Source organism: Euleptes europaea, chromosome 4 (genome assembly GCF_029931775.1).
Source record: "Euleptes europaea isolate rEulEur1 chromosome 4, rEulEur1.hap1, whole genome shotgun sequence".
Taxonomy (NCBI): Eukaryota; Metazoa; Chordata; class Lepidosauria; order Squamata; family Sphaerodactylidae; genus Euleptes; species Euleptes europaea.
In genome coordinates, this window is record NC_079315.1 from 105,794,976 (window position 1) to 105,862,627 (window position 67,652).

General features: G+C 45.6%; 1 protein-coding gene across 1 annotated transcript; it reads left to right on the top strand.

The window, feature by feature from the left end:
- Positions 1–32,719: 32,719 nt before the first annotated feature.
- Positions 32,720–59,761, top strand: PRLR (prolactin receptor). Its single transcript, XM_056848246.1, has 12 exons — positions 32,720–32,809; positions 37,998–38,130; positions 38,975–39,144; positions 41,874–42,040; positions 44,512–44,653; positions 45,929–46,058; positions 48,970–49,139; positions 50,771–50,937; positions 55,759–55,900; positions 56,844–56,943; positions 57,727–57,796; positions 58,663–59,761. The coding sequence occupies exons 1-12, from the start codon at positions 32,743–32,745 to the stop codon at positions 59,677–59,679; spliced, it is 2,475 nt and encodes an 824-aa protein (XP_056704224.1). The 5' UTR covers positions 32,720–32,742; the 3' UTR covers positions 59,680–59,761.
- The last annotated feature ends 7,891 nt before the right edge of the window (positions 59,762–67,652 follow it).

The window sequence follows — 67,652 nt, forward strand, 5'->3', positions numbered from 1 at the left end:
ACACCCCGGTAGCCACCTTGGCTCAAGTTTTGACCTCGACCTTTGGAGCCGAGGCACCCGCACTGGCGGTTCGAGTACAACCTCTGCTGGGCGGGGAACCCGACCCCATACTCTCACTCCTGGAGACAGAACTTTTGCCGCGCATTACGGCAGAGACTGCCCTGAGACTTGAGAACGCCAAAGTTCTTGCGGATCAGCAAGCCGCCGAAGCGGCTAAGGTCGCAAGAGAGAGAGAGGCTGCGGAAGCAGCCAGGGCGGCTGCAGCAAGGATTAGGAATCAGGCGAACGTGGACACGCGCCCTAAGGGCAATGTACTAGGGCTATCAGGTCTGTCCTTTTCCCCGGCGTTTGTCCCGTCGCGCGCGACCCAACGCGCACGCCGTTTGGCTGACCGACGTCGAGACTCAGGAGAGTCTGAAGACGAGGATTTATATGGGGATAGCTCTCAATGGGCCACAAGCTTCCGGACCAGTAAGCCTCATCTTACTAGTGGCCCAAGTGAGGAGGTTCATCTCTTACGAGCCCAGAATCGGGAGCTCTCCGACCGTGTTGATCAACTCCAGGAAGTAATGGAACGTATGCTTCAGGAGAACAGGCAATTACAACAAACCCTGATAGCTCAGAGACAGCCCGTTCCGATACCGGGTCAGGGGGTACCCGTGCAACCACCCGCTAATGTGCCTGCTCCACCCTTGCCTCCTGGAGCTCCTGTTGTCCCTCCGCCCGGACCACCCGTGCAACCGGGTCAACCTGCGCCCGGCCCTTGGAAGCAACTCAAATTGAGGACTACGTATGACGGATCTCTCGAGACTTTGCCTTGTTTCTTGCATCAAGTGGACAGTTATATGCGAGAACAAGGACAACTTTTCCCCACGGAAGATAGCCGGGTGCGTTACGTAGCTTCCCTTCTGACAGGTAAAGCGGCTGACTGGATGGTCCTCCAGTTTGACACCCGCTCTCGTGCTATTCGTTCCCTCAACAACTTCATGACTGCCCTGAGAAGAAGGTTTGAGGACCCCTTCCTGGGGGAAAGAGCCAAAACGGAACTCTTACAATTAAAACAAGGCTCTGCTACAGTACGAGAATTTGCCGATGAATTTCAACGACTGGCAAGTAAAATTGTAGGTTGGCCCGAGACCACCCTGATCCATCATTTCAGGGAAGCCTTGCATCCTGACATTCTGAACTGGTCTTACATGCGGGGCGATCCCGATACCCTCGAAGACTGGATCCTATTAGCCGAGGAAGTGGAAAGCCGCCGACGCTTTATTTCTCTCGTCCGTCAAAAGCACAAGGAAAAAGGCACCCAAAAGCCTCAACCCAAGGCACCACTGCTCATCCCACGAAATCCCCCACGTCCGCCCCAGGAACGTGAAGCCCGATTTCAGAGGGGTGCCTGTCTTACTTGCGGAGAAATGGGCCACTTTGCAGCCGTTTGCCCGCGCCGCCAGGAATTATTTCGTCCCAGCACGACAACCCGCGCCCGAGGTCGTCCACCACGCAGAGGCACCGCGGCCACCCGCAGCGCAGCTCCGGGAAGACCCACACCCTCTGCACTCCATGCCGGGGACCCAGCCTCCCTGCCTACTACCAACGACCCCGCCGGGTCTCGGATTACAAGTGCCCCATTGGGGGACAACTTTCCCTCTTCGGATGAGGAAAATCCTTGGATTTCTCCAGCCTTAAACCTGGAATCTCCCCTCGACTTGTCAAAAAACGGCTCCGGTCTGTGGTGAATGGAGCGTCTCCACAGACCTCTCAGGATCTTCCTATCAAACCGAATGCTCCTACCAAAATCAAAGAAGTGGACTCCACCGTCTACGTGGATGCAGTTTTACAACACCTTAACGGTGGCCCACAACTCCCCGTCAAAGCACTAATTGACTCCGGTTGCTGTCGCACTCTCATAAGCGAAGCCACTTTTGCTGCACTCAGAGCCGACGGAAGCCATTTCCAGGGGGGTCCAGTTGATCACCGCACCATAGGGGTGGCAATGGGAATTGGTTCCCACTGGGAACAAATAGACTTCACTATAGCCCCTATCCGATTTGAAGTGGTCTTGGGAATTAACTGGATTAAAGGACATAGTCCCAGTATTGATTGGGAAACAAACACTATCTCCTTCGCTAGTCCCACCTGTGACCAGCATCGGCAAAACTTTGCTCTGCTATATCCGCCCGTTCCAGCATTAACCTCTACCGCCCCAACACCACCGGCTCTACCCGCTGTATACCGGGACTTTGAAGATGTCTTCGACCTTAGGGAATGTGATGCCTTACCCCCCCACCGGGCCTCAGACTGTGCGATTGAAGTGGTAAAAGACTGCACATTGACCAAGAGTAAGATTTACCCTATGAGCGCTTCCGAGCGCACTGTCCTCCGGGACTTTTTGGACAAAAACCTCGCCAGAGGGTTCATTCGCCCTTCGAATGCCCCAAACTCGGCCCCCGCGTTTTTCGTCCGGAAAAAAGAGGGCGACCTTCGCCTGTGCATTGACTTCAGAAAGCTCAATGCGGTTACCCAGACCAACGCCTATCCTATCCCATTAATATCAGATATTTTGGGACAATTACAGGAAGGCCGTGTGTTTTCTAAATTAGACTTGGTGGAAGCTTACTACCGAGTCCGTATCCGCGAAGGGGATGAGCACCTCACTGCCTTCTCTAGCTGTTTCGGAATGTATGAATTCCTTGTGATGCCGTTCGGATTAAAAGGGGCCCCGGGGGTCTTCATGCAACTCATCAATGAAATCCTACATGACCTTCTATATCGTGGGGTGGTGGTCTACTTAGATGACATTCTCATTTATTCGAAAACTATGGACGAGCATGTGGCTCTGGTCAGGGAAGTTCTGCAACGCCTGCGTAACCATCAACTTTTCGCAAAACTAGCTAAGTGCGAATTTCACCAAAGCAAACTCACGTTTTTGGGATACATCATCTCCCACCAAGGTCTTCGCATGGACCCCGCCAAAGTCCAAGCCGTCCTCGATTGGACTCCCCCCACCAACCGTAAGCAAGTACAGCAATTTCTGGGATTTGCAAACTTCTATCGAGGATTCATCCCTAACTTCGCCCAGGTGGCTCTACCCATTACGGACCTACTGAAAACTAAGGGAAAAGTAAGCTCGGCTGCCTTGCCCTCCGCAAAAATCCTATGGACTGAGCAATGCCAAGCCGCCTTTCTGGCCCTCAAACGCCTCTTCACTTCGGAGCCGGTGCTACAGCACCCAGACCCAAATCAAATGTTCATTGTGCAAGTCGATGCTTCCGATGTAGCCATGGGAGGGGCTCTCCTCCAGCAAGGACCGGATGGTCTTCTTCACCCTTGCGCTTACTTTTCAAAAAAATTTGCGCACGCTCAATTAAACTGGCCCATCTGGGAGAAAGAGGCCTCAGCAGTTCATCATGCACTGACTCTATGGCGACAATTCTTGGAAGGGTCTAAAGTCCCCTTTGAGGTTTGGACCGATCACAAAAATCTAGCTGCCCTCACGGGGTCCCATAAGCTATCGGCGAAACAACAACGGTGGGCGGAGTTCTTTGCTCAGTTCCGTTTCACCCTGAAGCACGTCCCTGGGAAGCAGAACGTTCTCGCGGATGCCCTCTCCCGTTTACCACAATATCCGGTAAAACTCGAGAGACCCACCAACTCTCTGTTCACCCCTATGCAACGTGGGGCCCTACCTATGCTGGCTGTGCAAACTCGATCCCAGCATCAGCACACCTTACCCAACTTACAAGCTCCGCCAGCCCAACCGGCTGCCCAGCCGCCACCGCAACAAACCGGAGTTCCCGCCCTTCCTACCCCTCCGACCGCCCAGCCGCCTGCAGTCTGCGCGCCGCCGCACGTAAGCACTAGCCCCATAACTGTTTCTAAGAGCTCCACGGCCGACGGGGGGGCCCCCTCCAAAATCCCCATCTCCGAGTCCTTTTTAACTGTCCTTCGGGACCAGTGCCTTTTAGAACGTTCCGCTCATACCCTACCTCCTGGTGTTTTGGAACAAGGAGGATCCTGGTACAAGGACTCGAAATTGTATGTCCCCAAGGCTCTCCGGAAGGACGTTTTACATTTAGCCCATGGAGCCAAAACAGCTGGGCACTTTGGGTTTCTGAAAACCCTTCACTTATTGCGCAGACAGTTCTGGTGGGGGGGAATGCGTTCCGACATTGACTCCTTCATCCGCAGCTGTCCCGTTTGTGCCGCTGCGAAACGATCGCAGGGCAAACCCCCGGGACTGCTACAACCTCTTGAAACGCCCAGCAAACCTTGGGAAGTGATTGCTATGGACTTCATGACTGATCTCCCTCTCAGTGGGGGTAAAACTGTGTTGTGGGTTGTTACTGATTTGTTTTCTAAGCAAATACATTTGATTCCATGCGCAGGGATCCCCTCTGCTCAGAAACTGGCCCGCCTCTTCGTGACGCATATCTTTCGTTTACATTCGTTTCCGCGTAAGATAATTTGTGACCGCGGAAGTGGTTTCGTTTCTAAGTTTTGGAAAGCTTTCCTCAAGTTGGTGGGAGTGGAACAAGGGTTGTCTAGTGCATACCATCCTCAAACTGATGGTCAAACTGAACGTGTCAATGCTGTACTTGAATGTTATTTACGCTGTTATGTTAACTACCACCAGGATAACTGGGTGGAACTGTTACCTTTAGCAGAATATGCCTACAATAATGCCATGCATCAATCCACAGGTTTTAGCCCATTTTTTGCTGTGTATGGGCAAGATTTCAGTCCCATCGCTCCTGCAGATGATGTGGAGGGGGAGGGGAACCCCGACATTGCCTCCTGGGCACACGCCCTCCGTACCACTTGGCCCTGGCTCGTTAGCAACCTCGACCGGGCCAAACGTAAATACAAAGCGCAAGCTGACAAACATCGCTCCCCCGGGGGTGATCTGCAAGTGGGTGCTTTGGTTTACCTTTCCACCAAAAATCTCCGTTCCACCCAACCGTGCCATAAGCTCAGTGCTAAATTCATTGGCCCTTTCCCCATCACCCGGGTCATAAACCCTGTCACGGTGGAACTGGCTCTCCCCAAATCCTTGAGGCGTGTGCATCCTGTCTTCCACATTAGCCTCCTCAAACCCCATGTTGCTTCTCCACAGTGGCATCCGGACCCACCTCCTGCGCAACCCATCATGGTGGGGGGGGAGGAACACTTCGAAGTCTCCAAGATCCTTGACTCCCGTGTTCACCATGGCAACCTGCAATATTTAGTCCGTTGGAAACATTTCCCCCCTGCCTATGACGAATGGGTGCGCGCACGGGATGTCTCCGCCCCCGACCTCGTCGACGCCTTTCACATTGCTTACCCGGATAGGCCAGCCCCCTTGCGAACTGGGAGGGGGCCTTAAGGGGAGCAGAATGTCAGGCTGCTATCTCGGTTTCGTTATTGCCTCTGTCTCTGCGCTGTATTGTCTGCCCCCCAAGGTCGCATACCTAGGCCTGGGAACTCAGCTCCTGGGAAACTGTATTCAGCCTATGCGTGTAATCTCCCGCCTTTCCTGCCTTATAATATCTCCCAGCTAGTGAGTCTCTCATAGCTGTCATTTTATTCGTTTGCACTGTATGCCTATTTGACCAGTAAAAGCCATCTGTTTGGACTCTATATGACTTTGTGGTGATTTCTGGTTCTGTGGGCCAAGGGCTGACATTTTACGTAACTTTGTTTATTCTCCACCTTTCCCACTAAGAAGAAGAAGAAGAGTTGGTTTTTATATGCCGACTTTCTCTCCCACTTAAGGCAGAATCAAACCGGCTTACAATCACCTTCCCTTCCGCTCCCCACAACAGACACCCTGTGAGGTAGGTGGGGCTGAGAGAGCTCTAAGAGAGCTGTGACTAGCCCAAGGTCGCCCAGCTGGCTTCATGTGGAGGAGTGGGGAAACAAATCCAGTTCCCCAGGTTAGCCTCCGCCGCGCATGTGAAGTGGGGAATCAAACCCGGTTCTCCAGATCAGACTCCACTGCTCTTAACTGCCACACCACACTGGTGAAACACAATGGTACAACTTGAAACTGCACTCAAGGTGGATTATAAAATTATGAAATAGTATAATAAAGACCAGTATAAATACATACATTAAGCAATGCGATAAAATTGTACCACACAATTAGGGAACAGTGAAATAAAAACAGTGTAATATATACAATGTAGTGTAGGACGTGGAAGGGGGAAAGTGGCTGAAATTTTCACAGACCATTAGGACCACAACCCTGTTCCCTTTGTAAAAAGTGCCTTCCTCAACCATCCCTTTTTGTACAACATCCCTATTCCCTTTCGGAGTGGAGAAATTAAAGACAAGATTCTCTCCTGCCCCCCCCCCCCGGTAATACTTCCCCTTTGCAACTCTCCTGAATTCACTTCAGGGTTTAGGGTTGCCAGCCACCTGCCGGCAACACCTGGGAGCTTTGGGGGATGGGTCTTGGTGATGTCACAGTTCACAATGACATGACATCACTTCCACTTACATGTCCAGAAGAGATGTCCTGGCTACACTCTAGGAATTTCATAGCTCTCTATGGTTTTTATTATAAAGGTGAAAAACCACAGAAATTTGGGGATATCCTAGATCAGAGGTTCCCAAACTTTTTGAGTCACAAAGCACTTTTCAGGAGAGAAATTTGTAACGGAGCCTTGGCTCAGTGGTAGATCATCTGCTTGGCATACAGAAGGTCCCAGGTTCATTCCCTGGCATCTCTAGTTAAAGGGACTGGGCAGGTAGGTGATGTGAAAGACCCCTGCCTGAGACCCTGGAGAGCCGCTGCCAGTCTGAGTAGACAATACTGACTTTGATGGACCAAGGGCCATCAGTAGAAGGCAGCTTCATGTGTTCATGGATCACTAATTTTCACCTAGCACCTATATACTAAACCAAATGACAGTAGTACTTTTCTTTCCAATCTGTTCACGGAAATGTTTCTCGGAGCACCAAGTGCTCCATGGAGCACAGTTTGGGAACCTCTGTCCTAGACCATTGATGAGATGCCATGAAATCGGCATCACAGCCATGCCCCTTTCCCTCTCATTTTGCTACCGCTGCTCCATCAAGCAGAAGCGGGAGCCTGGACCCTCGGGGTGGGAGCTTTCCCAGCAAAGTGGGAGATCTATCATCCCAAATAGTGCAAACGTATGCTTGGAATACTGTAGCGTGGAAAAAGTGGCTTGCAAAATTGTTTCAGTGGATAATTGGCAGGCAGGGGGGGATATGTGTACAAAGCCGGTTAATCAGGGATCTGTGTACTTTCCACTTGCAACTGCTGAGTTGCTTCTTAGTCCCAGAATGAAATTCTCAGGCTGGTTTCCTTCCTCCTCCTTCTCTTTCTGTCAGCCATGTAGCTCTAAGCTTAGAATCTCTCTATCAAAATAACTTCCTCAATAAATTCTTAATTCTCTTTTACTAGTACACCTCGCAGCACAGTTTTTAATGAGCACAGCTCATTCCATCAACACAATATACTCTGATTAGGAACAGATCTTCCAGATTTTAGATAAAGAACTTCCTTGTTACTTGAGATCTTTTTCTTCGGAGGTATAGGGGATTGAACTTGTAACCATCAGTATGCCAGTTTGAAAATGGGACTTTTTCTAAATTTAGAACCTGAGGCAAGAATTATCATAATACAGAGTAACATTCCAGGACAGAGCAAGTCAAACTGCACATGGGACAGGTTGGATTGTGGGAGTTTTATGGAGTCAGGGTGGTGTAGTGGTTAAGAGCTGTGGACTCAAATCTGGAGAGCTGGGTTTGATTCCCCCACTCCTCCACATGAGTGGTGGACTCTAATTTGGTGAACCGGGTTGGTTTCCCCACTCCTACACATGAAGCCAGCTGGGTAACCTTGGGTTAGTCACAGTTCTCTTACAGCTCTCCCAGCCTCACCTACCTCACAAGGTGTCTGTTGTGGGGAGAGGAAGGGATGGAGATTGTAAACCGGTTTGAGTCTCCTTAAAAAAGGTAGAGAAAATTGGCATATAAAACCAACTCTTTTACTTTTTGACATACTAGAATTGGGTTTAGGGGAGAAGATACTTCCAGTAGCCATTCACAAGATGCAGCAGTGGTTGCAGAATGCAGGTTTATTTACCTGTATATCTAAAGCAAATTTGATTAGGAAGTTTCTAAACCTTCCTTACTGACATCCAGAATCAGAATCAGAGCATTGCATCAGATTCAAAATCAGATTTCAGCCATTCTGACCTACACAAGACTACAGATTATTTAATCAAGAGCTTGGGCCAAGTACAACGTTGGCCTGTAGTTATGTTATTGTGAGCAGTTTCGTAATGCTATTTTCTTCGTTTGACTTAAGTGCAATGTGAGATAGTATCTGCAATTGAATTCTTTGTTATGCTGCTTATAAAAAAGATGAAAATAATTGCAAATGGGAGGGAAGTTTGTTGTTGACGATTTCATATATGCTTGAAGAGTTTCAGAGCTGAGATTCTTCCTGTGTCGTAATCCAGAGATGAGTCCTGTAAGTGTAATATCTAGGCCTCACTTGCACCAACCCTAAGAGCACCTTCCAACATTACCACTGGAATGGGAGCTACTCCTACTGCCTGGTGCCTTCCCATAGTGGTACTGGAAAGTAACACCAAGTCATATTCGACTTGTGGCGAACTTAGGGTTGCCAACCTCCAGGTTGTAGCAGGAGATCTCCTGCTATTTCAACTGATCTCCAGCTGATAGAGATCAGTTCACCTGGAGAAAATTGCTACTTTGGCAACTGGACTCTATGACATTGAAGTCCCTCCCTTCCCAAACCCCGCCCTCATCAGGCTGCACCCCAAAAAAACCTCTTGCCGGTGGTAAAGGGGGACCTGGCAATCCTAGGCGAACCTGTAGGGTTTTCAAGACAAGAGATGTTCAGAGGTGATTTGCCATTGCCTAGCTGTTTGTATTGATCCTGGATATACTTGGTGGTCTCCCATCCAAATATTAACCAGAGCTGACCCTGCTTAGCTTCCGAGAGCTGACACTATCAGGCTAGCCCCAGTAATGGGGTGGGATGCAGATCAAGAGGAGGAAAAACTTACTAGGCAGACAGCTATTTCTTAGAATCATAGAATCATATAGTTGGAAGGGGGCGTACAGGCCATCTAGTCCAACGCCCTGCTCAACGCAGGATCAGCCTAGAGCATTCCTGACAAGTGTTTGTCCAGCTTCTGCTTAAAGACTGCCAGTGAGGAGGAGCTCACCACCTCCTTAGGTAGCCGATTCCACTGTTGAACAACTCATACTGAAAAAATGTTTTTCCTAATATCCAGCCAGTACCTCTCCATCTGCAATTTAAACCCATTATTGCGAGTCCTATCCTCTGCTGCCAACAGGAACAGCTTCCTGCCCTCCTCTAAGTGACAGCCCTTCATATACTTAAAAAGAGCAATGGTGTCCCCCCTCAACCTCCTCTTCTCCAGACTAAACATTCCCAACTCCCTCAGCCTTTCCTCACAGGGCTTGGTCTCCAGGCCCCTGATCATCCTCGTTGCTCTCCTCTGCACCCGCTCGATTCCATCCACATCTTTTTTTTTGTGAAGAGTTAAAAAGACTGGCTAGGAACTTTCCTCCTTAGCTTCTCCCACATGGCTTCACCCTCACCAATTGCTGTTGCCATCGCCAGGGCCGCTGTGGCTCCTGGCCGCCCTCTTCAAGAGACTTCAGAGGTGGTTTGCCATTGCCTGCCTCTGCGTCACATCACGCCCCTGGTGTTCCTTGGAGGCCTCCCATCCAAATACTTGCAAGGGTCGAGGGTGAGTGTGTGTGACTGGCCCAAGGTCACCCAGCAAGTTTCCATGGCAGAGTAGAGATTCGAACCTGGGTTTCCCAGTTCCTAGTCAGACACCTTAACCACGACACTATCAATGGTCTACAAACTTTTTGTTTATTCGTTTGCTAGTTCAATATATTTATATCCCACACTCTCAGTACAGTGGCTCCTGAGGCAGCCAATTACATTGATAAAAAATACAATAATGCAACAATAAAGTTAAAACAAGTGAAGCATGCTGTTAAAAATCCAATAAAAACCAAAATAGCAGCATGAAACACAACAATAGCCAACCGCCTCTCTTCACAAGGCAGGGACGCGCCACCCTTGAGAATTATTTCAGTTTGCAGGCAGGCTCTTATTGGGAGCTGAAGGGTTCCTAAGTAATGTAGGGTTTTAAAGGTGATTATCACCCATATGAACGGGCCCAGAAGCAAATCATCAGCCAGTGAAGTTCTTCTAAAACCGTCAGAGCACACAGTAGGAGTACACTTTGCTTTAGGGCCCTTCACATTAGCGAGAAATATTAGACCTGGCATCTAAATTATACAGCCATTATCTGCTTAATACATTTGACAAATGGGCAGAACAACATCGCGTTATAGCTAAGCTTTATCAAGGAAACAGGACTTGTGAACTGTTTCGTTCCCAGCCGTGTAATTCCTCCGCTTTTTGCCGTGCTCGTAAATCCTTTTGATTTGGCATCTTTTGATTTGGCGAACGCAGAGAGAGACTCCAGGCCGAGCCATTGCATGGGGGCAGAGTTATTAGACTTTAGCAATTGGGATTACAGTGGCAGGTGGAATGGGTCAAACTCTGTGGGCAAAATAGCAGCCATTGAAGAAACAGCAAGAAAACTGGCAAAAAAAAAGAGTGGAAATGTTCAAACCTTATAATTTACAATGGCGTAATAGCGAATTTCCTGCCACTAGAGGATAAAGCGTACAGATGTATTTTGATCTTCCTGCATGTAGCCTCTCGGTGCCTAGTATGGAGCTCTACAACCTGTGGGTTGGATCCGGACTAAATTTTCCGCTCACGCAATGCATATTTGTTGCTGGAACAGAATGTTCCTGCCTTCTGCCAACGGGGCCAGGAAAGAATTTGCCTCCAGGCCAGATTGGTCAAGGATCCTGGAAGGTTTTTTGCCTTCCTCTGGGCATAGAGCAGGGGTTAGTTGTGAATTTCCTGTGTTGTGCAGGGGATTGGTCTAGATAACCATGGAGGTCCCTTCCAACTCTATGTTTCCCCCTCCCACTCCAGCCCACGGACCTCCCTGAAAAGGTACTCCTGGGGGAAAGAGGAGGACCCTCAGGAATTGCATGGCAGTCAGGAAGAGGGAATTAGTGAAAATTATCTAACTCCTTCCGTTAGAAGAAGAAGACGATGAGTTGGTTTTTATATGCCGAATTGCTCTACCACTTCAGGAAGAATCAAACCGGCTTACGATCACCTTCCTTTCCCCTCCCCACAACAGACACCCTGTGAGGTCGGTGGGGCTGAGAGAGCTCTAAGAGAGCTGTGACTAGCCCAAGGCCACCCAGCTGGCTTCATGTATAGGAGCGGGGAGACAAATCCAGTTCACCAGATTAGCCTCTGCCGCTCACGTGGAGGAGTGAGGCATCAAACCCGGATCTCCAGATCAGACTCCGCAGCTCCAAACCACCACTCTTAACCACTACACCGCGCTGGCTCCATTGGTGGAACTTTTAGTCTGGATCCAACCCGGTGGCTCCAGAGCCAAATATGGCTGTTTTAAAAAGAAAATTAAATCTTTAAGCTCAGGTGTATTGAAGGGGCAGTGAAGGGAATGCCAGGCAAAGACTTTATGGGACTAAAGGGCTTTGTAGAGATGCCTTACAGGAAAGATGATATGCATGGCTGTTTCCCTCACAGTCACTCCTCCAATGACTTCAGGTCTTTGTTTTGATTATGCATCCCATTTCTGGCCATCAGAGGTCCCTTGCTCTCCCCCCTGCGTTTCCATGCTTTTTTAAAATGCGAGATAAAAAGGTCCCTGAAAACGCAGGCAAAACACGTGGAAACAAGCAGGGAGAGCGAGGCGACCTCTGATGGTCAGAAAGTTGTCAAAGGGGTGACCGCGAGGGAAACAGCCATGCATAAAAGGCCATTGCCTTCCTCCACACAGCAGCCCTGGTCTTCCTTGGTGGTCTCCCGTCCAAGTACTGAGAGCTCGTGTGTGCCACAACAACCAGCATTTGGGCTGCAGAAATGTTGTGTGTGTGTGTTAAGTGCCGTCAAGTCGCTTCCGACTCATGGCGACCCTATGAATCAAAGTCCTCCAAAATGTCCTATCTTTGACAGCCTAGCTCAGATCTTGCAAATTGAGGGCTGTGGCTTCCTTCATTGAGTCAGTCCACCTCTTGTTGGGTCTTCCTCTTTTCCTGCTGCCCTCAACTTTTCCTAGCACGACTGTCTTTTCCAGTGACTCTTGTCGTCTCATGACGTAACCAAAATATGACAGCCTCAGTTTAGTCATTTTAGCTTCTAGGGTCAGTTCAGGCTTGATTTGATCTATAATCCACGGATTTGTTTTTTGTTTTTGTTTTTTTTGGCAGTCCATGGTACTACCTGTAACACTCTCCTCCAACACCACATTTCAAAGGAATCTATTTTCTTCCTATCAGCTTTCTTCACCTTCCAGCTTTCACACCCATACATAGTAATAGGAAATACGATGGCATGAATTAATCTAGTCTTGGTTAGAAATGTTATGGATTATTAATCAATAGCCATGCATAAAAGGCCAATGGCAAACCACCGCTGCTCATCTCTTGTCTGGAAGGCCCATGAGGTTTCCATGAGTCAGTTGCGACTCAACCGCATGTTCTTTTTCTTAATGCAGAGAAAGAATCTCTCTGTATCCAACATGAAAACTTTAGCTGTTCAACAAATTTATTATTTCACTAAACAATAAAGGGTCTATGGAGTGGGATATGGAGCTGGGTATGTTTAGCCTGAAGAGGAGAAGACTGAGAGGTGCTATGATAACCATCTTCAAGTACTTGAAGGGCTGTCATAGAGAGGATGGTGCCGAGTTGTTTTCTGTTGCTCCAGAAGGTCGAACTGGAACCAACAGGTTGAAATTAAATCAAAAGAGTTTCTGTCTAAACATTAGGAAGAACTTTCTAACAGTCAGAGCGGTTCCTCAGTGGAACAAGCTTCCTCGGGAGGTGATGAGCTCTCCTTCCCTGGAGGTTTGTAAGCAGAGGCTAGATGGCCATCTGTCAGCAAGGCTGATTCTATGACCTGAGGCAGATGATGAGAGGGAGGGCACCTTGGCCATCTTCTGGGCATGGAATAGGGGTCACTGGGGGTGTGGGGAGAAGGTAGTTGTGCATTTCCTGCATTGATAACCCTGGTGGTCCCTTCCAATTCTGTGATTCGATGATTCTATGAGTGGAGGGGGAACAATCTGAGGACAGAATAAAGGCTTTTAAAGCATGGTTTATAGAAACGTTTGACCTTTTCGCTTGATATAAAAGTCATTTTCATTGTAAAATTTTAATCCACACCTTCCCTGGCTGCATCCTCCCCTAGTTTTAGTTTAATGACTTTGCAATGCTGCCTTTTATGGCAACATGTTCTCGTACCTGCCTGGATCAAATCCCAGACTGGACCCAGATTGTGCACAGGAAAGACAGGAGAAAAAGAGACATATGTTCTAAAAGAGTATATCATTTTAATACCCTCTGCCCTTTATGCCACTGGAGAAAACCATGCACCTTGCTAAATTGATACGGCCTGGTATACAGGAGCCAACCCAACACATAATGCTGCATGATCTGAAATAAGCACCCCAAAATCCCACGAGATCATGGGGCTGTGGGGGGGGGGGAGAGATCTGGATTACTTTTGCAGTCCGTTCTCTCCCCCCCCCCCCCATATCTGGTCTGTCAGACCTCCAAGCCTTGGTGACTTCTTCAGCAATAAAATGCAACAGTAGAGGCTCGGAAAGATCAACCTGGAGAGAAAGATGGAAATAGAGCTTTTTAACCCTTTCCTAGAACCAACCAATTTTGCTAAAAGACACAGGGGAAAGATGCAAGCATCAGCAGCTTGGAGAGGGGGCTGTTTATACATACATGCATACATACATACATACATACATACATACATACATACATACATACATGTGTGTGTTAAGTGCCGACAAGTCGCTTCCGATTCATAGTGACCCGATGAATCAATGTCCTCCAGAACGTCCTATCCTTAACAGCCTTGCTCAGATCTTGCAAACTGAGGGCTGTGGCTTCCTTTATAGAGTCAATTCATCTCCTGTTGGGTCTTCCTCTTTTCCTGCTGCCTTCAACTTTTCCTAGCATGGTTGTCTTTTCCAGTGACTCTTGTGTTCTCATAACATGTCCAAAGTACGACAGCCTCAGTTTAGTCATTTTAGCTTCTAGGGTCAGTTCAGGCTTGATTTGATCTATAACCCATGGAGTTGTGTGTTTTTTTGGCAGTCCACAGTATCCATAACACTCTCCTCCAACACCACATTTCAAAGGAATCTACTTTCTTCCTATCACCTTTCTTCATCGTCCAGCTTTCACACCCATACATAGTAATAGGGAATACGATGGCATGAATTAACTTGATCTTGGTTGCCAGTGACATATCCTTACACTTCAGAATCTTTTTTCATACATACATACATACATACATACATACATACATACATACATATATACATACAACCTGTTCAAAGAACAAAGGTTAACAAGCCTCTTACATATACACACAGACTGCCATCTTTTACTGTGGCAGTAATTTTCAAAAGAAAAGGGTTAGAAATGAATCGGAGGTGACTGAAAACCATGTCTGCCTCTCCGATGAAATCCTAATGTGGTAGACATCTCTGACAACACAAATATTTAATGCCAGGGTGTCCTGTTAAACCGGTTTTGTGTTTATTGGTGACCTTTGCCTACATTCACGAGTTCTACTTGGACTTGTAACTAAACAGGAGAGCCTTCCCATGAGGTAACTACAGACTCACTTGTCGTTATGGCAAAGTTCACAAAACTTTGCTAAACATTGACCCAACCAAAGTTGATCTAATGTAGTTCTTGGGTTGAGCGTCGAGTTCAGTGCTCCAGTAATGAGTCCTGGGCAGTAAATGGAACCAGTCAGGAACACTCAGTACCACAAAAAGCTGTGCAGCAGGATTTATTGTTCTCTCCTTCTGCTACAGAAGGCAAGCCTCTGAGCCTGAGTAAACAAGCCAATTTTTTGATGCACCTCTCTGTTTGCATTCTGTGCATTCGATCCAGGCGGGCAGCCGATTCCTAAAGGGGAGACCAGAGCCGAATTATGAGAAGGCAAGAGTCACTAGAAAAGACAGTCATGCTAGGAAAAGTTGAGGGCAGCAGGAAAAGAGGAAGACCCAACAACAGATGGATTGATTCTATAAAGGAAGCCACAGCCCTCAGTTTGCAAGATCTGAGCAAGGCTGTCAAAGATAGGACATTATGGAGGACATTGATTCATAGGGTCGCCATGAGTCGGAAGCGACTTGACGGCACTTAACACACACACAGACAGAGGCGCATAGGAACCAGCGTAACCACTGCACCAGAATCCGTGCCACTTGCGCTGTGCAAACTGGCATGGATGTCAGCATAGAGCGACTTACTCTGGCCCCAGGACGCCACGCAGCAGCGCAAGCCTCCTGCACCCCTGCTGCCTCCCTGGTGGCGAATGTCCGGCACGAGTGCTCACACCAGCATCCTGGGAGGCGTTCCCGGGGCATTCCTAGGAGAGGAGCTGCCTTCAGGCTTCCTAACCCCTTTCAGCCCCAAGAGGCACCATTTTGCAGGCAGCGAGATATGCCTGCAAAATCGTGGCACATCCCTGTGGAATTCTATGTTCCACGGGGTTTTTTTGAAATAAAATCTTTATTTATTTTTCTGGAGGCAGCGCAAGTGCACCTCCTCCAGCCGTCAGTCCTAGAGAGGACTGACATCACTTCTGGGTTTTCCCAGAAGTGACATCATGACATCGTGCCATTTTGACGGCCATTTTTTTCGCCCACCGCTATTCCGAGTGGCTTTTTTTTTTTTTTACCAGACCACCGGGATATAAAGGAAACTGGCAGATAACGATATTGGCTCAGAGGCTAGTGCCAAAATGCTGCTGTGAGAAGCAAACTATTAGACTTTTCTTTTCAACACTGAAAAATACAGGAGCCCTTTCAAGATCTGAGCTTGTCATCACTAGGGGAAGTTGTGGTTGTTGTTTTTTAATACAAAAAAGAAAAATGGGTCTAACATCTTGATGTTATTTTGAATGTGATTTTGGTTAGTTCGGTACTTTAATTACCTCCTCTGTCTTTCTAAAATTGCAAGTCTGGTGCGTGCTATTTACTTGGAATCGGGAAAGGACTTGCACTATAACGAGAGTCTTTCATACCGAGATCCTCTTAAGGGAGAGAAGGCTTAAATAAAAAGCAATATGCTTGGCCTGTAATTAGTTCTGCTTCGTAGCTGTTGCTAATTACCGTGGATGTTTGTGTTTATATAAGACCCTGATCCTCTGCAGCCTGGCTGGGTTTTTTTTCCCCCTCCAACATTTTCAGAGGCCTAATTTGGTGTTTATGAGACCGGATGTGGCAAAAGGCCATGGGGTTTAACTGACTTTTCATATCCAAAAGTAATATCTGGCCATCTATGGGACTGTTTGCTGCAAGTCAAACTTATTCGACTACATTATGCAAATTTTTGTTCCCAAGCGCAACAGAATGCAAATGCCACACATTTGAAAAATGTTATTGGATTGAAAATGTTATATAATTTTGAACTTGTTAAGTTGGGGATTTTTTATTTTTTTTTGCCGTCAAGTCATGCTGACTTACGGCGACCCATAGGTGTTTCAAGGCAAGAGACATTCAGAGGTGGTTTACCATTGCCTGCCTCTGCATCACAACCCTGGTATTCCTTGAAAGTCTCTCATCCAAATACTTGCCGGGGTTAGGGTCGCCAGCTCTGGGTTGGGAAATACCTGGAGATTTAGGGGGCAGGGCCTGAGGAGAGCGGGGTTTGGGGAGGGGAGGGACTTCAGCGCCATAGAGTCCAACTGCCAAAGCGGCCATTTTCTCCAGGTGAACTGGTCTCTGTCAGCTGGATATCAGTTGTAATAGCAGGAGATCTCCAGCTAGTACCTGGAGGTTGGCAACCCTAGCCAGGGTTGAGGCTGAGTATATGAGACTGGCCAAAGGTCGCCCAGCAAGTTTCCATGGCAGAGGGGGGATGCGAACTTGGGATTTCCAGATCCTAGTCTGACCCCTTAACCACTACACCACGCTTGCTCTAAGTTAGAAATACTTTACCGCGAAACAATGCAATTGCAGATGGAAGGAGAGATGGAAATCATGGAATATTACTCGGGAAAAATTGGAGCACATGGGAAGGAATAGTCTCACATTCATTTTGGGAGATCCACTCTATTAATATGGAACAGGGTCCCGATTGGGGTGAAAAAATGGGATATAAATAAAAATATATAAAATAAGGAAATACATCCTCTCTCTCATTTTTTAATCTGTCTTGAGAATTTAGAAGGTCTATGTGTGCCTACACATTTTTTACTGGGACACTCGCATTGTGAGATTGTTCATGTTTCAAAGCTGTAATACATTCAGAATGAAACAAGAATAACATATGTTTATATCTGTTGAAAGCTTTTGCAGTAAACTAACATGAAAACTGCATTGCGGAATATTTTTTGGCACTCTTTTTTCAAGTATATTCTTTTTTTTAAAAAATAACTTAATCCCTTGGTCCCAAGTTATCTTTTGTGCAACTCTGCCAAAATCTGGGAAGACCAGAGGTCTTGGGGGTGTAGGAGAGCCAGAGTGGTGTAATGGTTTGGCTCACAAAAAGGATTTTGAAGAGCTAGGGGAAAGTGCAGAAAAGGGCCATTATAATGATCACGGGAATGAGGAACCTGCCCTATGAGGCAAGACTGAAGCATCCAGGGCTTTTTAGCTTAGGGGAAGAGGCAAATGAGGGATGATGTGGGAGCGATCTATAGAGTCATGTACAGTATAGAGAAAGTGGATAGAGAGAAACTTTTCCTCTGTCCCATAATACTTGAACTTAAGGTCATCCACTGAAGCTGAATGGTGGGAGATTCAAGCCAGGCAAAAGGAAGCACTGCTTCACACGATGGGTAGTTGGCTTGTGGAACTCTGCCATAAGGTGTGTTTTTTCAAGGGGTTGAACAGATTTATTGAGGAAAAGGTTGGTCATTGGCTATTAACTGTGATAGCTGAACAAGGAGAATGCCTCTGACTGTCAAAATGCTGTGGAGCAGTTGGTAGGTGAGGGCTGTTGTCTGTGGGCCCCACTTGTGGGCTTTCCAGTGGCACCTAACTGGCCATTTTGGAAACAGGATGCTGGACTAGATGGACCATTGGTCTAATCCAACATGACCGCTCCTTATGTTCAGTGTCAGAAATGGCCATAAGCTTTTTTTTGACTAGCAAAGTTCTAAAAACAAGGTGGTTGAGGGGCAGTTCTTGCCATGATAAGGATTTCCTAGGGTGAAAATGCATGGTCACGTTATCCTCCTTTAATCCCTGTTTCAGCCAGGATTCAGCCAGGATCGAACGCATGTGTTTCGTCTAATGTGCGTTCGATCCTGGCTAAAACAGGGATTACAGGAGGATAAAGCGACCAATACTCAAAAATACTTTAAAAAACCAGTATCATCACTAGGGTTGCCAAGTCCCTCTTCACCACTGGCGGGAGGTTTTTGGGGTGGAGCCTGAGGAGGGCGGGGTTTGGAGAGGGGGGACTTCAATGCCATAGAGTCCAGTTGCCAAAGCTGCCACTTTCTCCAGGTGAACTGATCTCTATCGACTGGAGATCAGTTGTAACAGCGGGAGATCTACAGCTAGTGCCTGGAGGTTGGCAACCCTAGTTGTTGGGGAATGGAGAAGCCCAGAACCTCATGTCCCAAAGGCGCAAATGTTTTACTTTTAAGTTAAATCGATGTCTGTCATTATTGGCATTAGTCATGCATTTCGCCTAATATCTAGTTCGTTTTTTAGTGGTAACTGTCTTAGCGTGAAATGTTTAACAGGATTGTTGATAACATTCTCCGTGCCAATCTGAAGGCATAATAATAACCTGACTGCTTTTACACTAATTTGTGCATGCAATTTTTAAAGATACATGTTTTTCAGTTCAACTCCACTTATTTCCTTCTCTTTCCATGCTTACATGACAATATAGAGAACTATAATCAAATCTGGCAAAGCTTTTAAAGAGTTTTATGATCTGAAGAAGGAGCAATTGGGTTGGCAACCCTGTCCTAGACAGTTGCGCACCATGATGGTATCATTTGCCCCCCCCCCCATTTTTCAGTATGAGCCAGTATTGCTTTTTTGGAAACTGGTGCAGTTTCTTTTCTTCCTCTGCTCCACTTCTGAAAATAAAGTAAAATTAATTTAAAGCTTTTCTTTCTTGCTCCTAGGCAACTGTATGATTGGCAAGTATCTGTGAAGAAGAAGAAGATGATCTTACACGTGAATCCTGTAGGTAGGTTGTGTTTATGTGTATCAGTGTAAAGCAGGGGTCCTCTTCCTTTCTGTGGGCGCTTTTGGAATTCTGAGACAAGGTGATTGGCGCAGCCACCAATGGCTGCCACGGGAGGCGGAGCCAACAACAAAACAGCTGCCACAGGAGGCGGAGCCCCCCCACACACAGAGGAAGCCCAAGTGCAGGGGAGAAGAGCGGTAATTATAAGAGGGGTGAGAGGGAATAAAACAATGTTATTTTAATCTGCACAGCCATTCAGATCTTCAGTGGCCATTCAGAGGCTCTGCTGGGTGAGAGCCCTGCCCACTTTCTAAAAACACTTAGTAGACCCCAAGAAGCATGTTGGGGAGTGCCATGGCACCCACGGGCACTCTGTTGAGAATCCTTGTGTAAAGTAATGGGCACTCTTTAGAGCAGTGGTTCCCAACCTTTTTTTGACCAGGGACCACTAGGACTTTTTTGTTCAATGCAGGGACCCCAAGGTTCAAAATAAAAATTCCGAGAATTTGAAAATAAACTTTAATCATTACTGTTAGTTAAACATTAAACTTAGAATAATATCTGAATATATATTTTTATAATAGAGAACTTTTAATTGAAAATATTAATTTATTATGGGTTTATAACTTTGTTTCGCGGACCTTAATATAGTTCTCGTGGACCCCTGGGGGTCCACGGACCCCCGGTTGGGAACCAGTGCTTTAGAGAGTTGCGTGTTGATTACAGTTGCCAACCTCCAGGTACTAGCTGGAGATCTCCTGCTATTTCAGCTTCTCTCCAGCCGATAGAGATCAGATCACCTGGAGAAAATGGCCCCTTTGGCAATTGGACTCTATGGCATTGAAGTGCCTCCCCTCCCCAAACCCCGCCCTCCTCAGGCTCCACCCCAAAAACCTCCTGCTGGTGGCAAAGAGAAACCTGGCAACCCTAGTGATGATACTGGTTTTTTAAAGTATTTTTGAGTATTTGAGTTTTTCTCCTGATGTCCTTTGACTTGAAAATATTGTCAAAGGCTTTCACGGTCAGAGTTCATTGGTTCTTGTAGGTTATCCGGGCTGTGTAACCGTGGTCTTGGTATTTTCTTTCCTGTTTCGCTGCTGGCGAAACGTCAGAAAAGAAACTACCAAGACCACGGTTACACAGCCCGGATAACCTACAAGAATCCTTTGACTTGGTTTTTAAAATCATTTTAGCATATTACCATATGTTTTATTGACTTTACATCATTACATTGTTTTATTCTCTGGCCTGCTTTATAATTTTATGATGATTTTGGTTAAGTTTTTGACACACACACACACCCATTCTGATCATCTGCATTTATTGTCATCGGTCTGGGTTGTTTTATGATTTTATTGCTGTCGGTTTACTTACTTTACCGTTGTCATGTGATGCTTTGAAAGAAAATGATACCATAAATATATTTGCAGGGTAGGAATCTTATATAACAAGAGGCCCTGCTTCTGCCACAGAAGCAGAAAAAACTCTGTACACCCCTGTGCATTTTCCTCCTCATGTTTTCTCTGGCTACTCTAGGAGATGGTAACATGCTACTCGGGTTAGTGGTGTACTGTGGAATAATTAATTCTTATATACAGAAGTATAAAAGTTCTTGGATCTGGTACAGAGGCCCTTTATTCCCATATGAAATTAAGAATAATTCACACACCTGGCAATTCTGAGCTATGCAGTGAGCAGGTTCACACATTGTTATCTGTTGCTTGACTGTACCGCTGCATGTCTGTGAGAACAAATGTTTGAATTCTATCTCAACTTGTTCCCTTCACATGCTAGTTTCATTTGTGGGCTTTCAAATGTTCTTAACCCTGTTGTACGCTATTTATGCATACTTTCGATGGTGGCTTAATTTGGAATAGAAAGCAGTAACATTTTAATTTAAACGAGTGTTCTGGCCAACATAGGTTGCAAATAGGCTGAAACAAGAAATGCTTGAAGCCTCATCCATAAAACACACTGCAAGTCTGTTTTGCTATGATCTGAACTCACTGGTTCTGCTCAATGGGTTAGGTATCCTCTGCTACTTTGACTCTGGTTTTTTTTTTTTTACCTATTATGATCCTTATTACTTTTGTTATCCTTACGCTTTTCTCCCGTGCTAAATACATCAAACCCATAATCATCTCCGTTCCTTTCTCCTGAATCCCCCCTTTTTTGTATGATTGCACATGAAGGAGACAAGGCCTCATCTCCAGTTTTTAAAAAAAGAACAAAATATAATTTGGTTGTATAACACTGTCATGGCTTTCCTCCAGAGAATCCGGGGAATTGTCTTTTGATGAGATATTGAGAATTCACGGTTAGATCGCTGCCACAGGTGCCTGCACACACACACACACATACACACACACACCTACAGTTTCCAAGGTTGTCTGGGAAGAAGGAATGACGGTTAAGCCACTGAAGTCTATAATGTGGCAGCGCAGGAGGTAAGGCTGCCAGGTCCCTCTTCACCACCGGCGGGAACTTTTAAGAGGAGAGCCTGAGGAGGGTGGGATTTGGGGAGGGGAGAGCCAGCATGGTGTAATGGTTAAGAGCGATGGTTTGGATCAGTGGAGTCTGATCTGGAAAACCGGGTTTGATTCCCCACTCCTCCACATGAGGGCGGAGGCTAATCTGGTGAACTGCATTTGTTTCCCCACTCGTACGCACAAAGCCAGCTGGGTCACCTTGGGCTAGCCACAGCTCTCTTAGCCTCACCTACCTCACAGGGTGTCTGTTGTGGGGAGGGGAAGGGAAGGTGATTGTAAGCCGGTTTGAGTCTCCCTTAAGTGGCAGAGAAAGTCAGCATATAAAAACTAACTCCTCCTCCTCCTCCTCCTTCTTCTTCTTCTTCTTCTTCTTCTTCTTCTTCTTCTTTGCCATAGAGTCCAATTGCCAAAGCGGCCATTTTCTCCAGGTGAACTGATCTCTATTGGCTGGAGATCAGTTGTAATTGCGGGAGATCTCAAGCTAGTACCTGGAGGTTGGCAACCCTAGCAGGAGTGCCTTCTACCACAGGCCTGTTGAAATGAGTGGCTCTTGCAAAAGGGCACAGCTCCTTGTGCAACTTCCATTCCTTTCGTTGTCAGTTAGGCAGGAAACATCCCTGACAGATCTTGGCCCGCAGATTCTTATCTTTCCAGCACGGCATCCACAAAAGGTTGAAGTCGGGCAGTTTCTGCTGCGCTGAGCTCGGCAAAGCTACAGTTGTAGGATAGGAAGTTTAAATAAGACAGTGCCAGTTTCAGGATGCAGTGGCAAGATGGATATCAAACAGCAAAAGGCACTGAAAGTGATTTTTAAGAGAAATTAAACATCAGCGAGATCCCCTTTCATTGTTGCAGGGCATGGCTTTCTGTTGCATGTGCAAGAGAAAAGCCGTTCCTGGCTTTCTGGAAGGAACTAGCATCCCTGAATGCAGTCTTTCCCACAAACAGGGTGTCTGTTGTGGGGAGGGGGAAGGAAGGTGATTGTAAGCCAGTTTGATTCTTCCTTAAGTGGTAGAGAAAGTCGGCATATAAAAACCAACTTTTCTTCTTCTTCTTTTGCCGCCCCCATCTGTGTTGCGTCTGGGGCTGGTGCTCCTTCTGGCCCCTCCCTAGATCCGGCCTTGACAATGGGCAATGGAGATTCATATCATAGTACTTTGGAAAGAGACGGGTAGGATGGTCAGGGCTCTTTTGTATCAAGATGTGGATTTTGAGCAGGGACTTGAGGAGAAAGAGCAAAGCTGCTTGACCGAGGGAGGGAGGATAGGGGCAAATAGAAAGCGACGCTTTGCAGATAGTTACAGGATCAGGCTTGTTTGTCCTCATCCTACTTCCAGTAAAAGTAATATAAAATAGATACCTAAAGATGAGCTACAAAGAGATTGGGGAAGTGACTATTAAAATGTTTAGAAACATGGAAGTGAGTCGGGAAGCAAAGAGATAATTAGCAAACACTTGCAGAAGACACTAAGTGCTCAAATAAAAGAAAGGGAATACAGTAAGTGCTATCTAAAAGAACAGTAATTGCACCGCATGGCTGTTCGTATGGTGGAAGCCTAATATGCTTGTGAGTCAGAATAAAACCATTTATCAGTGATCACGTTACATTTTTGGTTCTCTGGTTGGCCTGGTTGACATTGAAAGAGATAAAATCCAAAAGCAAGAGTTCCCTACCGAGATGGGAAAGAAGTTTTTCCAGAGTCTCAGAGTTCTTTTCCTTTCAATTAAACATAAAAGACAAGGCTTCGTACAGCCGAAACAGTTGCGTGCGAAGAAACCTGTCGTCTGATCTATTGCATGCAGGGCTGTGTCAGTTCAGCGGGGGCTCTCTCATTATGCGCCACTTCTGCTCTAATGCAGCCACGGAAATTTCCATCCATGTGTGTGGAGGGGCAGTGGCCAATGTATCCAACTACCTGCTCCTCAGGGGAACCTGTCTCTCTGGCCTGTGCCTTACAGTTAGAGCGGTTCCTCAGTGGAACAGGCTTCCTCGGGAGGTGGTCAGCTCTCCTTCCCTGGAGGTTTTTAAGCAGAGGCTAGATGGCCATCTGTCAGCAATGCTGATTCTATGACCTTAGGCAGATGATGAGAGGGAGGGCACCTTGGCCATCTTCTGGGCATGGAGTAGGGGTCACTGGGGGTGTGAGGGGGGGTAGTTTTGAATTTCCTGCACTGTACAGCGGGTTGGACTAGATGACCCTGGTGGTCCCTTCCAACTCTATGATTCTAAGCCTCCCACTCCGGTTTGCAGGCATTGCTGATAAACAGTTGTTACCAGCAAAAGTTGGGGATTCTCTCTTCTTTGCCAACTGAAATATTTATGTTGGCACACTTTGCCACAAGGAGACAACAGGCAGGAGAAGGAAAAGGAGCAGAAGCAGGGGTGGTGGAGCATACCGCATGCCACATCTCTTGTCTGTCTTTTCCAGGGCCGTTCCAAACAATCATTTTTTTCCCATGCAGTGAATGCACAGCTGTCGCTCTTCGTTTATTTATTTATTGTGCATCGAAGGCAGAAAACGTTTGTCAATGAGTTATTTCTGTTGCAGAGATACCGCTTTCCCCCCCAGCACTCAAATCACAATAAATTTTGTCTCTTGGGAAATGCAGCTCCGGTTAGAACATCTGGTGCTCTTGTAAATATTGTGTAGAATGTAGTTGCATGAAAATCAGGATATCGCTATCGGATTGTGGAGGAACCAATGGGAGCTAGGGAGCCTTTGGTTTGGTATGATGCGGTAGATGTTCAAGGTAGCAGGCTAGAATTTGACGATGAGAGTAGGATGGTAACTGATGACCATTTGAGGAGACCAAAGGGCTTGGGGGTGGTAGTGGTTACCAGCTCTGTGTTGGGAAATACCTGGAGATTTTGGGGCTGGAGCCTGAGCAGGGTGGGGTTTGGGAAGGGGAGGGACTTCAGTGGGGTATAATGCCATAAGGCCCATCTTCCAAAGCGGCTATTTTCTCCAGGTGAACTGATCTCTATCGCCTGAAGATCAGATGTAATAGCGGGAGATCTCCAGCCACCACCTGGAGGTTGGTAAGCCTAGGGGGAAGAATTATTGGAGCAGGAAACAAAGCACAGTGGTATATATGCCAGGATGTGGGAGCTGGAATGTTTGGTGCTAACTGAAGAAGAGGAAGAGTAGGTTTTTATATGCCGACTTTCTTTACCACTTAAGGAAGAATCAAGCTGGCTTACAATCACCTTCCCTTCCCCTCCCCGCAACAGACACCCTGTGAGATAGGTGGGGCTGAGAGAGTGTGACTAGCCCAAGGTCACCCAGCTGGCTTAATGTGTAGGAGTGGGGGGGGGGGGAAATCCAGTTCACCAGATTGGCATCCATCACTCATGTGGAGGAGCAGGGCATCAAACCCAGTTCTCCAGATCAGAGTCCACCACTCCAAACCACTGCTCTTAACCACTACACCACGCTGGCTCTCCATAGAACTACTAGACAATGCAGAAATCTGGTGGGATGGAAAAACTAGTGAGGTATGGTTATCCCTGGGAATAAACTCTGTACACAGGAGTGGAAGGGACATGTTTTGGACAGTTTTGCCACCCTCCAGCGTGAGGAGTTGGATGCTGCCCTCCTTGAGCAGCTTGACGGTGTATCCAAGCGACATGACCTTGTAGTCATGGGTGACTTCAATTTCCCTGATGTGTGCTGGGACAGATTCTGCAAAGCGTCCAGAGTAGGGTTGCAGGTCCCTCTTTGCCACTGGCAGCAGGTTTTTGGGGCGGAGCCTAAGGAGGGCAGGGCTGGGGAGGGGAGGGACTTCAATGCCATAGAGTCCAATTGCCAAAGCGGCCATTTTCTCCAGGGGAACTGATCTCTATCGGCTGGAGATCAGTTGTAATAGCAGGAGATCTCCAGCTACTACCTGGAGGTTGGCAACCCTAGTCCAGAGTCACACAACATCCTGACCTGCCTGACCAACACCTTCCTTTTTCAAACGGTGGATGAAGCCACGAGGGGCTCTGTCATATTCAACTTAATATTAACCAACAGACAAGGGCCAGCACGGTGTACTGGTTAAGAGTGGTGGTTTGGAGCGGTGGTTTGGAACAGTGGACCCATGCATAAACAACCAGAGTCAGATTTATCTAGGTTTTTTGGAAGTTTGAAGCCCAGATAGAATGCATACTCAGGTTAGGAAAAATACCGTCAAGTCTAAAAGGATGCCAAGGGCACAAGCAACCCTGCCCCTCCTCCCTCGGCGGCAGGAACGTGCCATTTCATAAACGTTAGCCTGATATTGTTTAATTTTTTGAAGGCTGTGCAATTCCTCTCTCCTGTGTTTGACCACAAAACAGAAGTTGTTTCCTACCTCTCTTACAGCAAGTTTTTTCCTTCCCTTCTTGCGTAGGTAGATGCTGTTGCTGCATTATTTTTGTATTGCAGCAAGAATGAATGCTGCAATTAGAATAACATTTTTGTGTGCAGCTGAAAAAAAGCCCTCCCCGCATTAATACAGTGTAAGGTGTTGCATGATGGGGTGGGGGAGAAAGTATTAAAAGAATTGGTTAGATCTGTTGGCTTATCTCTACATCTGTTTGCAGGTGAAACTGTGAAAGCAAGCTTGGACAGGGGATGCTATTATTATGCCGTCTATCAAATTATATGACCTGGTTCTCACCAGCGTTTGCGCTCTCTGTGAGTGTTATGCGTTGTCAAGTCATTTCTGATATATGGCAACCCTATGAATTAATGACCTCCAAACCCTTGAACAACAGCCTTGTTCAAGTCTTGCAGACTGAAGGCCATGGCTTCCTTTATTGTATCTAGGCTAGGGTTGCCATGCCCCCCGTAGGGTTGCCAAGCTCCAGGGACTAGCTGGAGATCTCATGCTATTACAACTGACCTGCACCCCAAAAACCTCCCATTGGTGGCAAAGAGGGACCTGGCAACCCTACCCCCCTGGCCACCAGTAGGGGCAGGGGGGTTAGGGTTGCCAGCTCCAGGTTGGGAAACGCCTGGAGATTTGGGGATGGAGTCTGGGAAGGATAGGGACTTCAGTGGGGCACCATGCCATAGGGTCCACTCTCCAAAGCATCCATTTTCTCCAGGGGAACTGATTCCTGTAGTCTGGAGATGAGGTGTAATTCTGAGAGATCCCAAGACCATGCCTGGAGGCTGGCATCCGCATGCAAAACGGGGCAGCTTTTTCCAGTGATAAAATTACAGGGCAAAGAAATGTGAAAGTCTCCCCACCACCACCATTTTTTTCCAGGATCGAACAATCACCAAGGCTTCCAGAGCTCAGGGATTTCTAGTTTGGATGAATGGATCATTCAAGTGCTTGTGCCCCATATCAACCTGCATGCCAATTAAGAACTTCCTTGGTTTGTACCTACCTTCAGAGGTCTACCAGAGGCCCATCCTCCATTGTAGCATTTCATCTCTGGCATACCTTACCCTCGGTTCATCTGCCACCTGATTGAAGAGATGTGTGTGTGTTAAGTCGCTTCTGAATCATGGCGACCCTATGAATCAATGTCCTCCAAAACGTCCTATCTGTAACAGCCTCGCTCAGGTCTTGCAAATTGAGGGCTGTGGCTTCCTTTATAGAGTCAATCAATCTCTTGTTGGGTCTTCCTCTTTTCCTGCTGCCCTCAACTTTTCCTATCTTGATTGTCTTTTCCAGTAACTCTTGTCTTCTCATAATGTGACCAAAGTACGATAGCCTCAGTTTAGTCATTTTAGCTTCTAGAGTCAGTTCAGGCATGATTTGGTCTATGAAATACATCCTTGTTTGACAGTTTTGCTAGTTGGAAACCATTCTGTTTCTCCATATTCTTTCCTAATAGTAGCCTCTTGTCCAGAGTACAGCTCAGACATCAAAACATTCAGATGCTGTGGCTTACCCATTTCTTTTAATACCAACCATGGCAGTAGTAGTAGTAGTAGTAGTAGTAGAAGAAGAGGAAGAGGAGGAGGAGGAGGAGTTTGTTTTTATATGCCAAGTTTCTCTACCACTTAAGGCAGAATCAAACGGCTTACAATCACCTTCCCTTCCCCTCCCCACAACAGTCACCCTGTGAGGTAGGTGGGGCTGAGAGAGTGTGACTAGCCCATGATCACCCAGCAGGCTTCGTGTGCAGGAGTGGGGAAACAAATCCAGTTCACCAGATTAGCCTCCGCCACTCATGTGAAGGAGTGGGGAATCAAACCTGATTCTCCAGATCAGAGTCCACCACTCCAAACCACTTCTCTTAACCACTGCACCACGCTGGCTCTTAGTACCCAGCCAATATGTAATTTACAAAACAATTATATAATGGGATGGGATGGTTTTCTTGTTGGTTTAACCTCAATTAACCATACAGAGAAAGACCAATATACTTTTCTTTTATGGTAAAATCTTATTTGGGAATCAGAGAAAACATTTTATCTCATGGAACTGGAACCTTGACATAGGGAGAAAATGGGTGCCGGACAGAACTTGTTCAGCTTATAAACTGGAGGAAACAGACTAAGCGTCAAGAAATTCATGACAATAAAGAAGGAAGTTTATCTGGTCACAGAGGAGGAAGGATGAATATTGCCTTGAGGCACGGTAGAGGTTTTCAAGAAGGGACACGCAACTCTCAGAAGGACAGCTATGAGCACAACTAATTCGGCACTAGCTGTGGCTTGCGAGACCCGAAAAACGTAAGAGATCCCTTGCATCCTTATCTAGCTAGTTGATTGCAGAGGACTGTGGTTTGTTGACAAGTGTTACTTCTCTTGCATTTCTGAGATATTGCCTGTTCACCAGGTATGACTCCCCACTCTTCCACATGACGCCAGATGGGTGACCTTGGGCAAGTCACAGTTCTCTCAGAACTCTCTCAGCCCACACAGAGGCAGGAACTGGCAATCCACCTCTGAACGTCTCTTGCCTTGAAAACCCTATAGAGTCTCCATAACTCAGCTGTGACTTGATGGAACTTTCCACCACCACACTCCCCCAGAATTCCACTGTTTATAAGATGAATTGGAGAGCCAGCGTGGTGTAGTGGTTAAGAGCAGTGGTTTGGAGCGGTGGACTCTGATCTGGAGAACTGGGTTTGATTCCCCACTCCTCAACATGGGCGGCAGAGGCTATTATCCTTACTGAATATATCTTTTAATTTATAATACATAAACCAATCTTTAATCTGAAGTTCTTCTCGTGATTTCAGCATAAAAAGGACTGATTGAATGGCTTGGCTTTGACAAAAACAGAATAATTAATGGCATTAACATAACTGATACTTATTAGATATGTGGGAGAAATGGAGGAATCATAATATTCATTCTCAAAGGAAGTTAAAAATGATACTTATTACCTAATCCATTTTTTATTATAAAAATAGTGCTTTTTATATCTGTTCTTCTTTCTTTTTTATTTTTCTTTTCTTTTTCTTTATTTGAATATAGATAAATGAAATAGCAAATACTTAGATTATGAGTAATGTAAAATAAACAAAATAAAAAAATATCTTATAAATGTTTGTAACAATATTAGGATTAGAATCTTAAACAAAGGAGATTACAAATAAATGACAAGATTGAGGGAGGTGTAGGGGAAGTCTCTATATTTTATTTTTTATCTATATATGTATGTATTTTCAACAATTGTTAATTAGAATTTATACTTTGATGTTCACCTATATTGATAGTTGAATACTTTGTCTAATTAGTATAGTATAAAAAAAGAACGATTCGTCGAATTAATTTCTAACACTCTGATCTTTCCCAAACCTGCTTTGCTGCGACGTTTTGGAAAAGATCACAGAAAAGCCTGGACGGCTGCTGTGAGAGTTGGGGAAGTTCAAATTTTCCTAGTCCCACCCGCACGGCAGAATTTTCCCTGCTCCTGTCCCAGCAGCAGCAGTCATTTCATCTCCCCGCCTCCCGGACTTTTTTTGGTTTTCTAGAAGGGGATATAGGAAAATCCCCTTCTCCGAAAGAACTTGCCCGTGTAATGGTGAGGAAATTGAGACCCGTAAGCATGCCTTACTGTATTGTCCTCTCCATCATGAGATAAGAGTAAAGACTATCCAGGAAGTTTTAAAAAACAATATGGGTCTGTCTGATGAAATTCATACTCAACGACTTTTGGAAGATAGTGACCCGTTAATCTCGAGATGTATGGCTGAACTTTGTGCCACTATATATAAGGCACGGAAAGATGTAAGTCATAAATAGTAAATACTATTTGATAAACCTTTTAGAATTTAGAATATGGTCCATTTCAGAAATGGGATTTTATTGGGATCGTGTTGATAATTTTTATCTATAATTTGTTGAGCAATTAATATTGTTTTATGGTGATCGTATGTTATTTTGATTTGGTCAAATGACTGTAAATTAAAGATTGATTGATTGGTTCTCAATTAATCAACAATCTAACATCATTATAGTGATATAACCACCTATGTATCAAGTTCTTTGAACTCCCAGCTTTCGTGGGATACAAGGTGCAAAACCATATCTCTTCAGCAAAAGGGGGATAGAAACTTCCATAAAAGCTGGGGATTCAGAGAACATGATACATAGATTGATATATTGTGTTATAACACCATTCAATTGCTTTTTTTTTTTTTTAAGTGAAAAACTCTGGTAATGGAGGTCTCCAGACCTGATTCATTTTCTTCACAGTGACAAAGCAGCTACAGGACACCTAGTATCAAACATCTGCAGCGGCCCAGTTTGGATCAGGACATGGTGTGGGGGGCGGGGAAGGAGGGGTGCCTATCTTCCCCACACTGTTTACCCTAGCTGAAATGGCTGCAGGGACATTATTTGCCCCATTTGGCAGCTACACATAGAATCATAGAGTTGGAAGGGACCACCAGGGTCATCTAGTTCAACCCCCTGCACAATGCAGGAAATTCACAACTACCTCCCCTCCACACACACCCAGTGACCCCTACTCCACACCCAGAAGATGGCCAAAAAAAAAAAAAACCCTCCAGGATCCCTGGACAATCTGGCCTGAAGGAAAATTGCTTCCTGGCCCCAAAGTGGAGATTGGCATTACCCTGAGTATGCTAGAAAGGGCCATGAGAGCCAAACATTGATGCAAACCTTCCTGCCCTCCCTCTCATGATCTGCCTAAGGTCATAGAAGCAGCATTGCTGTCAGATGGCCACCTAGCCTCTGCTTTAAAACCTCCAGGGAAGGAGAGCTTACCACCTCCCGAGGAAGCCTGTCCCTCTGAGGAACCGCTCAAACTGTCAGAAAGTTCTTCCTAATGTTTAGCTGGAAACTCTTTTGATTTAATTTCAACCCTCTGGTTCTGGTCCGACCTTCTGGGGCAACAAACCCGGAGCTGGCAACCCTAGTGAGGATGGATGATTGTTCTTCAGAGACATGAAGGCAATCAAGTTATCGATGAACACGCCACACATTCTTTTTCTGCCTGCCCTACTATTAGGGCTGCCAGCTCCAGGTTGGGAAATACCTGGAGGTTTTGGGGGCAGAACCTGAGGAGGGCAGGGTTTGGGGAGGGGAGAGACTTCAATGCCATAGAATCGAATTGCCAAAGTGGTCATTTTCTCCAGGTGAACTGATCTCTATCAGCCGGAGATCAGTTGTAATAGCGGGAGATCTCCAGCCACCACCTGGAGGTTGGCAACCTTACCTATATGCCCTTTGTTCAGACCAAATTTTGCACTTCATGGGCAATGATATCATCTACCATATGTCCTCAGACTCTTTGAAAAGCTGTTGTCTGTACACAGAGCTTGATAGGATCTTGTCAGTACTTCGAGATCCCTGTAATGAAGTTTCTGGTATTTTCTGTTTAGTCTCCTGTGCCTTGTTAAAGCTAATTATTGTGTTGAAGGAGAGGCTACTCCGTTAATTAGCATTTCAGAGAACAGAGAATCGGACAGGGATGCTTGGGATCTGTCTTTCTCTGGTTGCAATGTGGGAAAGTATGAGTCAATCGTTGAGCAGCAGATGAGTGCAGGTCCCTTCTGGACAAAGCAAAATAAATCTGTCATTTTATCAGTAACACTGGGGTTTTGTTTGAGAAACAAAAAGTAAGGAGTCAGTTCAGGTAACATTCAGTGATACTAGCTGCCTCATCTAACTTCTGTTCTAGAAAACAGACTCCACATGGAATTCCATGTAGGTTTAAACACCCATGAGTCTGTATTTTGGTTTTTGCAAATCATATACCAGTTCAGTGCAACTGGTTCCAGCAAAGGTGCTCCTAATTTCCACTTATGTAAATGAAACCTGGGTAAACGTTAAGCCTTTCTATATTTTGCTGTCTAGCTTTTCCTTTGAGTTGAGTTTGAGTTGGTTTTTAATACGCCAGTTGTCTTCCTTTAAGGAGTCTCAAACCGGCTTACAATCACCTTCCCTTCCCCTCCCCACAACACCCACTTTGTGAGGTAGGTGGGGCTGAGAGAGAACTGTGACCAGCCCAAGGTCACCCAGTTGGCTTCATGTGTAGGAGTGGGAAAACCAACCCAGCGCGCCAGATTATAGTCTGCTGCTCATGTGGGGGAGTGGGGAATCAAACCCGGTTCTCCAAATTAGAGTCCACTGCTCCAAACCACCGTTCTTAACCACCACACCATGCTGGCTCTCTCCTTCTGCCTTCCTAAAACAAAGCCAATTATACATTAATAGAAAAGTTTCATGTGTGCTGAAATACTATATGTTTAACCTTGAATGGACAGTTTAACCTTCAATTTGAGTGCCCTCACCGGTTTCTCTATTTGGAACACTGTGGATTATAAATCCTACAGCACCCTCTGGAGTGTGTGAAACGGATTCATTAACCAAAGGCTTTGAAAACATGACACACGGAGTGGGTGCATCACAGAAGTTTATTAAATGCTGCTTGTTACCTTATTCCCCAGTGAGCCTCTGAGCTTTTGTTCCTTGCTGGAGCTGGAGACAAGGAGGTGGAAGAGAGCAACATGAAGTCAGATGTGTTGTCATCAGTATTTACACTGCTGTTTTCTCTAAACACGTTGTTGGTTAATGGTGAGTACCCAGATTTATTGCCCATTTGGGAAATAAGACCCTGGTGAAAATTCAGAACTCTGTAGAACGGTCCCTGTCGACCTACGCAGAGATTTTGAATGTGGCTTGAATGTCCATGTTCTTCTTGACTTCATTGGTGATTTCAGGTCAGAATGGGCATTCAGATGATATGATAGGCCTTAGAGACAAATGATTCATGATGTATACCTATTCTCTCCAGGATCAGAGCAGCATGCCTATTATATAGGGTTGCCAACCTCCAGGTAGTAGCTGGAGATCTCCCACTATTACAACTGATCTCCAGCTGATAAGAGATTAGTTCACCTGGAGAAAATGGCCACTTTGGCAATTGGACTCTATGGCGCTGAAGTCCCTCTCTCCCCAAACCCGCCCTCCTCAGGCTCCACCCCAAAAACCTGCTGCCGGTGGCAAAGAGGAACCTGGCAACCCTACTATTATATTAGGTGCTGTGGAACACAGGCAGGATGGTGCTGCTGCAGTCATCTTCTTTATGGGCTTCCTAGAGGCACCTGGTTGGCCACTGTGTGAACAGACTGCTGGACCTGATGGGCCTTGGTCTGATCCAGCATGGCCTTTCTTATGTTCTTATGACTCAAGTGCCTCAGGGTTGATTTTATGCTCCATCAGCCTCTTCCTTAGTAGGCAGCCCACAGAACACCTCAAACCCGACTAACCTTTTGCATCTAACCCACTGAAACTTAGCCGCTTCCTTTGTGGTACAGAACTGGGGTGGTGTGACTTGAGTGTCGGTAGGTGACCAGCAGGTGCAGGGGAGAAGGGATGATTTTAAGGCCACCAGGTGAGAGGGGCAATGCTTGTCCTTCACCTTCCAACACCCCTTACTGTCACCATGCTGCAAAGGTCCACAGCATTAATTTGCTTCTGCCTCTGGCTGCCATCTTGTGACATGTTTGTTGTGCCACCTTCTGCGCTCAAGCTCCCCTTTGCTAGCCCTGCTGCTCCCTGCCAGGTAGGCCACTCGCCTGCTGCTTTACAGTCTGAGCTCTGGAAAGAGGAGGAGGTTTGAGATTCACTCTGTCCTTTTCATCTCCCTGTGCTCGCTCTTCCACTGGCTAGAGCAATGACTGGCCGTTTCTTGAACACCTGAAGCTGCCCTATACTGAATCAGATCCTTGGTCCATCAAAGTCAGTCTTGTCTACTCAGACCAGCAGCGGCTCTCCAGGGTCTCAGGCAGGGGTCTTTCACATCACCTACTTGCCTGGTCCCTTTAACTGGAGATGCTGGGGATTGAACCTGGGACCTTCTGCATGATAAGCAGATGCTCTGCCACTGAGCCACGGCCCCTTCTTCTCAGCCTCTGTTTTGGTTTTAGAGGTAAACCTACAGAGGGGATGGATCCCTCCAGGCCTTCCCCCGAGATCTGGAGAGCCAATTGGCTGATAGGTCAAGCCTTAGCCTTCCCTGCTTTAACCCCATAATGACCCATCTGACAGGCAAGGACTCTCTATCGTTGTCAATCAGCTTGGTGGCGTCCATGTTGCTAGCACCCAGCAGTCTCTCCAGGCCAGAATGCAGTCACCTAGTTGGATGACTAGCTGCACCCCATTAGGGTTGCCAATCTCCAGGTGGTTATCTATACAAATAACTCACTCTACTGTAATGAGTGTTGATCAAATAAACAGTAGTAGGCAAAAATAAACAAGCAAAAATAGCAAGTGCAATCAATGTATTACACAAATGTAACGCGATAAACAAGCAACGCTAAGCAACCGAGGTTACAAAGCAAGTAGGTAGAAACAACTTAATAGTAATAAATATGCAAAAGTTCATATAAAGCATATAGTTGCGTTCTGGTCAATTTCATGTTCTTCGGACAACGGAGGAGTAGGTGGTGGTAACGCGGCTCCGGAAGTATTCCAGCGCTTTTGTTATAGAGGTCTTTTTTATATATTTTTGTATTCTCATGTTTATAATTTTGGACTAGGCTGATGAAGCTACCTCGTGTCCGGAGCCGCGTTACCACCACCTACTCCTCCGTTGTCCGAAGAACATGAAATTGACCAGAACGCAACTATATGCTTTATATGAACTTTTGCATATTTATTACTATTAAGTTGTTTCTACCTACTTGCTTTGTAACCTCAGTTGCTTAGCGTTGCTTGTTTATCGCGTTACATTTGTGTAATACATTGATTGCACTTGCTATTTTTGCTTGTTTATTTTTGCCTACTACTGTTTATTTGATCAATCTCCAGGTGGTGCCTGGAGATCTCCTGGGATTACAAATGATCTCCAGGCGACAGTGATCAGTTCACCTGGAGAAAATGGCTGCTTTGGAAGGTGAACTCTATGGCATCATTCCCCTTTGAAGTCCCTCCCTTCCCCAAAGTCTGCCTTCCTCAGGCTGCACCCCAAGAATCTCCAGGTATTTCCCAACCCAGAGCTGGCAACCCTATATCCTGTGGCTCAGTCCCACCTCTAATGAAAGTTGGAGGTACCTAACCTCAACATACCACAATTACTAAAATGTTTTGTGGACAGGATCATATCAGTGGCACCAATTAGTATGACCAGATTTTAATGGCTCTTTTAAATAACTGTGTTTTTATATAAGTGCTTATACTTTTTACTGATTATTGGAATCATCATCATCAAGTCTTTATTGCATTAGGGGGGGGGGGGAAGCCATAGCAACAATACAGAACAAGGTAGAAATTCCGCCAAAACAAAATCAATAACATTAAAAAAAATAGTAACATAATTTAACTTATTGGAATCTATGTATCTAAAATTGTCAGCTGCTCTGAACCCGGCCCTGGCCAGGAAATAGAGTGGGGCACAAATTGAAATGAATGAATAAATAAATAAATGCTATGGATTTTTGCAAAATGATGGTCTTCATCCCTTTGCCTCTGTGTGAAATATCACTTTGACAGTTGTCTGCTATGTGGAGCGGCACACAGTCTGAAGCTGGTGACAACCTTGCCGTGCCAAGATGCCGTTTTGATCATGAGAAGACATTACTTGCGCTTTTCCGCTTCCTCTTTTTTCATAGAATTGACCATATTTCCTTTTTTGTGGTCCTATGGCAGGGATATAATAAGCTGCACCACTCAGACACGTGCCCGCTGCAGATTGCTTACTCTATGCAATAGCAACCTATGCTTTCCTTTAGTGAGCATTAGCCAGAATAGGTGTTAGCTCAAATCCTGAAGAGTTAAATGAAAATATGGTGAATGGAGGATAGGTCTATTAGTGGCTGCTAGCCATGGCGACTAAAGAGAACCTCTATATTCAGAGGCAGCAGCAAACCTCTGAATACCAGTGCAAGGAGGCAACATCAAGGAAGGCCTTAGCCTCCACATTCTGTTTGTTGGCTCTCCAGGGCAACAGCTTGGCCACTGTGTGAGAAGTGGTAGATGGACCACTTCTCTGACATAAAAAGGGTGCTTTTTATGTTCTCTTATGTCCCTGTCGTTCAAAAGGATATATCTATACCCTAAACTCAATTAGGTTAACACTCATTCCTCCATAAATGAACCTGGTAATTGTATTTCAAAAGGGGGCGGATGGGGCTAGAAGTTTCATTTGAAACAAACAACAGCAGAGAAATGGAAACCATATTATCGAACTGCAACATGGATGAACACATGCACACATGAAGCTGCTGTTAGCCAAAATGCCCGGTTATGAATTGTTATATGGGGAAATTAGCGAATCAATAACCGGCAATGGGCATAACTTGAGCTGGGATGCAACCTTTATCTACCAGAGTCCATACCATGACCAGTAAAGAGGCAGAAGCAATGGAATTAGGTTAAAAGGAATTTACTCAGATTATATGTTCACACATAACATACAAAACTACACATACACATCACACAACATACAGAGTCTAGGAATCAAAGAGAGGAATAAAGAGACTTTTGCCATGTGGCAGGCAGAGGAGAAAATATACTGCACCTCTCTTGCAAAGTAGTTGTCCGTCCTGAATTCCATGCAGCTTTGGGGGATAAAAAGGGGACAGGGGGGCTAGGTGTCCAAGCATGAACACCCACTCTGGCAGAGTGCCAGGCAGTATGGAGGGGAAGGCCCAAGGAAGAGAGAGCGAATGGGCTGGGAGCACTCCAGTTATACTGTTTTTCTGAGGGAGGGGAGAAGGGTTTTACCCCTCCTAGATTCCCAGGTGACAAAAGGGGACAAAAATATTAAGCTGTGGCTACCGGGGTAGGGCAATGAGAATTTGGAAATCTATTCTGATTCCAATGACTTTTGCAACCTGTGATGAGCTGGAAGTTCTCTGCTGACGAGATTAGCATTCAGGAACAATGGGAGCGATCTGTGCAAACGTCGCTGCTGCTGAGGTGGGGTCGCTGCTGCTGAGGTGGAGGAATGACTCATCATGATATCTGGATTGCTGCTGATGACCCATTAAGCAGTGGATGTTGCAAGGGGGGGTGCTTGACACTGATTTCCTGGCATTCTGCTTCTCTTGACATGCCTGCAGCTGGAATAGAGCCTATACAGGAACATGGCTTCCCTCTGGTTCACCGGAGGCTGCCCCTGCATCTGCTTCCTAACTGCTAGCTGCACGGCGCTTGCAGGAGCGGCCGAGTCCGTGACGACAGAGCGCGCAGCGGCCGTCCCGTAGCGTTTGGGGTGGGCGCGCGGCCAGCGGAGTAGTCCAGTGTCAGCACAGCGGGTTGCCAGATCCCGTCCGGGAGGGGGGGGCAGGCCCGTATGCTAACACTGCCTTCTACTGAATCAGACCCTTGGTCCATCGAAGTCAGTATTGTCTACTCAGACCGGCAGCGGCTCTCCAGGGTCCCAGGTAGAGGTCATTCACATCACCTCCTTGCCTAGTCCTTTTAACTGGAGATGCCGAGGATTGAACCTGGGACCGTCTGCGTGCCAAGCAGATGCCACATCCCCTCCCCATGATAGCAAGGACTCCAAAGCATTGGGGTGGGGGGGGAGTCATATATTCTCAGCAGCCTCACTAAACCGCAGTTCCCAGTAGGAAGACCGGTTAAGCACCTTTAAATGGTTTAAAGATTCAGATATTTCCCCCACAACTCACTAAAGAAAAGGCGTCTCCTGACTTTTGCTACTAACAAAGGCAGATGCAAACCCACAACCCCCTCCCTGAGCTAAGTCAGGGACCCTTAACAACAAAAATTATTTTTTTTCCGTCCAATTCCTCAGGTAAATCACCTCCTGGAAAGCCCATGATAATAAACTGCCAGTCTTCAGGAAATGAAACATTTACTTGCTGGTGGATGCCTGGTTCCGATGGGGGTCTTCCTGCAAATTACACTCTATGGTACAAGACAGATGGGTAAGAAAATATTCTGTGCATTGTTCTTTCTTTGTTCCCTTTTACAGATGGAGCTCACACACACTGAGGAGAAGAGGGCAACAACATGTTGAAGACATTCATGATTACAAAGGGAAACCATGAGCAATGTTTTTATATTCCCCTTTAATATATATCCCTGTGAAGGTTGAGATTTCAGCCATGCGAACAAGTTCTATTTGTACCATACTGGAGGATCCATACCAAAACTTGTTTTAACCACATTTTTTTCCCAGGATACCAATTCATATACAATCATGGGGGGCCTCCGTTGGAAGGCAACATTTCCCATTTTATACCCATATAGCTTTCAGTTGACTCAAGATCTGAATGCTTTCTCCTGAGTAACTTAGCTCATCGCAAACATGGATTCGCTTTGGCCATAACTGCTCCTTGAGTTGTAAAACACTGATGTCATAAAAATGTTTTAGAAGAAGAAGAAGAGTTGGTTTTTATATGCCGACTTTCTCTACCACTTAAGGGAGACTCAAACCGGCTTACGATTACCTTCCCTTCCCCTCCTCACAACAGACACCCTGTGAGGTAGGTGGGGCTGAGAGATCTGTCCAGTTGGACAGTTGGACGTCCCCAAGGACGTCCAGTTGGCTTCGTGTGTAGGAGTGGGGAAACAAATCCAGTTCACCAGGTTAGCCTCCGCTGCTCATGTGGAGGAGTGGGGAATCAAACCCGGTTCTCCAGATCACCGCTCCAAACCACCGCTCTTAACAACTACATCACGCTGGCTTTTAAACTTGTATGTGGTTATTCGGTTTGCTAAGCATAGACAGATCCCTATTAACTGCTATGTTAAACTATTGTATTTCAGAGATGAACACGCCCGTGAATGTCCTGACTACATATCTGGAGGCCCCAATTCCTGTTATTTTGATAAAAAGCTCCTCAGTCTTTCGACATCATATAACATCACAATAAAGGCTACCAATGATCTGGGAAGTAACATCTCGGATCCTCATTATGTAGATGCAGCATCTGTAGGTAAGTCTCCACTCAGGCCACCAACTGTCTTGTGTACCCTCCAGAATCCCTGGCCAATCTGGGCTGGAGAAAAAATGCTTCCTGACCCCCAAGTTTTGTGTAACCTGCAAACCCCTCAGGGCCCTCCCCCCATCCTCGACAGGCCAGGACCTGGTTTCTGGGGGAAGGCATGGTGGAAACGGCGTAGGAGGTCCGGTGTGTGGAGGTAGTCCGTGGGTTCATGGAATCATAGAGTTGAAAGTGACCACCAGGGTCATCTAGTCCAACCCCCTGCACCATGCAAGAAATTCACAAGTACCTTCCCCCCCACACACACACACAGTGATCCCTTCTACATGCCCAGTAGATGGCCAAGATGCCCTCCCTCTTGTCATCTGCTTAAGGTCATAGAATCAGCATTGCTGTCAGATGGCCATCTAACCTCTTCTTAAAAACCTCCAGGGAAGGAGAGCTTACCACCTCCCGAGGAAGCCTGTTTCACTGAGGAACCACTCTAACAGGAGCGTTCTTCTGGTCTATATCCTTTCCAAACTACCAGGTATTTACTGCCTCTAGCTGAGTTCGCCTGTTCACACATCCACCCAGCAAACCCCGTTCATGGCCAACTACAGACTTCACCCTGTTTTTTTCTTCCCGATGCCCTGGCCTCATCCGTCCCCTCTGCTGACAAGTTCATACTGGAACTGCACAAACTCCACCAGGTCCTCCAGGAACAATTAGAGCGGGCCAAGCAAGCATACAAGGAGGCCCCGGGCCTAAGGCACAGACCCTCGCTCTCTGCCTCCAGCATGACACTGGGGGTGTGGGGGAAGAAGTAGTTGTGAATTTCCTGTATTGTGCAGGGGGTTGAACTAGATGACCCTGGATGTCCCTTCATAAGAACATAAGAAAGGCCCTGCTGGATCAGACCAAGGCCCACCAAGTCCAGCAGTCTGTACACACAGCGGCCAACCAGGTGCCTCTAGGAAGCCACAAACAAGACGACTGCAGCAGCACCATCCTGCCTATGTTCCATCGCACCCAATATAATAGGCACGCTCCTCTGATACTAGAGAGAATAGGTATGCAGCATGACTAGTATCCATTCTAACTAATAGCCCTGAATACCCCTTTCCTCCATGAATATGTCCACTCCCCTCTTAAAGCCCTCCAAGCTGGCAGCCATTACCACATCCTGGGGCAGGGAGTTCCACAATTTAACTATGCGTTGTGTGAAAAAATACTTCCTTTTATCTGTTTTGAATCTCTCACCCTCCAGCTTCAGCAGATGACCTTGTGTTCTAGTATTATGGGAGAGGGAGAAAAACTTCTCCCTGTCCACTCTCTCCAAACCATGCATAATTTTATAGACCTCTATCATGTCTCCTGTCATAGAACATTTTGGAGGACTTTCATTCATAGGGTCCCCATGAGTCGGAAGCGACTTGACAGCACTTAACACACACACACACACACACACACACACACATCGTGTCTCCCCTTAGCCGCCTTCTTTCTAAGCTAAACAGCCCTAAGCATCTTAACCGCTCCCCATAGGACAGTTGCTCTTCCAACTCTATGTTTCTATGATTCTGCGATTCTGTTGTAAGGAAGTGTGCAGAAGTGTGCAGACTCTTTAGTTAAACAACTTTATTTCTACAAGGCACAAATTCAGGGTAGCTACAAGACAAGCTCCAGGTACATCTAGCAAAATAAAGAAAAGTTACTAACTAGGTACTAACAATCCATGGAACATCTGGTCTTTGTCGGTTGCATGGTAGCCCCTGGGCCCTGGCACGCTGGTAAATACCTTCGAGCGTTATTCCCCTCTATCACCCTCATCCAGAAAAGTCCATCCTTTCCCATATTCTCCCCGTCACAGGGATACCAATGTTCTCTTCCGTCACCATAACTCACAGCATATCTTATCCATCTGCCCCTCATCCTACAGTAAGGTTGCCAACCTCCAGGTACTAGCTGGCGATCTCCTGCTATTACAACTGATCTCCAGCCGATAGAGATTAGTTCACCTGGAGAAAATGGCCTCTTCGGCAATTGGACTCTATGGCATTGAAGTCCCTCCCTAAGCCCCGCCCTCTTCAGGCACCTCCCCCCAAATCTCCTGCCAGTGGCGAAGAGGCACCTGACAACCCTATACTACAGCATGGGCCCTAACAGTTTCCTGAGGAAGAGCCATAGTTCAGTGGCAGAGGACATGCTTTGTATATTGAAGGTCCCAAGGTTGGTTCCTGGTTTCTGATATCTTCAGGAAACAAGTTACTCAGGTAGCAGAGCTAGCTGGATCCTGGATCACCCATTATACATCATCTCCATCCTTTTGAGCTGGCTCTGTTATTTCACATACAGAACCATCAAAGAAAAGATCTCTAGTAGAAAAAATAAAAATACAGGTTATCTCTTATCCGAAATACTTGAGACCAGAAGTTCGGATTTCTGATTATTCCAGATTTTGGAATATTTGCATATACATAATGAGCTATTTTGGGGATGGGACCCACGTCTAAACACAAAATTCATTTATGTTTTATATACACCTTACAGACACAGCCTGAAGGTAACTTATACAATATTTTGTATCATAATTTTTAATTATTTTGTGCATGAAACAAACCTTGTGTACATTGAACCATCAGAAAGCAGAAGTTTCGGATTCTGGATCATTTCGGATATCGTATTTTCGGATAAGGATACTAAACCTGTACAGACTTCTGAATTTTCATTTTAATCAGGCAAGCCAGAACCCCCCACAGACCTTTCTCTGGAAGTCAAGCAGCTGAATGGGATAACGTACATCTGGGCAAAATGGTTGCCGCCTCCCTCGGTCGCGGGTGCAGGAAGCTTGCAAAAACAGAATTATGAATTGCGGCTCAAGTCTGCAGGAGGAAAAGAATGGGAGGTGAGTTGCACCCTTTTGCTAATGGACGCCCTTCACTTAAGAATCCTTTTAAAATATGAGATCGGCGCATCAGTGTTATTATCATATCCCTACCAACCGAGAAGTCAAGGCTTCTGCAAGCATAGCATAGGGCCCCAGTTGCCAAAGCAGACTTGAGTCTCCAACAACTGCATGTGATGCACTAAGATGACCTCCATTTGCTGGAGGGCTTCAAGGGTCGAGGAGACTGAAAGCAATCCACTCATCTTCGAAGATTCCTCTTGAGGCGATACATCAAGGTCACGTCCATTTGCCACAGGGCTCGAATGGTAATGAAAATGCTGACCTTGAAGCCTTATAGCAAATGGATTTGACTTTAGAGCAGCACATTCCATTCTTGAGACTGAAGTTCTACTTTTGACTCAAATAACCTGTATTTGCTATTTATGCTCTAATACATTTGGTGCTTTCTTTCTTCTCTCCCCCCCCCCCCCCATGTTCATTGAAACTTTAAAAATCGCTTCTGATAAGGGAGAGGATGTGTCTTGGACTGGCACAAGGTATATGCCATATTAGAAAGACAAGTTCTAAATGGCAGAAAAAATTAAACAAGCTTGAAAGGAATGTTATGCCTTGGAAAGATAAAAGAAGATAAATAAATTAGGTACTCCTGCCAGCCCAGGGAAGTGACTCAGACACTGTGGAAGGAAGAAAAGGTTTGCATTGAAGTAGCTATGAGTAATATGTTTGTTGCCAGAAAGGCTATGAAAAAAGAGACCTACTTTCATGCATACCTTTTATCATGATGCTTTCTTGAGAGATCTTTTCTTGGACCCATTTGTCATGTTACCAGTAAGGCTTCATTTGTCATGTTACCAGTAAGGAAAAGGTTTGTTGTTCTGGGAACTATTAAAGTGAAATATTTTAAAAATCAGTGCGTTATAGATCAAATCAAGCCTGAACTGACCCTAGAAGCTAAAATGACTAAACTGAGGCTATCGTATTTTGGTCACGTCATGAGACGACAAGAGTCACTGGAAAAGACAGTCATCCTAGGAAAAGTTGAGGGCAGCAGGAAAAGAGGAAGACCCAACAAGAGATGGATTGACTCAATAAATGAAGCCACAGCCTTCAGTTTGCAAAATCTGAGCAAGGCTGTCAAAGACAGGACATTTTGGAGGACTTTCATTCATAGGGTCGCCATGAGTCGGAAGCGACTTGACAGCACTTAACACACACACACACAAGAAATCCACGTAAATGGGAATTTTTCACTATAGAAGCAAGCAATAATGTATTTATTAAAAACTTTTATTAGCTGCCTTTCTTCCTTGTGGAGCTTAAGGCAGTTTACAAACATAGATGAAAACACATCAAATAAAATACATTAAAAACATAAAACCAAATTGAAAATCACTGCTTAGGACTGCTACTAAACTAAATGGAGTCCTAAATACAGCTGTCTTCAACTGCTTCCTAAAGATCAAAAAGGAGGAGGCCAAGCGTACCTCCCTGGGGAGGTTGTTCTGTAATTGTGGGGCTGTCACTGAAAAGGCCCTCTCTCATGGACCCATCAAATGAGCTTCTTTCACTGATGGGACAGACAGGAGGGTCTCTCCCTGTGATCTTAATTCCCAGGTGGGAACATATGGGAGAAGGCAGTCCTTCAGATAACCTGATACCACACCATGTAGAGCTTTAAAGATCAAAACCAGCACCTTAAATAGGTCTCAGGAGTGGATTGGTAGCCAGTGTAATTGCTGTAATGTCATGGTCAAATGCTCCCAGTAGCTGGCCCAACCAGCAGTCTAGCCACAGCATTCTGCACTAGCTGCATCCTGCGAACACTCTTCAAGGGTAGCCCCAAGTAGAGCACAGTGCAATAACTAAGGCATGGATCACTGTGGCTAGATATGGCTGACTCAGGAATGGATGCAGTTGACACACCAGCTGAAGCTGGGCAAAAGCACCAGAGTAAGTTAAGAGATTTTATTACATTACAGTGGTTATCATTTGTAGATAGGGTTGCCAGGTCGCCCCTCTTGATCGGCGGGAGGTTTTAGGGGCAGAGCTGGGGGGGGGGGCAGCGCGCATGCGATGACGTCACTTCCAGAGATACAGATTTTCATCAGACAATTGTGAAAAAATATCCACTCCTTTTAAAAAGAAAGGATGGCCAAGTAATTGAGAGCCAGTGTTGTATAGTGGTTAGATTTGGATTGGGGAGACAGGGATTCAAATTAGGGTTGCCAGGCCCAGCCTAGCCACTAGAAGAAGACTGGGGAAGGGAGACATGGAGGAGTAGCCGTCAGCGATGCTGTGATGTCACTTCTTGGAAAACACTCTCTAGAAATCACTGGAGACTGTATAATTTTGATTCCTAAAGAAGTGTGATGTCCCTTCCAGGTTTTTCTCGGAAGTGCCCTTTTGATTACATTCTTTAAAAACCCAGATTCTCTCAAATTCTTCCCATTGTCTCTACTACTTCCCAGATTAACTTTGTTGGAGAACAAACACAATATAAAATCTTTAAGTTACATCCAGGAGTGAAGTACACTGTTCAGGTTCGCAGCATAACAGGATACAGCGAGAAGAGTAAATGGAGTCCTGAGACTTACATTCAGCTCCCTAATGGTGAGTTAATTCCTGTGTTGTTTTTATGTTTTGAAATAAGTGTGCAACAGACAGGCCTGAAACTTAAAAGTCTTATGAATACATGTAATAAACAACTAATGGCTTCTCCATCTAGGCAAAGCAGCTTCCAGAAAAGGGGTCTGGCAGTGAAGATGCAGTTAGGGGGGGGAAGTAGTGGTTAATCCTTGCCCCAGTTGTCAGTAGAGTTGCCAATAGGACTGGAGAAAAATGTTCTATCCCTTTAAACAGAGGCTTAATGCGTAGCAATGTCCATCTGAAACTTTTCATGGTGTGGAAGTATATAATATCCCATTAAAAAGTTAAGGTAGTCCCCTGTGCAAACACCGGATCATTCCTGACCCATGGGGTGACGTCACATCTCGACGTTTACTAGGCAGACTATGTTTACGGGGTGGTTTGCCAGTGCCTTCCCCAGTCGTCTACACTTTACCCCAAGCAAGCTAAGTACTCATTTTACCGACCTCGGAAGGATGGAAGGCCGAGTCAACCTTGAGCCGGTTACCGGAAACCGACTTCCATCGGGATCAAACTCAGGTTGTGAGCAGAGCTTTTGACTACAGTACTGCAACTTACCACTCTGCGCCACGGGGCTCTCATTAAGCCTCTGTTAAAGGGACAGTTTTTTTTTTTATGTCCAGGCAGTTGGCTGCCGCTTTCCAATGCAAGTGTTCCCCAAGTTACTTCCCCCTCCTCAAGATTACTTTTATCATATTAAAAGGAAGTTGAAAGAGAGAGTCATTGTAGTCAAAACCCCTCTGGATGCTTGGAAGTTACAGCAGAAATGCATACCACAACTAGGGGAAATGTAAACGAGTCCAAGAGGATGGTAGCACAGTTAACAAGAAGAGTCAAGGCAGCTATAAGACAGGGGTCCCCAACCTTTTTGAGCCTGTGGGCACTTTTGGAATTCTGACTCAGTGTGGTGGGCACAGCCTCATGGAGCCTTCTGCATGCAAAGGGTGCTTTCTACAGCTATGGCCCCACCCACCTCATGTTGACTTCAGAATCCCAGGTCAACATGTTCTAACCTAGCAGTCTGTATTCAGAAAGATAACTGCCTTTTATATTTAGGACTTGGCTACAGACAAAGTTTCACTGATACATCTAGAGTGTTACTTCTGACCCCTGCAATCAGCCTGGCTATGGGAAAGGAAACCTACCAGTGTGTCAAGCACAACTTCTGGGTGCATAACCAGGTGACTTGTGGATTGGTGAGAATGCAGACCACGGCCTTACCTATCTCTTTGTTTCTAGGCAAACCTCCAGGGAAGCCAGAGCTAATAAGATGTCGCTCTCCCGAAAAAGAAACCTTTACTTGCTGGTGGAAGCCCAGTTCTGATGGAGGTCTCCCCACTAATTATACTCTGTTCTATAAGAAAGAAAAGTAAGGAGTTATAAAATGAAACCATGGCTTAACAAATGTACAATTTGGCATCTCTCAGAGCAGGTTTATCTTAGGGATGCTGACAGTGTTCACAGCTCATATAATACCAGCTCAAGGAGGCTTACAATATTAATAAAATAAATAAAAAGAATTTAAAAAAACATAAAACCACTATTTAGGACTGCTTTAATTAAATGCAGCCCTAAATAAAACAATCTTCAGCTGCCTCCTAAAGATCGAAAGGGAGGGGGCCAGGCATACCTCCCTGGGGAGGTGGTTCCATAATTGTGGGGCTGCTGCTGAAAAGGCCCTGTCTCGTGTAGGGCTGTTGGGGAAAAAAATTCAGGAGAATTTGGATTCGGCAAAACTCGGCCCGTTTTGATTCGGGAAATGCCGAAGTCTGAACTCCCCCGATTCGGATCCGGGGGATTCGGCCGAATTCCCGAATCAATTCGGCCGAATAAAGGCAGGCGGGGGTCTTTAAACCGCTTTCCCCGGGAGTCCCGTGAAGGGGGGTGGTGGGGGTTTAAACTGCTCCGCACTGCCTGCCCAGGCAGCGCAGAGTAGTTTAAAGACCCACCGCCCCCCTTCCCGGTCCTATGCTCAGCTGTTGGGCAGGGGGCGGGGACCCACCCAACAGCTGAGCTGGGGGGGAAGTGGGCAGGCAGCGCAGAGCAGTTTCCCCCCCTTCCCGTCCCGATGCTCCCACCCAACAGCTGAACTGGGGGGGAAGTGCTCCGCGCTGCCTGGGCAGGCAGCGCAGAGCACTTTAAAGACTCACTGCCCCCCTTTCTGGGAAGGGGGGCAGTGGGGGTTTAAACTGCTCCGTATTGCCTGCCCAGCCAGCAGGGAGCAGTTTAAAGACCGCCCCGCCCAGTTTCCTGGGACTCCCAGGAAACCAGGCAGGGCAGTCTTTAAAGGCGGGAAAAGGCAGGTTTGGGGAATGCTGAATCTGCCGAATTTATTCGGCATTCACCCAAACTTGCCGAATTTGGCGCGTCCTTTTCCCGCCTTTTTTTGAGTTTGGTTCCATCTGAACCGGAAACTGCCGAATCGGGGGAAATTCAGCGGTTTTTCGGTTCGGGACGAACCGAATCGACAGCCCTAGTCTCATGTAGCCACCAACCGAGCATTTTTGATTGATGGGACAGTCAGGGAGGCCCCTTCCTGTGACCTTAATTCCCAGGCAGGAACATATTGGACAAGATGGTCCTTCATTTACCCTTGTCTCAAGCCAGTTCCCCAATGCCATGTATGACTACAAGTCAAGCCTGGGAAACTCTGATGTATCAAACCCCAACTCGTCATATTTATTGTCTAGTTTGGCAATCAGTGTCAATTAGAAACTATTTTTTTCTAGACACTGAAATTGTCTTAAGGTATTGGTTTTAAATGGCACTGTAATTTATAGAAGTGTCCTGATTCCGTCTGCAATCCAGCAATCTAACCAACATCAAAGAAATGGTACAGAGTTCCTTAGGCAAAATGCTGCCATCTGCCCCCACCCCCATCCTGCAATTTCCAAGCAGCATAAAAATGTAAGTGCACCAAAATATTACAAGCTACCCGAGAACTCTTGAGGGGGATAGAGGTGATTCTTTTTAACCATTCTAAAGAATCTTTAGCAGTAGAAAAGAGCAAGGGTCCAGTAGCATCTTCAAGACTAACAAAATTTCTAGCAGGGTATAACCTTTCGTGAGCCACAGCTCACTTCTTCAGATACAACTAGAATGTGATTCTGTGAGCCTCTACGTCCGACTCACTGTCTGTCGTCTGGTCCAGGTCGGCCCCTTTCCGCTGCTCGGCCTCAGGAATCTGCCCCAGCCCCTCTTGGTGAACCTCCGCAGAGCCTCAGATATCGAGTTTGGGGACCGCTCATCCCCTCTTCACTCGAGATCTGCAGGTCTCACCAACAAACCATTTGGTGATCCTTCCGACCCATCTCCTCCTCAGCGTGCGTTTTTGGTTCCCCTCTTATGCCCGTCCTCCCATCACCTGTTCCACCCACCAATTTCTGGTAATTACTCGGTTCCCCCTCGCACTGCATATGCCCGCGCCCCTTCTCCCCTGCTTTCCCGATCCCCCCCTCTTCCTCTCTAGAGGAGGGGTCCCTTTTTGAGCCCACCTCAGTAACCCCTCTGGTGTCTGGCGCGCTGTCTTCCTTCTCCTCGACTCCCTCTCCTTGAAGCTGCGTCCCCCTTGTCGGAGCCGCCTTCCTAGCCTGCACTCTCTCTCTCAGGGCATTCATGAGTCTCCCAATGCCCGACTCCATGTTGACCCCTTCTATAGGTGGCCCTGGCGGTAGTTCCCGTGCGCCCTCTCCCCTGGCCTCCTGCCCCCACTGCCACCCAGTAGGTTGACTGTGGCCCTGCCCCTCTACGGAGCTCGTGCTCGTTGGGGAGGTGCCCGGGATGGCACAGATTCCATCTATCCTTAGGTAGAGAAGAGTGAATTAGACACACAATGGCAATGTAAACGTCAAAAGCAAGTAAATGACATTAGCTTGTGTGATTAGATTAGATGTGATATGTAGAGGGGTAGTAGGCGTGGAGAAATTAGCATTGGTAATGAGACAGGAATTCCAGATCTCTATTCAGTCCAGGAGAATGCTCAAGACAATGCTCAAGACAATGAAGCTCAAGACAGTGCATGTATCAAATCTCTGTGGCTCACAAAAGTTCATACCAGAAATTTTGTTAGTCTTTAAGGTGCTACTGGACTCTTGCTCTTTTCTGCTGCTAGTGACAGACTAACATGGCTACCCATCATAAAGAATCTTTGTAATTAGTGGACCAGATATGATTCAGGCTAAAGAGCGACTCTCTCATTTCTAAGTCATTGTAACAACAACAGCAGAAAACACTGCTTCTTCTGTATTTCTTTCACAATTCTTTTGTTTTTATTTTTCAAGAGATGAATTTTACAGCGAATGTCCAGACTACGTAACAGGAGGACCCAATTCCTGTTATTTTGATCAAAAGCATACTTCCATTTGGACACTGTATAATGTGACTATAAAGGCAACAAATGCGTTGGGCAGTAACGTCTCCGAACCTTACTATGTGGATGTGGCTTATATAGGTAAGTAGAGCAAGTCATAAAACCCAGGCAGAATAGTCAAAGTTCCTGAGAGTATTCCATGAGGCTTCTATACCATTGGCCATTGTTGCAGGGGTTGCATGACACTCCTTTTTTATATTTTTATTTTAAATTTCAATAACAAAAAGGAAAAAAAAACATAACATAACTTAAAGACTCAAACGTAACATACATAACATACTTCCTACATACATTAGGTAAAGGTAGTCCCTTGTGCGAGCACCTGGTCATTCCTGACCCATGGGGTGATGTCACATCCCGACGTTTACTAGGCCGACTATGTTTAAGGGGTGGTTTGCCAGTGCCTTCCCCAGTCATCTACACTTTACCCCCCAGCAAGCTGGGTACTCATTTTACCGACCTCGGAAGGATGGAAGGCTGAGTCAACCTTGAGCCGGCTACCTGAAACCGACTTCTATCGGGATCGAACTCAGGTCGTGAGCAGAGCTTTTGACTGCAGTACTGCAGCTACATTACACATAACATATTACCAGATGTGCCTCGCTTTATCCTAAATTGACCATCCATTCAAATAATTTTGTTTCTACCATCTATTATGGAACCTTCTTAGTTACTCCAAATAGGCCTAGTCATTCAACTTACATTTCATTCTACATTAAAATATATAAGACTTCTCGTTGTATCATGAAATCTTAATCATCTATATTGTATTAATAACATTTAATGCTTATTGTTTCATATGTTATTCTCTTACTATGAGATTTTCCTATCATCATAATCTTATCTATAATATCTTATCAGTGTTAACAAGCAGGTTATATGGACTACCTGTTTGCATAATCAGAGTCGCATGACACTCCTGTTTATGATTTTACTTGTCTCCTAAACCACTGTGCAGGCCTGGCAGTGGTTCTGCATATGCACCGTCATGCACACATGCCTTAGTATATGGCAGCCGTAGATTGCTTTTAGGCCTTTTATGCAGGGTCATTTCAATGTTATCACCCCCGCCGACTGCTTCGGGGCTTCCTTTTGATTATGCATGCCTTTTCCGCCCGTCAGAGCTCGCCTCACTCTCCCTACGCGTTTTGCCTGCATTTTCCAGATTCTGGATAAAACAGCATCTGGAAAACTCGGGCAAAACGCGTGGGAAGAGCGAGGTGACCTCTGATGGGTGGGAAAGGCATGCAAAATCAAAGGAAAGTCCCAAAGCAGTCGGCGGGGGTAGCTGTGGGGAAACATCCCTGCATAAAAGGCCTTGGAAGCCAGTTCAGTATAGGTAGGGTTGCCGACCTCCAGGTACTAGCTGGAGATCTCTTGCTATTACAACTGATCTCCAGCTGATAGAGACCAGTTCGCCTGGAGAAAATGGCCACTTTGGCAATTGGATTCCCCAAACCCCTTCCTCCTCAGGCTCTATCCCAAAAACCTCCCTCTGGTGGCGAAGAAGGACCTGGCAACCCTAAGTATAGGCTATTGCAGAGGAAATGCAACACGCAACAGGCAGAGAAGAACCTTCTGTCCTATGCAGTTGTATCGGGGAAGGGAGGGCTCAGACCAAGGTCCTTACTGTGACAACCGAAGCATTTCATCAGACTCCCTGCTGTCACATGTGAAATACTGAACGGCGTGAATCTTTGATTCTTTTACAGTTCAGCCAAACCCTCCGGTCAACCTGTCTCTGGAATGGGTGGATCAAGACAGTGGGAAATATCTGTTGCTGAACTGGGCTGCGCCGCCACGGGCAGATGTCAGGTCTGGCTGGCTGACGCTTGAGTACGAGCTGCGCACTAAGCCGGAAAAAGGGCAGGAGTGGGAAGTAAGAAAAAAAATGCACTCTTTCAGAAGCCAGATGTTCATAAAATGATAGAATCATAGAGTGGGAAGGTGCCATCCAGGCCATTAGCCCAACCCCCTGCTCAATGCAGGATCAGCCTAGAGCATCCCTGACAAGTGCTTGTCCAGCCTCTGCTTAAAGACTGCCAGTGAGGGGGAGCTCACCACCTCCCTAGGAAGCTGATTCCACTGTCGAACAACTCTTACTGTAAAAAAATTTCCCCTAATATCCGTAAGGGGTCTAGACTCTATCAAGAGACTAAACTCCTAGCAGAGTCACTCAAGACGGAATGGTCACAGCTGAGACACCAGACGAAGATGCATCCACCCCCTTAAGGGATCAATGGCCACATCCGCAGAAGAGAACAGGCAGTTCCAATGGAGATGGGGGTAGAGGAATCCCTGAAGGTTAGCTACTGGGCAGCAGCAGTAGTGGAAGGGGACACTGGCGGAAGATCTTTCGTAGACAACGGCAGTGCCACTACGGCTAACTCTGGTTAGTACTGCGCAGAAGAAGGCACTGGTAAACCACTTCTGACCAACCTTTACCTTGAAAACCCTATGATGAGACAATCCAAAATGAAAAAAGATATAGTGCTGGAAGATGGGACCCCCAGGTCGGACGGCACTCAATCTGCTACTGGGGTAGAGGTAGAGCTGTTCTTAATGATGCGATTGGACTAAAGCCGAAAGGACGTTCAGTGGTTGACATGAATAGATGCAAAAGGGAAATCTGAAGCTGTTCGACGCATATGATAGGAACATGGAATGTGAGAAGCGTGAATCAGGGTAAGCTTGAAATTGTTAAACAAGAAATGGAACGCATGGACATTTCAGTCCTGGGAGTAAGTGAATTAAAGTGGACTGGATTAGGACATTTTCAATCAGAAAATTACAAAGTGTTTTATTCAGGGAATGACAAAAAGAGAAGAAACGGAGTTGCTTTAATAGTGAGGCAAGATGTAGCAAAGGCAGTCAGGAGCTATAATGCAAAGTCTGACCGAATAATATCAATCAGACTTCAGGGAAAGCCTATCAACATAAGCATCCTTCAAGTTTATGCCCCAACTACAGATGCTGATGAGGAAGAAATTGAAAGTTTTTATGCCAGTGTTCAGGAAGAAATTGATCACACACCTAAACAAGATATTCTGATAATCATAGGTGATTGGAACGCAAAAGTAGGAAACAAAGCAGAATCAAATGTTGTTGGCAGATTTGGGCTAGGAGCACGGAATGAAGCAGGAGAACGCCTCGTAGAATTCTGTGAAGACAACAATCTGTTCATTGCAAACACATGTTTCAGGCAACCAAATAGACGATTGTATACATGGACATCACCAGACGGCCAGTATAGAAATCAAATAGATTATATAATTGGAAGCAGAAGATGGAGAAGCTCTATTCTCTCAGCCAAAACAAGACCAGGAGCCGACTGCGGTACAGATCATGAATTGGTAATATCGAAAATCAAGATAAAGCTTAAGAAAAACACCAAAACATTCATAGCACCAAAATACAATCTAAGCAATATTCCGGAAGAGTTTAAAGACCATGTAAGGAGCAGATTTGCATTACTAAGTTCAAGTGAATGTAAACCTGAAGAACTATGGGTGGAAACTAGAGATATTATCAAGGAAGAATGTGCAAAGACTATTCCTGTAGCCAAAAGAAAAGAAAAACCTCAATGGATGTCTGAGGAAACTCTTAAAATTGCCAGAGATAGACGAGAAGCAAAAGTAGAAGGTGACAGAAATAGAACCAAAAGTCTAAGTGCAACTTCCCAGCGACTAGCACGTAGAGACAAAGAGACCTATTATAATAACCAGTGTAAAGAAATAGAAGAGAACAACAAAAAAGGAAGAACAAGAGATCTGTTCCACAAGATCCAAGCAATCAAAGGGAAATTTAAAGCACGGTTAGGCATGCTGAAAGATCAGCATGGAAATACATTAACTGAACAGGACAAAATAAAGAAAAGGTGGGAACAATACACTGAAGAACTATACAGAAGAGATGAAAGGATAAAAGATTCTTTCCAAGAAGAATCTTTCAAAGAAGAACCTACAGTTTTAGAAAGTGAAGTGAAAGCTGCATTGAGAGCAATCGGGAGAAACAAATCACCAGGAGCAGATGGGATATCAATAGAGCTATTCCAAGCCACAGAAACGGAGTTCATCAAAATCTTGACAAGAATATGCCAACAGATATGGAAAACAAAACAATGGCCCACAGACTGGAAATGATCCATTTACATTCCAATTCCCAAGAAAGGAGACATCAAAGATTGCAACAACTATCAGACCATTGCATTAATTTCTCATGCAAGTAAAGTGATGCTCAAAATCTTACAGCAAAGGCTGTTACCATATATGGAACGAGAAATGCCTGATGTTCAAGCTGGTTTCAGAAAAGGAAGAGGCACTAGAGATCATATTGCAAATATACGCTGGTTACTGGAGCGTACGAGAGAATTTCAGAAGAAAATCAGCTTGTGTTTCATAGATTACAGCAAAGCTTTTGACTGTGTGGATCATGAAAAGCTATGGCTGGTTTTAAAGGAAATGGGTGTGCCACTGCATCTGATCGTTTTGATGCGCAACCTGTACTCTGGACAAGAGGCCACAGTTAGAACAGAATATGGAGAAACAGAATGGTTTCCAATTGGCAAAGGTGTCAGACAAGGATGTATTTTATCTCCCTATCTCTTCAATCTATATGCAGAACATATAATTAGGAAAGCTGGATTAGATTTAGATGAAGGTGGAGTGAAAATTGGAGGGAGGAACATTAATAATTTGAGATATGCTGATGACACTACATTATTGGCAGAAAATAGTGAAGATTTGAAACAACTACTGCTGAAAGTTAAAAGAGAAAGTGCCAAAGCAGGACTACAGCTGAACATCAAGAAAACAAAAGTAATGACTACAGGAGAATTACACAACTTTAAGGTTGACAATGAGGAAATTGAAATTGTTCAAGACTTTCTATTCCTTGGCTCCACCATCAACCAAAAGGGAGACTGCAGCCAAGAAATTAGAAGGAGATTGAGACTGGGAAGGGCAGCCATGAAGGAGCTAGAAAAGATTTTGAAGTGTAAGGATGTGACTCTGGCCACCAAGACTAGATTAATTCATGCCATCATATTCCCTATTACTATGTATGGGTGTGAAAGCTGGACAATGAAGAAAGCTGATAGGAAGAAAATAGATTCCTTTGAAATGTGGTGTTGGAGGAGAGTGTTACAGATTCCATGGACTGCCAAAAAAACAAATCAGTGGGTTATAGATCAAATCAAGCCTGAACTGACCCTAGAAGCTAAAATGACTAAACTGAGGCTGTCGTATTTTCGTCACGTCATGAGACGACAAGAGTCACTGGAAAAGACCGTCATGACAGGAAAAGTTGAGGGCAGCAGGAAAAGAGGAAGACCCAACAAGAGATGGATTGACTCAATAAAGGAAGCCACAGCCTTCAATTTGCAAGATCTGAGGAAGGCTGTCAAAGATAGGACATTTTGGAGGACTTTCATTCATAGGGTCACCATGAGTCGGAAGCGACTTGACGGCACTTAACACACACACACAATATCCAGTCTGGTCTCTAAGTGACTCAGTGCTCTAGTCTGATCTCCTTTTGAGTCAGCTTCTCTGGGGTTGGATAATTGTGCCACCTTTCTGCAGCATTATCAGTGCAGACAATTGACAGAACTGTTCACCTTAAGAGTAGGTGTGTCCAGGGGAGGGAGACTCTTACAGAAGCTCAGGAAAAATATTGGGCCAGCCCTAAGCACAATGCAGGGTACATTTCTGTTCAAAAACAACTATAACAACCCCCCTTGTTAATGTGTGTTAAGTGCCGTCAAGTCGCTTCCGACTCATGGCGACCCTATGAATGAAAGTCCTCCAAAATGTCCTATCTTTGACAGCCTTGCTCAGATCTTGAAAACTGAAGGCTGTGGCTTCCTTTATTGAGTCAATCCATCTCTTGTTGGGTCTTCCTCTTTTCCTGCTGCCCTCAACTTTTCCTAGCATGACTGTCTTTTCCAGTGACTCTTGTCGTCTCATGACGTGACCAAAATATGATAGCCTCAGTTATCTTGTTGTCTCATGACGTGACCAAAATATGATAGCCCTTGTAAATACCAACATCTACTGTAAATTCTTCTCAACTTATCAGACTCGCCATTAAAAAAAAACTTTAGGAAGAATAAAATAGAAATATAGTGGCGTACAGGGCATTTTTTGTGATGATACTCACTGGTATTGAGTGTTAGTACCTTTTTTGAGGCACTCTCCAAGCCCGGAGGGTGGGAGAAATTGGTGCAAAATGGCCCAACATTATATACGAGTGTTGGTTTCTTTTTGTTTACAAAAGAAGCACTGGTGGTGTATATGTATTGTGTAGTGTGGGACTATAATCTGGGAGACCAAGGTTTGAATCCCTAGTCTGCCCTGGAAGCTTCCTGGGGGGGTGACCTTTGGCCAGTTCTGCACTCTCAACCAAACCAACCTCACAAGGTGGTTGTGAAGATAAAATGCAGAAGAGAAAAACAATGTAAGCCTCTCTGGGTCCCCACTGGGGAGAAAGGTGGGATAAAAATGAAGTAAATATCTCCCCCCTGCATGGGGGGTGAGGTGCGGGCAGGAAAACAAAAGCGATCTTAGGTTTTGTTTCCTTTATCATTCAAATAATTCCTTTAACATTTAAATAATAAATATTCCCTTTTGTTTTTGTTTTTTTGCCATTGTTAAAAAGTACCCCACATTTTTACAGTTTTCCATTCTTGATCCCTTTCCAGAATATATTTGTCGGACCGGGAACCAAATATCAGTTGTTTAGTTTAAATGCAGGAGTAAAGTACGTCGCGCAGGTTCGCTGCCGATCAGACCCTGGGAAATGGAGTCAGTGGAGTTCTGAAAGTTACATTCAGCTCCCGAAAGGTGAGTGGTGATTGATCAGTTCTTTATGAAATAGCACCAGTCACATTGGGTTTGCAACCCCCAGGTGAGGGCTGGAGTTCTCCTGGATTTACCACTGATCTCCAGATGACAGAGGCCATTTATGCACGGCTGATTCCTTGTGGTCACCCCGCTGATTACTTTGGGTCTGTGCCTTAATTATGTACCACCTGAGGTCGCCTTGCTCTTCCCACGTGTTTTCACGAGTTTTGCCTGGGTTTTCTGGATGCTTTGACTTGACGGCACTTCACACACACACACACACACACAGCTAAACACGAATCCAGAAAACGCAGGGGAAATGCGCCGGAACGCAAGGGGAGAGCGAGGCAACCCCTGACGGTCGGGAAATGCATGCATAATCAAGGCAAAGCCCCGAAGTAGTTGGCGGGGTTACTGCGAGGAAACAGCCATGCATAAATGGCCAGAGATAAGTTCCCTAGAAAAAAAGGCAGCTTTGGAGGGCCGACTCTATCGAAGTCCCTCCCCAAGAGTGTGTGTAAAGTGCTGTCAAGTCGCAGCCAACTTATGGCGACCCCCATCAGAGGTCGCCTCGCTCTCCCCGCGTGTTTTGCCCACGTTTTCCAGATTCTGGCTAAAACAGCATCTGGAAAACACAGACAAAACGCGCAGGGAGAGTGAGGCGACTTCTGACAGGCTGAAAAGGCATGCATAATCAAAAGCAAGCCCCGAAGCAGTTGGCAGAGGTGACCACGGGAAACCTCCCTGCATAAAAGGCCAATGTTTTTGCATGATGTTTAAACCAACCCAACGGAGGCCTGAGGTCAAATCCCCATTTAGTCACGTAGATAACTAGATGAGTGTCTGCCGTGCATCACAGTAAAAACAGGCGGGTGGGAGGAGATATTGAGTATGTTGCCCTGTGGTAATTCATGTGAAACGAATTCCGTGTTTTCCCTTCTAGAGTTCAGGCTGAAGGACTTAATAGTTTGGATCTTTGTGGCCTTTTTATCATTTGTCATATGCTTGATCATGATCTGGACAATGGCTTTGAAAGGATTTAGGTAAGTGGCTCGTTTTGACATTGCCCAACATGTGAACAAGCAAGTTGTCTATCTCTAAAAAACAAAGAATCTAGTTTTGTTTTTTTGGCAAATATATCCAGGAAGAGCAGGAGGGGAAATATTCTTGGGATGTACAGAGCTGTTCCCCTTCTTGAATGGGCCACAAGCTGCCCAAAATCCTTACCCCCATTCTAATTCGCCCTCCTACCCACTCAAAACAATATATTCACCTTTGATTATTCACCAAGAAAAAACCTAGGAGGCCAAGGCTAGAGGATAGGGTTGCCAACCTCCAGGCATTAGCTGGAGGTTGCCTGCTATTACAACTGATCTCCAGCCAATAGAGATCAGTTCACCTGGAGAAAATGGCTGCTTTGGCAATTGGACTCTGTGGCATTGAAGTCCCTCCCACCCCAACCCCACCCTCCTCAGGCTCCGCCCCCAAAATCTCCAGGTATTTCCCAACCCAGAACTGGCAACCCTAGAATGCATGGTTTCTCTAAATCTAGAAGTGACAACGTCATCGGAGAGCCATGATTAGGGCGCCTTTATTGATATTAATATTTAATGTTTTAATTATTGATATGGTATTTATGATTTTAACTGTAATAATTCTATGTTGTTAGTTAGCCACCCTGAGCCTGGCTTTAGTTGGGAAAGGCAGGATATTAATATTGATATTAATATTAACAACAACAACAACAACAACAATAATAATGCCATTTTTCCTGACTCACTCAGCATTTTCACTTTTTTCTTCTTCGTCTTCTTTTTTCTTTCCAGCATGGTTGCCTGTATCTTGCCACCAGTTCCAGGACCAAAGATACCCGGTTTTGATGTCCATCTGTTAAAGGTAAGTGTATAGTTGCTTACTGGGGCGGTGGGGGGGGGGGGAAACAACATGATCCTTCACTGCTTTGCATTTTGTATATCACAGCATTTTAATTAACAACTGATTAGTAACATTAAGAACCTTTCTAATCTCAAATGACTTTGACCATTGCGAACTTTGCCCAAGTTAAAAAATAACTATGCTGACTGTTTTGCTGTGAACGTTACATTTAATTCTGTATTTTAAATGCTTATCATGACCTCCCTTTGGGGCCTTGTTGGACTTAAAGACAAATCAGAAATAAAATCTAAACACACACACACACACACACATTTGTTTAAATGTTTTTATGTTCACTGCCTGGTGGACCCTGGCAGAGTGGAAAGACAGCATTAAAACCTTTTAAATAAATAAATAATGTTTTAATTATTGATGATTTATTATTTTAATTGTAATAATTGTAACACTGCACCACTCTGCTAATGTCTACATCTCCCTCTTCTTCTACAGAAGGAAAAAGAGGGATGGATAAAATAAAAAGGTATCCGTCTTGCAATAATGAAAAATATATATGAAAAAATGACTTTAACGTAAACATCTTAAAAACTAATCAAGCAGACAACATTGTTCTTTCTTACTGTTGCTCGGGCAAGATTATACATACATTCAAAAAATAAACTCCCTCTACCTCTAACAGCGGGCATAGCGATTTCCTACTCTAAGCTTAAAATTATGTTGCTATTTTACAATGTTGGGTTTCTATTTTTTTTGTTTCTGTTAGCCTGCCTCTTCTGCAGTTTCAAATGCCGTTGGGGATGTAATACAAACGTTATGTAGGCTGCCCTTTATATATCATTCCAATGTGTTTGGCTTTGTCACATTCTCAGGCAGGGAAAGCGGACGACATCATAAGCTCCCTCGGTTGCCCCGTTTTCCCTCTGACCTCAGACTCCGGCGACGAGTTGGAGAAATGGTTGGTGATAGACTGCGAAGACCAGCAACTGATGCCAAGTAATGAGAAGAGTCATCTCAATAAACATTCAAAGTTGGTATACAAGGAAACAGACAACGACTCGGGGAGAGGAAGCTGTGACAGCCCTTCTCTGTTGCTGGAGAAGGGCAAGGAAGCTAGAAATCGGCTCTTGGAGCTGAAAGCGGCAGATACCAACAAGCTGCAAGGAAGCGTCACTAGGAAATGCATTGGGGAAACTCTGGACGTAGGCCTTGAAGGGCAGCTCCCCTTTCCGAGCAGTGGTGGTCCTAAGGCATCCGCATGGCCTGGATCTCAGCTAGCTAATACACAGTTTCCTAAGTGTTCCTATCATGACATCATGGATGCATGCAAAATAGCCCTCAGTGCCATGAATCTAGACAGGTCACCAATTCTGACGGGGAATGAAGAACAATGTAATTCAACGTGTCCTAAAACCATCGGTGAAGAGGAAACCACCAAGCTGCAGGAGGCAAAAATACCACCTTTAGATGTTCAGTGTGACCAAGGGTCACTGTGGTCCTTTATGGCAGAGAGGATGCCTTTTTTGCCCACCAAGTCAATGGATTATGTCGAAGTTCACAAAGTCAATCACCACGGAGCGTTGGCCGTAGTACCGAAACCAAAAAGAAATCTTGAAAAAACTGAAAGCTGTCCGGCCCCTGGAGATCCCAAGGAATACACCAAGGTCTCCACGGTTGTAGCCAACCACATTCTAGTGTTAATGCCAGATCCCAAAGTGGAAGCTTCGCCCTCACTTCAGGAACCACCAAAGGAACCCTACTGGAGCTGCCACGCAAATCCGGCAGAGAAAAATACAAGCTCTTTTCTCCCAGCTCCAAATGCTTGCCAAATACAGACTGGTGGGTTAGACTACATGGATCCAAATAATTTTATGTGCCCCTTTAATTAATGGAAAGGTGGAGTGTCCTTCTTCAGGTAACAACACTACGAGTAAAATAAACTCTGTTGACACAACGTTGTACAAATAGTTGTAGCTCGTGCTCGCACACCTTTGTACGCTTTATATCCAGTCAGTCAGAGACATGCTGATAGCTGATGGCAGATCAAATTATTATTTTTCTAGCTGTGATTTTGTAGAGGGATTTTTTTTGGCCGGGGGAGGGCGACTTTACAGCAAACGAAAAGCACATGGTATAGTTTTCTGAAAAAAGAAAAACACCCATTTCTGATTTATTATCAAAAAGGATGTGTGCATTGTAGATCCCATATAAAGCATTGCTAGTTAAGAGGCGGAGGTGGATCTTAGAAAATACTATAGAAAATGCAGTCAGATGCCGGACTTACCCCAATGATGTCCAACCTGCATTTGGCAAGCTTGTCACAATGCAGATATTAAATATGTGGTAATGACTGCTTCAGTGTGGACTACAATCCGTGGGCAACCAAATCACCACGAGGAGGGGGGGCTACTGGGAGCCACGTAGCTGGTTTGAGGGGTTTTCCTCAAAGCCTAGTTTTATGTATACTGAAAGATTTGAGATTTATATATACATATATATATAAAGCTTAATATATTGAAAGTATTCCTTACCAGGAAGTAAAATCTATATGTGTTTTCCTGTTTTCATTATAGCGTGATAACTTGTTGTACATTCTCTTTGCTATATAGGCTCCCTGAGCTACAAATTTCAAATCAATCCCATTGGCATTAGTGGGATTACTTAGAAGTAAGTGGCTTCAGGATTCCAGCACATGGAGGGGAGGGAATCTAGCTCTTTTTTATACTGATAGGAACAGCCCCATAGCAGGATTCAATTCCATATATGGCCTTATTGTAAATAATATAAAAGTCGTCTTTAATACAAGCCCAATGTATTTTTGCAGACTATTTTTCTATTAATAAAAAATAAACTATTTTCTAATTTTCCCAAAGCTATTTACTTAACTAAAAGCGTCACTGGACAGATAACAAAAGAGGAAACTGTGAAGTCTGTAATGAAACTGCATTGCTGTAAGTTTAATAATGAATTTCGGTCAAAGTACGTTTTTGAGGTCCTTCATCCTTTATAGCCGGATGGGAGGGCATATTCTTTATCATTAGTGCAGGGGATGCCCCCGTGATTGATACTTCCAACATTCTGCTGAAAGCTGTCGAGGCTTAGTTTGCCAGGATAAATGGGTCTTGTACCATAGAGATGGCAAGCCCAGAGCAACCCACTCCTATGCCCTCGTGCAGACCTTGAGCGTCACCGCTGATGGCGGCTTTCAGTTTAGTGCCAGAAGTTCAGGCTGTGTTTCGCTTAAGCCTTTCTCTTAACTCTAGTGGGGTAGCCATGTTAGCTGCTTGCAGTAAAAAAAACAAAAGGCGTCTCATGGCATCTGACTGATTTATTGTTGCATGTGCTTTTGTGGGCTAGATGATAAAGTAGGCTGTAGCCCGTAAAAACTTACCCTACCAAATATATATATATATATATATTTAGCGTGCCACAAGACTCTCTTTTATTTTCATGTTTCCCCCCCCCCCCTTCACTCTATGGCCTTTTATGCATGTCTGTTTCCCTCGCGGTCACCCCTCTGACCACTTCGGATCTTTGTGTTGACTACGCATGCCGTTTCCGGCCGTCAGAGGTCGCCTCGCTCTCCCCCCTGCGTTTCCCCGCTCGTTTTGCCCGGGTTTTCAGGGACCTGTTTTATCTCAAATTTGAAAACGCGGGCAAAACGCGGGGAAAGGCAGGGGGAGAGCGAGGCGACCTCTGACGGTCGGAAACGGCATGCGTAGTCAACACAAAGACCTGAAGTCGGCAGAGGGCTGACCGCGAGGGAAACAGCCATGCATAAAGGGCCTATGAACCATCTTAGCCCATCGCAGCCACAGACACATCCAAGCTGATGCTGACTCCCAGACACTTCAGCCAGGATATGCGCCAGGTTTAAGGCTCGGCGCACCACTGCTGGCCACTTAAGTGTGGGGTAGTAGCGGCATAACAAAAACCAGGTCCGGCGCATGGAGACTCGTGAACTCCACTAATTTGTCCCAGGCTAAGGTGGATCAGTCCCAGGCTAGCCTGATCTTGTCAACTCTCAGAAGCTAAACAGGGTCGGTCCGGGTTAGTCTTTGGATGAGCGACCACCAAGGAATACCCAAGGCCATTATGCAGAGGAAGGCAATGGCAAACCACCTCTGTTAGTCTCTTGCCTTCAAAACCCTACCGGGTTGCCATGAGTCGGCTGCGACTTGACAGCACTTTACACAAACACAAGGTGAGTGGAAGTCAGGCACGAGCTATTCTTTCCCCACACCCCCGGTGGCTGGCCACAGGCAGAAAGGTCTTGTGAGCAGGCTTTAATGCAAATGGTGGACTGTGATGTGTTTTATTTTTTTAAAGACTTGCCTATCCAGGGCCATGTAAGTGTAGGTGCATATGCCATGAAATTTAAAACTGTGCCGACGGAAATTGGGTAGGGGGAAACACCTGGTTTCCCATAATGGGTGTGCGTGTATAAAGTTTCTTGCTAGCCTGGTGAACGGAGTGCGTAGTGGCTCCCGGAAAAAAATGATATTTATAGTCCAGTCTTTTTAACTGGCTTGTTCAAGTAGGCATGGGATGTGCCAGGCATGGAAAGGGAAAAGAATGGGGAGAAACGCGTGCTGGAACAGGCCTTCTTGACTTTATCCTACCAAAATGAACACCACCCGTCAGCTGTGCGCTGCAGTCTGCCAGCACTCATCAGTTTCCCGTGGCTTGCCATCCACGGCAGGAAGCAAACCCCCCAGGTGGGCCACCATAGCAGGTGGCCAGGCTGCATTTCCACTGGGGCAAGGGAGCAAGACACACCAGCCGGTGCTAGATCCTTTGCCTGCGTTCTGTCCAAATGTATTTATTTATGTTACTTTTATTTATTTCTACCCTGTGTGGTGTAGTGGTTAAGAACAGAGGACTCTGATCTGGAGAACCGGGTTGGATTTCCCACTCCTCCACGTGAGCGGTGGACTCTAATCTGGTGAACCAGGTTGGATTCCTCACTCCAGCGTAGACTCCTCACTCCAGGGAGAGCTAGTGTGGTGTAGTGGTTAAGAGTGGTGGTTTGGAGTGGTGGACTCTAATCTGGAGAACCGGGTTTGATTCCCCACTCCTCCACACAAGCGGCGGATGATAATCTGGTGCACCGTGTTGTTTCCCCACTCCTACACATGAAGCCAGCTGGGTGACCTTGGGCTAGTCACACTATCTCAGCCCCACCTACCTCACAGGGTGTCTGCTGTGGGGAGGGGAAGGGAAGGTGATTGTAAGCCAGTTTGAGTCTTCCTTAAGTGGTAGAGAAAGCCGGCATATAAAAACCAACTTTTTCTTCTTCTAAAATTTCAAGGTATTTTCAAATTAAGCGTTCGATCTTGAAGATCCCTTGAAAAAGATCGATTTGTTTTATATAACTCATAAAGGTTTTGCAAATACTTTCCTCCCTTTGGACCAAATATTTTATATAAATATCTACTTTTATTGTAGATGCTCTTTCATTTTCTAATTAATCTGGCTATTAACTTACATTTACCAGAATTCAATAAGATGTCCTGCCCCAAAAGTCTCTATGTAATTTCCTGGTTTTAAAACTATCTGGTTAATTATGTTTGAATAATTGGGTTCCTTAAAATTATATTAAATAAGATTTTGGAAGATGTTCTTTAGGGTATAGTATGATGTTCAAAGAACAGTTTTTTTAACTCTACTTTTTGTTCCATATTTAAAATCATGTCTGCAATTCCAGCAGTTCATGCAAGAAGAGCAAGTTTATTCTAAATTTGTTGATGTGTTTTTGTGCAGTTGTGTTATACTACATCTGTGTAACACCCTTACGGTGTCATTCATACTTCAGTCTATCAGCAATAACTGCTTATTAAAACTCAGTCAGCAGCTTTGACACAGTGACTTCTAAAGTATTGTGCGCGTGGAGTTCACATGAGTAACCCTCAAATCCTTCACGCTGCTTGCTTATGCACACTTCCTAGGGAGCAAGTCCTATGGAACCCAGTGGGACTTCTGAGTAAATGTAGCTAAGATTGGGTTGCAAGTCATTTTGCATTTACTTCAGATAACTTGTGAATGTTGTGCAGGAAAACCAAAGTGATCTAAGCCAGCTAAATGTATGTCTCTCACAAAGACATAATGCTTTTTTCTCTCCAGACTCATCAAACTACCTCATGTTTTCTTTACCCTCTAAAAGCAGAGAGAGAGAGAGAGAGAGAGAGAGAGAGAGAGAGAGAGAGAGAGAGAGAGAGAGAGAGATCCAATGGCCAATTATTTCAAAAGCAGCAAAGTTAACACTTCTAACGTTACAGTTGCTTTGTAGTAGAGCTGAATGATAAGAGGCTCTCTTTAAGTTGCTAGGAAGATTTTTTTACAAATAGCATATTGTGTATACATGATGAGATGTATGTCTTTGTGTTAGGGTTGCCAGGTCCCTCTTCACCATCTGTGGGAGATTTTGGGGGCGGAGCCTAAGGAGGGCAGGGTTTGGAGAGGGGAGGGGCTTCAATGCCATAGAGCCCAATGGCCAAAGCGGCCATTTTTTCTCCAGGTGAACTGATCTCTATCAGCTGGAGATCAGTTGTAATAGCAGGAGATCACCTGCCACCACCTGGACGATGGCAACTCTACTGTGTATTCAACTGCATGTAAAATATAAGCGTAATAGGCCTGCAGAGGTGTTTGCCGACTGAGTACGCTCATGCATTGGGGCTGGTGGGCATGACAGTTACAGTGGGCGTGTCCACACGGGTTATTTGCCCTGGGTTCCATACTGTTGGGAAGCGGGTGTTTTCCCCGCTTCCCCACAGCATCATGGCGCATTCATGTACATCCTAGGGTTTCCCGAGCTTTTATTTGATCTTTCCCACAACTGCTTTGCTGCAAAGTTTTGGGAAAGATTGCAGCAACATCTGAATGGCTACCATGTGGATGGGAAAGTTCAGATTTTCCTGATCCTGCCCATACAGCAGCCATTTCCCCTGCAGTAGACATTTCCTCCTCCCACCACCATTAGTTTTTTTTTTTAATTGGCAATTGAATATCTCTATACCGTTATAAGTAGCCTCGTGGTGCAAAGTGGTAAGCTGCAGTACTGCAGTCAAAAGTCTCTGCTCGCAACCTGAGTTCGATCCCGACGGAAGTCGGGTTCAGGTAGCCGGCTCAAGGTTGACTCAGCCTTCCATCCTTCCAAGGTGGGTAAAATGAGGACCCGGCTTGCTGGGGGTAAAGTGTAGACAACTGGGGAAGGCAATAGCAAACCACCCCTTAAACATAGTCGGGCTAGTAAACGTCGAGATGTGACTTCGCCCCATGGGTCAGTAATGGCCCAGTACTTGCACAGGGTACTACCTTTACCTTTATACTGTTATAATGTTGTAACAATCTCTGTGTTGGGTTCTCTGAATTCCCAGCTTTCATTTTAAATAGTCTCTAGCCCCTTTTGTTGCAGATATATGCCTTCCTTGGTGTATCTCCACAATTAAAAGGGCTAGATGCTTAGTTTTTAAAAAACGGCAGCTGGTAATTCACAGAACCCAATACAAAGGTTGTTATAGCGTTACAACAATACTGTGATACTCAACTGCCATTTTTAAAAATTTTAAAAAGCCCTGGTGGCACAGAGAGAATGGTTGTTGCTGGGAGATGGGGCAGTATGGGAAATCTGCTGTGTGGAAGCTCCGTTGCCACTGCACTAAATCAGCAGAATTTTTGAATAAAAAAATTAGCAGCCTAAGTGAGGGGCTGTGGCTCAGTGGTAGAGCATCTCCTTGGAATGTAGAAGGTCCCTGGTTTGGTGAGTCACAAGGCATAAACTGGAAACATACATTTGATTTCTGCATTTTAACCCCCATTAACTGCAGAGGAAGGCACTGGCAAACCACCTCTGTTAGTCTCTTGCCATGAAACCCTCCCAAAAAGGGATCGCCATAAGTCGGCTGCGACTTGACGGCACTTCACACACACACAACTGTTGGAACAACAGCATTGGAATCCCAAGACACTGCTAAAAAGGTAAAGGTCCCCTGTGCAAGCACCGGGTCATTCAAGACACCTTTCTGATAAAGGGGGCTTTGCCTCTCGAAAGCTTATACAGGTTGAGTATCCCTTATCTGGACATCTGATATCGGGACTGATTCGAAAACCGGACCTACTGAGCCAGCATGCAGGCCCTCAGCAGCGCCACTGGTGGTTCAATGTACACAAAATGATTGAAAATACTGTTTAAAAGATTCTTAAAACATAAATGCACTTTGTGCTTAGACTTGGGTCCCATCCCCAAGATATGCATTAAGTAAAGGTAAAGGTCCCCTGTGCAAGCACCGGTCATTCCTGACCCATGGGGTTACGTCACATCCTGACATTTCCAAGGCAGACTTTGTTTGTAGGGTGGTTTGCCAGTGCCTTCCCCAGTCATCTTCCCTTTACCCCCAGCAAGCTGGGTACTCATTTCACCGATCTCGGAAGGATGGAAGGATGAGTCAACCTTGAGCCGGCTACCTGAAACCAACTTCCGTCGGGATCGAACTCAGATCGTGAGCAGAGCTTCTGACTGCAGTACTGCAGCTTGCCTCTCTGAGCCACCGGGCTCTTTCAAGACACTGCTAGCACTCGTGAAAATGCTCAAACTTCTTGAGGCTCTTTCCAGATCATAATTAATGCATATTAAAAACATGTTTAACCACCATTCTCAGCTTGTGCAATGTGTGACCCGCTACGCTAGAAGCTGCTCACAAGCCTAACCAGTGCTTGACAATCACCTTGGGGAGTTGGGGGGGGGGGATTTCTGTGGCAGAGCAAAGTCAGAAGTGCTTGGAAAGGTTGCCTTGACATGACAGAGGAGTTTGGCTTGGTGGGTCTCTGGTTGTGTCATCTGCATTCCTGCGTTCTTCTTGCCAGGGATCCAAACAGCATTTTCGCCCTCAAAGAAGTGCAATTGTTACTCAGCCGTTGTAGGAGAGTCAGATGCCTTTCATAAGCCAGTGCTTCTGTTGCAGGCAAACTGTTCTTCGCTCACCACTCAGTATTTTCTCACTGGGTGGCTTGGGATTCAAATCTGTATTAATTTAGTAGGAAAATGAAAGCCATGACTGCTAATGTTACCTGTTCTTAGACTGAGATTCGTTGTATTGCTCTTTGGTTACTGATTATCCTTGCAAAACATCCCTCCCAGAATTGCAAAAGGCGATGCGTACTTTTGTGATTCCTAGAAACCAATGAATCCCATATGATGTACTAGATTGCTAAGAAATACCTGGTGACAAACATCTGGGATCTGAACACATGCTTTGCAGCCTCTTCTTGGGAGGGGCTGTGGCTCAGTGGTAGAGCATCTGCTTGGCATGCAGAAGGTCCCAGGTCCAATCCCCGGCATCTCCAGTTAAAGGGACTGGGCAGGTAGGTGATGGGAAAGACCCCTGCCTGAGACCCCGGAGAACCGTGGAGAGGGGCTATGACTCAGTGGAAGAGCCTCTGCTTGGCATGCAGAAGGCCCCAGTTTCAATCCCCTGCATCTCCAGTTAAAGAGTCTAGGCAAGTATGCAGGTGATGGGAAAGACCTCTCCCTGAGACCCTGGAGAGCCGACCCTGGAGAGCTGCTGTCGGTCTGAGCAGACAATACCGACTTTGATGGACCAAGGGTCTGATTCAGTAGAAGGCAGCTTCATGTGTTCTTGCATTTACATAGCAGCTACATTATATTAAAAGCTATTTCCAGACAAAAATGAATGATATGTGTTATGGGTGAAATCTAAAGATCTGCACGTTCTTTGCAATTCTTGAAGTTTAGTTAAATACAGATCATTGTCAGATTATTTCTTAATAAAGTGTCTTTTAATAGGCACATTTATGAATGCATTTACATCGTGTTCTAAATCACGCACACTTTAATGATGCA

Excerpts from the sequence above, each read along its gene's own strand:
- PRLR (XM_056848246.1), top strand. The coding sequence starts at position 32,743 with ATGAAGTCAGATGTGTTGTCATCAGTATTTACACTGCTGTTTTCTCTA. Across the intron at positions 44,654-45,928 it reads TTACATTCAGCTCCCTAATG|GCAAACCTCCAGGGAAGCCA; the intron begins GTGAGTTAATTC and ends CTTTGTTTCTAG. Across the intron at positions 50,938-55,758 it reads AAAAAGGGCAGGAGTGGGAA|AATATATTTGTCGGACCGGG; the intron begins GTAAGAAAAAAA and ends ATCCCTTTCCAG.